This window comes from Podarcis pityusensis (genome assembly GCF_964106645.2).
Source record: "Podarcis pityusensis genome assembly, chromosome: 4".
NCBI classification, from domain to species: Eukaryota; Metazoa; Chordata; class Lepidosauria; order Squamata; family Lacertidae; genus Podarcis; species Podarcis pityusensis.
The window spans coordinates 74,510,059-74,581,759 of record NC_138027.1 but is presented as its reverse complement, the minus strand read 5'-3'; the positions used below and the strand labels follow the sequence as shown (position 1 = coordinate 74,581,759).

The window sequence follows — 71,701 nt, the reverse complement described above, 5'->3', positions numbered from 1 at the left end:
GACCATTGATCTGATTGATCCACTGGCTCTGCTCAGTCTTCTGATATGAGATCTTTAGCAGAAGATGCCACATACCACATGCCAACTTGAATAAAATATTCGGGGAGGGGAGCAGATAAGCCCTGCCCCACGTAATCAATCACATGACATGGTGCATGCACACCACTTGAATGGCAATGTCCATCAACTTTGGGGGCCCTGGCCCCCTCAAATATTTTATTGGGTGGCCAAAGACCCCTCAGCCCCCATGAGTTGGCTTCTATGCCACATCCTGAACATCAGACCCATACCCTCCGACATTTCTCCAATGAAAATAGGCTTGTCCTATTTAATCATCATCATCATCATCATTCTGGGCAGCTTCCAACACACATAAAAACATTTAACATTAAAAAAACTTCCCTATACAGGACTGCCTTCAGATGGCTAGGGGGTGGGATAACTCCATACCCTCCAGCATTTCTCTGATGAAAATAGGGATGTACTACAGAAAAGGGGAACATTCCGGGATCAAATCAAAAACCAGGATGGCTTCTGTAAATCGGGGACTCTCCTTGGAAAATGGGGACACTTGGAGGGTCTGCAGAACTTTTTTGTGCAAAACATGTGTTCTGCTACCACACGATTGCCTTTGATTTTATGTTGTCCAGTGGGGGCAACCTGAGGTTTGCACACACTAAATATGGGTTATTGTAATCCACAGATACATCTGAGCCCACTAAGCAACTTTCAAAAGTCTTGGTTGAAACACTGAAAAACGAAGTCCATGCAATTAGTAGCATCCTCAGAGAGGGTGTTCTAGTCACACATCCCAGCTAGCTTTGGAGTGCCTTCCTGAATATCTGGTGGGGTAAAGAGCAGCTGCTGATCTCCAGCAAACATCAGACAGCCCTGGATTAAAATGACTGGTGAGAAAGTCAATTACCAATTAGAAGATGAGATGATTGCGATAGCAGGAGTGAGTTTTCCCCTGGGCAATTTACAGTTGCTGAAGAGGCCTTTACTTGGTGTGAATAACATTCCTTGAGGGATTTGTATTGTATTTGCGGAAGAGCAATTGAAAATGGTTCTTTAGAAGCGTTCCTGGGGAGGTGGGGGGCAGCATTTCGATAAAATGGGATACGCAGCAGCTTCTTTGTCACAGCAACATGGAGCCTCAGGCGACTCTCTGGTCACAAGTTAACTATTTGCTCTGTCTCTGTCTACAGTCTGCCTGCTGTCGTCTTCTGCAACTGCAGTGGACACCAGCCATCACTGCCAAGAACTTGTGCCCACCCTGCAGGAGATCACCCAGGGACGGGGAAGTGAAAACATTGGAGAGTCTGAGGACAAGGACACACTATACCTTTAAATCACATCCAAAGCACATTCTTTGCCCTCAGAAAATTCTGGGCACTGTAGTTTATTAAGGGTTTCTGAGAATTGGAGCTCTGTGAGGCGTAAACCATGGTGGCCAGAATTCTCTGAGGGGGTTAAATGTGCTTCGGAAGCGCTTTAAATGTATAGTATGTACACAGCCTGAATCTGAAGTCTCCTGAGACTTTTTATCATGTGAATGTGTGGGTGATATGACACTGGCAAGGCTATCTGTGGAGCAAGCTAATGGGGAAGGAGAGGCATCTGAAGGTCCTCTTGGTGTGGCTGAAAGCTCCCAGGGAGCAGTAAATTCCTCTTTCCTCCTCCCTTCTGAAGCAATGTCCTGGCTTTCTTTGGGGGAGCTGCTAAGACAGTGTGTGGCTTGATATCCTCACAAAACAGAAATTGAAAGTTTGGGGAAGGGCCATAGCTCAGTGGCAAAGCATCAATGTTGCATGTAAGAAGCTTGTGGGTTCAATCCTCAGCATCTCCTGGTAGGGCTGGAGAGAACGCCATCTCTCTAACCCCTGAGAACCAGTGTGGTGTAGTGGTTAGAGTGATGGACTAGGACCTGGGAGACCAGGGTTCAAATCCCCATTCAACTATGAAGCTCACTGGGTGATTTTGCGGCCAGACACTGCCTCTCAGCCCATCTTACCTCGTAGGGTTGTTGTGAGATTTAAATGAGGAAGGGGAGAACCATGTAGGCCACTTTGTTTTTTTTTTTTTTTAAATAATTTTTTATTAAAGTTTTAAACAAAGAAAAAGAAAAAACAACACACACACAAAAAACAATACAAAATTTAACAATAAAAACACAAAACATAACAATTAAAAACAAACTCTCTTTTCCATTCCCAATTTTAAATTACTTATTTTCTGGACTTCCTCAAACCTCCCTCTTTTGTATTCCAATCTGCATTATTTGTCCAGCAGTTTCTTTTCCACTTTTTTAAACCCAATCTTTAATTTAATAAAATATTAAAATATATAGCTTCAACTTTTTTAAACATAATCCTTGTTCTTAATGTCATATACCTTTAAATTTTTCCCTTTTATTATCAAATTTCCATTTCTTTAAACATCTTTAATCTTGATCTTTAATCTTAATCTATCCTTAACTTTAACCTGTACAGCTGGAAACCACTTATTTTCAATCCAACATCACTCTAACATTCCTTAATTTTGCAGTGTTTCTGAAGATAGTCTTTGAATTTCTTCCAGTCCTCCTCCATCGCCTCTTCTCCCTGGTCACGGATTCTGCCAGTCATTTCCGCCAATTCCATATAGTCCATAAGTTTCATCTGCCATTCTTCCAGCGTGGGAAGTTCTTGTGTCTTCCAATACTTTGCGATGAGTATTCTTGCTGCTGTTGTTGCATACATAAAGAAAGTTCTATCCTTTTTTAACACCATTTGGCCCACTATGCCCAGGAGAAAGGCCTCTGGTTTCTTGGGGAAGGTATACTTAAATACCTTTTTTAATTCATTATATATCATTTCCCAGAAAGCCTTAATCTTTGGGTACGTCCACCAAAGGTGAAAAAATGTACCTTCAATTTCTTTACATTTCCAACATTTGTTATCGGGCAAATGATAGATTTTCGCAAGCTTGACTGGGGTTATGTACCACCTGTATATCATTTTCATAATATTCTCTCTTAAGGCATTACATGCCGTAAATTTCATACCAGTGGTCCATAACTGTTCCCAGTCAGCAAACATAATGTTATGTCCTACGTCCTGTGCCCATTTAATCATAGCCGATTTTACCGTTTCATCTTGAGTATTCCATTTCAGCAGCAAGTTATACATTCTTGACAGATTCTTAGTATTGGGTTCTAACAATTCTATTTCTAATTTTGATTTTTCCACCTGGAAGCCAATTTTCCTGTCTAATTTAAATACCTCCATTATTTGATAATAATGAAGCCAGTCTCGCACTTTGTTTTTTAGTTTTTCAAAACTCTGCAATTTCAGTCTATCTCCGTCTTGTTCCAAAATTTCCCAATATTTCGGCCATTTGACCTCCATATTGACCCTTTTCAAGGCTTTCGCTTCCATTGGTGACAGCCACCTTGGAGTTTTATTTTCTAGCAAATCCTTATATCTTATCCAAACATTAAATAGCGCTTTCCTGACAATGTGGTTTTTAAATGCCTTGTGTGCTCCATGTAGGCCACTTTGAACGCCGTGTAAAAAACAAGTGCAAAGAAATGCAATCAATCCTTTTTAAACAGGCCTTTGGTTGATCTGATTGACATCCTATGCCTTTTTAAAAATATGTTTCTTTTTGGGGTGTGTGTGTTATTGGGTTGTTTTTTTTATTTTGATTACAGTGGCACCTTGGTTCTCAAACTTAATCCTTTCCGGGAGCCCGTTCGACTCCCGAAACCATTTGAAAACCAAGGTGTGGCTGATGATTGGCTGCAGAAGCTTGCTGCACTTAATCCGAAGCTGCGGAAGCTGCGTCAGACATCCAGCTTCCGAAAAACGTGCACAAACCGGAACACTCACTTCTGGGTTGCAGCTTTCGGGAGCCTATTTGTTCGACAGCTAAGCTGTTTGGGAACCAAGGTATCACTGTATATATTGTGGTTTTTATGTTGATCTTTTCTGTGAATCGCCCTGAGACCTCCAGGTGTAGGGTGGTATATAAATTCAATAAATGAATAATAAACAATCAATCAATCAATCCTGGAGAGCCACTGCCATTCCATGTAAACTGAGCTAGATGGACCAATGATCTAACTCAGTACAAGGCCACCTCCTATGTCGCTTTGTTTTGTTTTTAAAAAAATGAGATGATGTTCTCCAACCTACTTTCCTCTTGCTTCTCTTAGCCACCTCCCCAGCCTTCACTGTAAAAACCTTCCATTCCCCACCCTTCTCACTGCAACATTAAACAGTGTGAGGCATTCATCTGCCCTGGGCCCTGGCCAAGAAAATCCGTGACGACAGACAGAACCGACAGCCTCTTGAGGATGCAATGAATTCTGGAGGCCGCTTGCCTGCCTGCCAACCACATCAAGAGCTGCCACCGAGATCACATTCCCTCTTTAATTATGAGCAGCCGTGTGAAAACTCTTTGGGGACTTCTTCCAAATCTGATTACATCTTGCAATGAACCTGGCATCGCGGGGATGTTGGGGGGTGGGGGATATCTCAGCCACTGGCTTCTTCTCAGCTCCCTCCGTTTCATCCTAGATAGCCATTATTGGGGAAAAAATGATAAACTAATATTGGGTAAAATAATTTCCCCAAAGTTTAAGTGGGTAGCTAAATGCCCCCCAGGCAGCGGCAGAGTTAGATAACAGTAATAGAGCCAGCAGTCAAGAAATCTCAGAGAGTATAGCAAAGTGATCCTTATTTAAAAAATCCCAGCAGTGAACTAAGCAAATACCTCAAGGTGGGAAGGCCTTCTGTTGCTGTGATAATACTAGAGGATTCTGCAAAGTAGATTGTTTGTCCTGAAGTATGTATTCCTGTGCTAGTTTTCTTTCTTTTCTTTTCTAGTCAATAAATTCACCTCCCAAGAGGGTAAACGATGACGTCAAACATTACATGTTCTGCTTTTCCATTGCAACTGGACTGAATTATGGGCTGAATTATAATAAACACTGCCATGATGAACTTTAAATATTAGGAACGCTTGCCACTGAATCTAGCTGAGAGGCTAATACTCCTTTACTAATTGGCAAGTTCTTAGAAAAATCTGCACAGGGGACATGAGAAACTTCTGGCTCATTCTGAAGACTTGGTGTGACAGGGTCCAAGGATGTTATCATGTGAAACCAGTCCTCCACAGACATTGCCGTGGTGTCACGGGAGGGACATGTGACCGCCAATGTACGAAAGAATCTACAGGAAGTTTGAGGGGGGAAATAGACTCAAGCCAACTGACCCAATATTATTTTTTTGTTTTTTGTTTACTATGGTACTGAGTACTAGAAATTGTTCTTTGGAACTTAAGGTAAATTCCAACCTCTGATTTGGAAAGTCAGTCAGCAGGAGCCTAACCCTGGGAAAACAGGTCATCCATTTTATAGAAAGAAAACTGGGACTCACAGAAAATTGGGTTCCTTTTCTGTCATAACTCCTCAGGTCACTAACAAGTAATTTGATTGTATAGCACCTTTTAGATACAGATTTCCTTGTGTTTTCAGTACGAAAACACATACTCTGTTTTTTCAGATTTGGTTTTAAAATATTTAATGCCATAATTCTGCGCATAATTATTACGAGTATTATTACTGAGTCAAAATTATTACCTAATGGTCCTTGCTATTTCCTTTTAAAAAATCAGGGTGCCCCAATCCCAGAGGCATTGGAATATGCACATTCCTTATTGTCAGATACATTGTTCAGGTGCTATGAAGAAACTGGAGTGATTCCAACTGCTGGAGCAACTGAAAGTATTTTCAGAGTCATCTCTGAAACTCTCCTGCTTACTTGCATAGGAATATTCTTGGCCATAGCTGAGCATTTGCCTTCATGATCCAAAAGAAGTGATTCCAAAAAGTTTACAAAGATGAATGATGATAAGAATCCTGTGCTTGAAAATAGACTCCTGAGGCTAAGGATGCCAGATGTTCGCATTTCAAAAATATTGTTCCTGGCTTTAAAGGATTATCTTGTATTTGCAAAACTCCAGTGGCTATGTTTTTGCAAAGCCCACCATTCCTCCTCCTTTCCTCCTTTGGAGAGATTTTGATATGGCAGCCATAAATAGGAAACCCTCTGTGTTTTGCTGGAGAGATGTGCGAGCTGCACTCCCCTTTGTCTTCTTCTCACACTGCTGCAGTGATGTTTAGTTCAATTTAAGGGGCTGGTCCAAAACATTTCTCTGCCTAAGATAGTGCTCTCCTGCTCACTCCATGTACAGGAGCCAACCAGATGGACAACTGAATCTTCAGTCTCAAAGCTGGCGATGAGACAACCTCTACCACCACACCTGAGGGCAGCAAGTGAGCTTAGGAAGTGTATGGCAGGCACACACCGCTCTGCCCTCCAACACCTCGGTGCAACTCACTCCTTGCTGCTCCTGGTGCCTGCTCGCTTCCCGCTTACACAAATGCTGCAGGGCCAATGTGTGGCACAGGAGCAGAGGAATACATGTGTGAGGCTTGCTGGAGTGCTGCCTTTTGCCCAGTCGCTTGGTGAAAGGGTCTTTCCCACTGCAACTGCCTGCAATGCATTGGGTCAAGCAGCCAACCACCCAGCCAAGATCAGCATCACTGCAACTGGGACATCTCTGAGTCTCCTCTATGTCTGCAATATGTGTGTGTACACCGAAGCAAGCAAAACGAACTGCTTCCTCATCCTGTGCTGAACTGTATAATAAGGGAGACAAATGGAGTGTCAAGGACAGTTCCAACAAATGAGAGAGTTCTTTTCTTTGGTGTGTATTGGGGCAACACACTCCGGGTTCAGCAGAGGCGCCACGGCTCTTATAGTCAGGGCCGGTCCTACCATGAGGCAAAGTGAGGCAGCTGTATCAGGTATCAGATGATGGGCACTGGGGAGCTGCCACAAGGTGTTGGAAGACAGAGCTGAGACCCCTAAGCTAGCCTCGCCCTCGGGTACAGTGGAACGCAACACCATTTCCAAGATCAAAGTAAGATTTAGCTGTCAGTGTCATTGCTTCTGTATGTGGAACTGGGACGCCATCTTGTTCTTTGCTTCAGGCATCACAGTGGGGTCCTAGGTGGTGAAAACTACGCTCCATTCGTGTGGGAAAAAGTGCTACAGGGTTTGTGCTTGAGATACTTGTGTGTAGCACAACCAGCACCAAAATCCAATCGCTAGGATTGAAAGAGGCCAAGTAAAAAATATTTCCAGGGCTATTTTCACTCCCGCCCTTTCTTTTACGAGTCTAATACTAAAACTGAAGAGACATTGTGAGGGCGTCCTCTGCTTGGCCCAAACCCTGCCTTTCTGCTCTATTTTTGGGTCCGGCTTTAATTATTTTCACTCAGCAAGAGAACATGTTTAACTGTGTGGCGGTTTCTTTTTATTTTGATAAAAGCTCCCGAATTATTCTTACAGACCGAACAAGTCACAAAAGACACTCCTGCTGGGGTTTTAAATGAAAGCTTTCTTCTCGTTGCTGGAGGCAGCCATCTCTCTCTCTCCCCCCCCCCCCCACTTTGCGAGGCTTGTGTAACCTCAGAGCTCTGACTCATTCGTCGCTTGTCCTCAAAGGAGTTGATTACGAAGCGCCGCTTGTTACAGCTCGCCAAGGAAGAAGTCTCAATCTCCTGAAGAAAGTTCAGGCCACAGCTGGTGGGCCTGATGCCTTTTCTATCTGCATTCATCCTCCTCCCGTCTCTTTGCTGACATATGTAAGCCTTGTACTCATGCCACTAAATGAGCTCATGTTCATTGCACCGCATGTCAAATCGAGTGTCTTCCCAGAAATATTAAAAGTTAGGCATGACACCAATGCCCCTTCTATCAGGGAGGAAAAGAGGGAAGTTTCACCCTTCAAATTGTAGTGTTTTATCTCTTTTCCACTTCCCTGGCTAGTGAGATGTGAGAGTGGCAATCCTACCAGCTTCAGATCCCTTGGAATGAGTGACGACCGCAATCGCTTTCTGGCATTGGGTTTTGTTGACAAATATATAAGCATGGGTGGCACTGTGGGTTAAACCACAGAGCCTAGGACTTGCTGATCAGAAGGTCGGCGGTTCGAATCCCCGCGACGGGGTGAGCTCTCGTTGCTCAGTCCCTGCTCCTGCCAACCTAGCGGTTCGAAAGCACGTCAAAGTGCAAGTAGATCAATAGGTACCGCTCCGGCGGGAAGGTAAACGGCGTTTCTGTGCACTGCTCCAGTTCGCCAGAAGCAGCTTAGTCATGCTGGCCTCATGACCTGGAAGCTGTACGCCGGCTTCCCCAGCCAATAAAGCGAGATGAGTGCCACAACCCTAGAGTTGGCCACGACTGGACCTAATGGTCAGGAGTCCCTTTACCTTTACCTTTACATAAGCAAAACAGTGCCTCTGGAAGACCTCTAAAAAGACGCAGCTGAATTGCAGAGGGCCCATTTGTGCAGTCTGTCCCAAGCCACCTTCCTGGCTTCAGTTAGCTCCAGAAAGAAACGCTGTCTTCTCTCCCCACCCAATTTGGTTCAGATGAACCTACACCCATCCAGTGAACATGAGCAAAGCAGGGCGGGTCACAGTGGTACGTCCCGCCCATCGTGCCAAGGGGATGAGTAGCGAGTCAGGAGAGGAGTCTGGGAGTGGATGAGATGGGCATGTGAGCAGGCTCAGTCTCTGTGAACCGCCCTGAGATATAAATTTAACTAATGAATAAAATCTCACCTATTGGTTCGAAACCACCAGCCAGACATGGAGCTGCAGGGCTATTAGTCAGAGTCAGATAGGCCAAATAGGTTGGTAGTGTTGACTATCAATCCTTAGCAAGTTTTCTTACCCAGAATCTGCCGCTTTCTCTTTACCGGCAATTTCAGATGCTTGTGCCATCTAGAATCATAGAATCATAGAATCATAGAGTTGGAAGAGACCACAAGGGCCATCGAGTCCAACCCACTGCCAAGCAGGAAACACCATCAGAGCACTCCTGACATATGGTTGTCAAGCCTCTGCTTAAAGACCTCCAAAGAAGGAGACTCCACCACACTCCTTGGCAGCAAATTCCACTGTCGAACAGCTCTTACTGTCAGGAAGTTCTTCCTAATGTTTAGGTGGAATCTTCTTTCTTGTAGTTTGGATCCATTGCTCCGTGTCCGCTAATTAACTGTTTTCTGGGGAGTGGGGTGGGGGAGAGGAAAGGATTAGTAGCAACGAAGCCAATGTCTTGCTCTCTTCACGGGAGACAAAGCTGAAATGAGCAACCCTTGGGATTTAATACTGCTAGCCCTTTCCTGCCCTGAAATTGTGAGGGGTGGCGGGGGCAAGGAGAGAAAGGTGGAGGTTGCATCCATGTGGCAGGGAAAAAGGGATGCGAATTCCCTCTGGTACCGCTGCCGCTGCTAACTTTACCCCCAATCTGATGTGAGCCACTGCTTCGGCACAGCACATCGTAGGATGGGCTTCTTGGCTTGTCACATTGAGGAGCCACAATTAGAAAAGGGAGGGATAGCATTAAAATGATTATTATAAGGTCACTGTTTATGTGGGAGTGGGGGAGGGGGGTGGGGTGGGGTGGAAGAAGGAAGAAGCACTCGTGAAACTGGCTAGTAATTTCGTTGCCTTTTACACCAGATGTCTTTAAATGCATTTGATGGCTGGGACATATAAGGCTGCTTTTCAAAAGGGTGGCTTTCATTTGAGGGAATGAGGCCATATAGAATTCTGACAGGAGCTTATTTCTGCTCCTGTTTAAAAGCACAGTGTTCCGGGTAGAAATAAATTGTTTAAAGTAAACTTCCTATAGTAAAAATAAAAATAGCTTTTGTACTTTCCAGGAAGAATTACACCATAATCCTACACACGTCTGCTTAGAAGTAAGTGCCGTTAAATGGGGCTTAGTCTCACATACAGTAAATGGTTATAGAACTGTAGCCTTCATTATTTTCTGGGAATATTTCTTGCTTTAAATTTTATCCTTTAGCTACCAAATTTCTGACCAGCTCTTTCCCTTAGAATGAGGTTAATTCAATTAACACAACGGAGAAATTGTAAGAAAAATATTGGGGTCTAATTTGATCTGTAGAATGTTTGGTATCTGGTGGGCGGGGCTTGTGTCTTATGCTCCAGAATCAGCTCCTCCCTTCTGGGTTTTCCGTTAAATTTCAGTTAAGAGGGACCAACTGCCTCTTCTTGTTTCTTGCTTCAGACTTGACTCATGTTGCTGTATTTAGTTTCTCTCATTATGTGATTTTGTCACAGTTTTTTTTATTATTAAAGCTTAGTTTACATTTACTTGAGCCACTTATTTTTCTCAAAGAAGGAACTGCTGAGGAAAGGTGTGGAATATCCTAAACTGGGCCTGTGTGGGGATATTCCCAGTTTGCCAGGAGGGCTGATTTTGTTAATCATCTCCCCACCTCCACAACAGAAATAACAACCTGTAATGATGCAAAATATAAAGGAGAGAATCCTTCAGTACAGTGACTACTGGTAAATGTTTATATTCAAGAAGCACAGCACAGAGATAAAATTCCCATTTGCCTCGCTATTGTTCTTCAGGATTTTATCTAATGGATACAAAGGGTTACATCTACAATGCAAACAGAGTCCAATTTGTTGGTGACATGGGTCCCTGGAACTGGGCAGATACCTCCATATGTGGCGGGGATGCAAAATAGTACAAGGCTTTTCAGAGCGGAGGGATGTTACTGGAATGTAGTAAAATCACAAGCCATCCTATAGAACCTTCCCTGACACCTGCATTGTTAACTGCTTTTGATGTTGCTAAAAAGTTGCTATCTTAGCTGCAGCTAGACAGGTTACAGCAATAAATGGGAAAACTGAAGGTGGAGAAACATTTCAAGAATGGAAAAATGTAATCTGGCAATATGCTTTAATGGAAAAATTAACAAATAAAATATACACAATGTGACAAATGAACATGGCAGAAAATTTCATAGGACAGTGGTAAGGAATCACTCTGTGGTTCAGAACTAATGAAGCTGTGGCTTCACAAGGACTTTCATGGAGAAACTGAGTTGGGAAGTTATACTGATTTCCCTTTTCCTTTGTATGTAGCATGAAAAATGAAAATAATAGCATTTCTGCAGTATTGTATGCCAAAGAAACCAAACTAAACATTTTCTATGGACAGATAGATAGATAGATAATTTATTACTGTCAAAGACCAACTCACATAACACAATAAAAACAGCGTTCATAAAGATAAAACATACAATTAGAGCAGAGTGCAGCAATAGACCATGAGTTAAAATTGACAGTTATTTTTTTGTGGTTATGAAGGAAGGAGAGTTCAAACAGCAGGAACAACTCTATAGGAACTATAATTTTCTGAGGTCACTGATAATGAAACTTAGGTTGTGACACAAAGTTCCTTTAAGCGAAATTATTAGAAAAATACAGACAACCATTTACTATTAGGGATGTGTGATGGGACGATGAGCTGCTTGTGTGTAAAATCCTAGTCCCTCAGAGTTTGGTCAAGTTTGCAAACCTCTGTCTGTAACGGAGCCCCTTAAACATGGCTCCGTCAGTCGCTGGCAGATTCCGACAGTGGTTGCTTTCGGAATCGCTTCCAACATAAAAGCTCCTTAACGGAAACACGTCTTCTGGACTCTCTGCGTGACAGTTTCCGGCGAGGAGTGGGTGTCCCTACAGGAGGTCCTGAAACCTCCCCACTGTTTTCGCTGGAAGTGTCTCTGAGCCATCCCTCCAGCTCCCTTTCCCTCAGCTCAGCTCCTCTCCCCCTACTGGTTCCCTCTTCAGCTGCTGAGTCTCTCCCAACCTGTGTGAGCCCTTTCACTTCCCTTCCTTCCGATGGCAGTTCCCTGACATCCACCTCCCCTCCAGGGCCCCCTTCATCCCCTCTCGCCCCCTCCTCTACGGGCGGTGAGGAGGCAAAACCCCGGAATGAACTTCCTTCATCTTCCGATGTCCCGAACACTTCTCTCCACCTGTTGCGGTTCCTGGTCTCGAAGTACTCCTCCTCCTCAGAGTCCATCTCCCCTTCCCCTTCCGATTCCGAGAATCCTTCCAACTCCTCCTCCTCATCGGTGGTCCCAAAGTATTCCCTCCGGAACCTCTCCACAGGCTGAGGTTTCCTTGGGAACCTTTGATGGAACGTTTCTATCAATACCTCGTCATTGATATCTTCTGCCATTACCCAAGTGTTTTCTGACTCCGGTTCTCCTTCCCACGCTACCAAATACTCCACCTGATCCCCCTTCCATCTGGCGTCGAGGATTTCTGCCACATGGCTGCTGCATTCCCTTTCTTCTATGACCGGTCCCCGAGTGGCCATCCCTTCTCGTCCCCCCTCATACGGTGACAGTAACGACCTGTGAAATACTGGGTGCAGTTTCATGTGGTTGGGTAACCGGAGCCTGAAAGCCACTGGGTTGACCTGTTGAATGACCTCAAAGGGACCCAATCTCCTGGGTCTTAATTTCTTACAACCTCCTTTGAACGGCAACCCTTGGGTTGACAGCCACACCCTATCTCCCACCCTTATGGTTTCACCTTCCCTTCGGTTCTTGTCTGCCTGCCTCTTGTATTCTTCCTTCGCCCTTTCTAAGTTGAGTTGGAGCTGACGATGGATTGCTTCCATTTCTTCTACGAAATGCTCGGCTGCCGGGACACCCCATCTCTCCCCTTCTCCCCCTGGGAAAGCCCTGGGATGACACCCATAATTAGCCAAGAAGGGGCTCATCCCTGTGGACACATTCTCGGCATTGTTGTAGGCAAATTCCGCCAGCGCCAACTTTTCTACCCAGTCATTCTCTCTGTCATTGACATAACACCTCAGGTATTGCTGGAGGACCCCGTTTGCTCTTTCCGCCTGCCCGTTGGTTTCAGGGTGCCGGGCAGTCGAAAAGTTGACCTCCACCTGCAGTAAGCTCATGAGCTTCCTCCAGAACCTGGAAGTAAATTGTTTTCCTCGGTCTGAGACCACCCTCAATGGCACCCCGTGCAACCTAAAAATGTGTTCTACAAATAACTTCGCTGTCTCTTCCGCCGTGACTGCATGCGAGCAGGCTACAAAGTGGCACATCTTTGTTAGTAGGTCTACCACCACCATGATGGCTGTTTTCCCCTTGGACTTCGGCAGATCAGTCATAAAATCTATCGACACTGCCTCCCAAGGTCGTTCTGGGGTTGGTAAGGGTTCTAATAGCCCCGCCGGTGCCCGCCTCTCCCCTTTGGCTCGCTGGCATTGCTCACACCCTCTTACATACTCCCGTACATCTTCCCTCACCTTAGGCCACCAAAATTCCCTGGTGACCAACCACATGGTTTTGTGTTGTCCAAAATGCCCCGCCGTGGGGCTGTCGTGCAACTGCTTGAGTACCCTCCCCCTTAAGTCTCCTTCAGGGATATACAGTGCCCCTTTGTAATACAAAGCTCCATTTCTTTCCTCGAAACCCCCTGGTTCCTCTCCCTCACCCCTAAGACCTCTGAGCTTATTCTGGGCGTATTCATCATTCTCTGTTTCCTCTACCAGTTCTCTTTGTCCCACCAATGCCGCCCCACACACCCAGCGGTCCTCTGGAATGACATGTCTCTCTTCGGGTGCTCCCTCCCCCTCCAAATATTCAGGTTTGCGTGAGAGAGCGTCCGCCCTAATGTTCTCTGGGCCTGGCACGTAACAAATCTCAAAGTTAAATTTGGAGAACTCCTGGGCCCATCTCACTTGCCGTTGGTTGAGCACTCGTGCCGTCCTCCAATACTCTAGGTTCTTGTGGTCAGTGCACACTTGCACCTTATGTTGTGCGCCAATTAGCAGGTGCCTCCATCTCCGGAACGCCTCATGAATGGCTAGTAGTTCTCGGTCATACACCGTGTAGTTCCTCTCGGATTTGTTCAGCTTTCGCGAAAAAAAGGCACACGGTCTCCACTCTGACTCCTCCTTCCCTGGCTGCAGAAGCACCGCCCCAATAGCTCTGTCTGATGCGTCAGTTTCCACTCTCATCGGTTTTTGTAAATCCACATGCAGGAGTTGTTGTTCCGAGGCGAAGGCCCTTTTTAGTTCCTCAAATGCTCGCTCCGCCTCCTCAGTCCAAACGAACTTCTTCTTACTGCTGAGACAGTCCGTAATGGGCGCCGTCAGGTGGGCAAAGTTTCGGATGAACTTACGATAGAAGTTCCCAAATCCTAGGAACCTCTGCACATCCTTCCTTGTTTTGGGTGTTTTCCATTCCAGCACCGCCTGGACCTTGCCGGGATCCATGGCCAATCCCTTGTCTGACAGGCGATACCCCAGGAATTCCACCTCCTTGGTATGAAACTGACACTTCTCCAGTTTCACCCACAGCTGGTTGGCTTGCAGCCTGCTCAACACTTCTCTGACGTCTCTCACATGCTGCTCCTCATTCTCAGAATACACCAACACGTCGTCTAAGAAGGCCACACAATTCTTGTAAAGCAAAGGCCCCAGGACATGGTTCATAAACGATTGAAAGCACGCGGAGCCTCCTTGTAGGCCGAAGGGCATAACTAAATATTCAAATGCCCCCAAAGGGGTGAACATGGTGGTTTTCCATTCATCCCCCTTCCTTATTCGTATCAGGTTGTACGCCCCCCTTAGGTCCAGTTTAGTAAAAATCTTTCCCTTCCTGACCCTTGTCAAAATGTCGTCAATCCTGGGCATAGGGAAAGCCACTGGTTCTGACACTGCATTTAAGGCCCTGAAGTCACACACAAGCCTCGGCTTGTTCGTGTTTTTTTTATCCACAAAAAACACTGGGCTGCCCCCCACCGCCCTGGACTCTCTGATGAACCCTCTCTTCAGGTTCTTGTCAATGAACTCTCTTAGCTCCTGCATCTCTCTGTCTGACATGGCGTACAGCTTGCCTACAGGGAGCTGTGCCCCAGGGAGTAAATTGATTTGACAGTCAAAGGGTCTATGCGGGGGTAGTTGGTCAGCTTCCCTTTCGCTGAAGACGTCGCGGAGATCTGCGTATTGTCGTGGTACCTTCACGTTCTCCGTTACTTCAGTCCCTGCTAGGGTGGCTTGGGCCCCTGCCAAACCCTTTCCCTCTTTGCAGTGTTCTAAGCAATGTGCTGAACCAAAAGAAACCACTCTCTGATGCCAGCCCACCAGCGGATCATGTAACGCTAGCCAGCTCATCCCCAATATAATGGGAGCTCCTCCCAAGGTGGCCACATTAAACGCTATCAGTTCGGTGTGCCTTGCCACCTTCATTATCATTGGGACGGTCTGCAAGCTGACTTCTCCTCCCAACAGCTCCCTGCCATCGATCGTGGTCACCTGCAGGGGGTTGCTTAAAGGGATCGTCTGTATCTGGTGTTCAGCTGCAAACTCTTTGCTCATGAAATTGCAGGAGCTGCCTGAGTCCAACAGCGCCTTTATCTTTAGAGGGTGTCCGTTTGGCAGCTCTAGCGCCACTTCTATCACTAGGGCGGGTTTAGGAGGTTCTGGCGTGGGCACTTTCACTGCTCTTTGGCCTGGCTGCTGTGCCCCGACGGTGGCAGCCAGGCGTTGGCTTTTACTTGCTTCGGTATTTCTTCCTCTCTTCCCTCCACAGCTCCTACCATCCCTTGCCATTCCTTCCTCTGGGGGCAGACTCTGGCAAAGTGACCTGGCTGTTGGCAGAGATAGCATTTCCGGGCGCCTTTTCCCTCCTTCTTTCCCCCCTCACTGGGCTTTGAAACTGCGCGCGCGCGCGCTGTTCCGATTTCCATCGGCTCTGCCGGCGGGAAAGTTGGCTCTGGAATGTCTGGAATGCGGAACTCCTTCCAACGTTCCCCCTTCCCTTCCCGCCTCTCCAATGCTCTCGCCTCCTGGCGCGCTCCTATGGTCAGCGCTGATTTGGTCAGCTGGTCCATAGACTCCGCCCTGGGCGCCCGGGAAAGTTCGTCTTTCACAGCCGAAGAAAGCCCTTCTTCAAAGAGCATTTGAATGGGTTCCGCCGATAGATCCCACCCCAATTTATGGATCAACATGGTGAACTCAGTCCAGTACTCACGGACAGATCGGCTCCCCTGTTTGCAAGCCATTAACTGTCTGCGGACCACTCCCTGTTCAATATCGCTGGAAAACATCAGATCCATGGCGCGAAAGAACTTCATCGTGTCCTTTAGGACGTCACTATTCGCTGCCATCAGGGGTCTAACCCAGTCTCTCGCCCCCTTTTCAAGATGCCCAATCACGAAAGCCACTCGTGATTCCTCGTCAGAGAATTCATCAAACTGCAGATTGAGGGCATATTGCATCTCTGTCCGAAAGCCATGATAGTCTTTGGGCTCCCCCCCAAACTTCTGCACCAATCCTGGTACCTTTCTGACGAGCTGGGTGTCTTTCCCCTTTTTGTCTGCATCCTGAGCCCTCCTCTCCTCAAGCCTCGCCGTCTGCAGCGCTAGCTGGACCTCCAACACCCGGTACCTTTCTTCCAGGCTTGGACCCGCTCCAGCTCCTGCTTCTCCGGTTCCGGCTGGGTTGCTCATGATGCCTTCTCCTGCACAAGCTGCTCACGAAGACTGTCGGAATGCTGTGATGGGACGATGAGCTGCTTGTGTGTAAAATCCTAGTCCCTCAGAGTTTGGTCAAGTTTGCAAACCTCTGTCTGTAACGGAGCCCCTTAAACATGGCTCCGTCAGTCGCTGGCAGATTCCGACAGTGGTTGCTTTCGGAATCGCTTCCAACATAAAAGCTCCTTAACGGAAACACGTCTTCTGGACTCTCTGCGTGACAGTTTCCGGCGAGGAGTGGGTGTCCCTACAGGAGGTCCTGAAACCTCCCCACTGTTTTCGCTGGAAGTGTCTCTGAGCCATCCCTCCAGCTCCCTTTCCCTCAGCTCAGCTCCTCTCCCCCTACTGGTTCCCTCTTCAGCTGCTGAGTCTCTCCCAACCTGTGTGAGCCCTTTCACTTCCCTTCCTTCCGATGGCAGTTCCCTGACAGGATGGAAGAGAAAATTGATTCACCATGCATTTAAATATGAATCTATTAAATTCACACTTTTTGCATTTCTTTGAATTTTGCAATGTAATTCTCCAACCTACCAATGTTCACAAATATGAATCTATCAGGGGAAAGTGTGCATGAAAATGAAAGTATTAGTGAAAATAATATGTCCTGTGAGAGGCATGTCCCCCCCCCCACTTTACTGCTTCTCCAGATAAAGGGTCCAGCTAGCTTCAAGGACTATACTGATTTCAGTGGGCATAAGCACACTCTTAAGATCTGTTCCATTGAAAGAAATGGGATTCTGCTTATTCCTGACCTTTGGGTGGCTCTAACCCAAAAGCTTTAATGCAGAGAGCAATGAGCTGGAGCCTGAAGTGAATTGGAAGAGTGAAGTCGCACAATTTTGCTGCCTCTGCTGCTTCCGCCCTTTGTGCAGGTGGGCAGCAATTTCGTAGGACCGGTGTCAAGAGGAAAAGTGAAGGCAGTAAGAAAGGCAGCCGAGCATGCAGCAATTGTTTGGCAAACCAACAGTTCAGCAAGAGTCTGGCAGAACCAGATCAATGAGCTGGACATTTGTCTGAGCATACCTTCCTCTGCAACAGTCGGACTTGAAGTTCACATTTTCGGATGGGACATCCACGCACATCAGCGTGCAAAAGAAGCATAAAGAACAGGTGGTATTCTCTGCCTCCCCATCATCCCAGAGACATGATTGCCACTTCTGAAAATCCTTTTTTTAAAAAAGCCAAACATGGGGAATGAAATATACTCAGAGTCGCAAAGTGATTTCATGCTCTTTATTCAGCTCATAGTGGTGAGGAGGAATGAATGACTCGTCTCAAAGTATCTGCTTTATATACATTATTTACACAATGGGCTGCACATGATTGGCTAATTCCGGAATTCTACTGTAAGCCAATCAGGTTGTGGATTCACTTCTATCTGGAGCATGATTGGGTAGTTTCTGCCAACCAATCATACTGCTGCATTGTTCTAGGACCAATCGGACTGCTGCATTCTGAATCCTATTGTTCTAGGACCAATCAGACTGCTGCCTTTTGGATCCTATTCAACTCAGTACTTAACACCCCTCCCCTCTAAGTTCCAGTCCTGCCCGGGAGGTCGCATTCATAGTCCTCAAGGTACACCGGCGGCCTACGTGTGCGTTGCGGCCTGGGGTGTTCCCTGGTCCGGGGTTCAGGTTCTGGCTCGTGTTCCAAGGATGCTGGCTGTGATGGGGCTGTTTGGTCTGGCGCAACCGGCTCGCTCAGTCGTGGTTCTGGTTCCGGTGTCCTTTCGGCCTCGCGGGTCCTCTCTGTATTTACTGATTCTGCCTCTCCTGCTGGCCCCTGCTGCTCTATGGGCCTCACTGCCCCACTGTTCCCTTGGGACTCCTCTGACCTGTCCTCCTCCTCCTGGTTTTCTCCCGGGAATCGTCGCCATATCTGGTCGCAGTGGTGGCGCCAACATTGCCCCCCATCTGTTAGCACCTTGTACGACACGGGGCCAGTGACCCTGGTGACTGTGGCAGGTACCCATGCTGGGCCTGCCCCAAAATTCTTTGCGTACACTGGGTCCTGGGCCTCGAAGGTCCGGGGGTTCCTGCCTTCCCCCACCACTACCTCATCCTGAGCTCTATCGGGGTGAAGGCGGTCCAATCTGATTGCAAGGCGCCGACCCATTAGTAGTTCAGCGGGGCTCCGGCCAGTCGTTGAGCTGGGGGTGCTGTACTGTGCTAGAAGGAATGTGGCAAGGCGGTACTCCCAATCCCCTTGCGTCATGCGGCGAAGGGTGTCCTTGGTGGTCCGCACCATGTGTTCTGCTTGGCCATTGGTGGCAGGGTGGAATGGCGCCGAACGGATGTGGCGGATGGCGTTCTGCGCTGTGAAGGTTTGGAATTCTCCTGACGTAAATGCAGTCCCGTTGTCTGAGACGAGTGTCAGGGAGCCCATGGGTTGCAAACAGCCTGCGTAGTACCCGGATGGCTGTGGACGTAGAAGTGGACGGTACCAGTGCGACTTCCAGCCATTTGGTGTAGGAGTCCACCACTATGAAGAATGTTTTCCCCTGAAAGGGGCCAGCGAAGTCCACATGCAGGCGTGGCCATGGTGCTCGGGCGGACTCCCAGGACTGGACTGGGGCCCTTGGGGGATCTGGGCGGGATTCTTGGCAGGCCTGGCAGTGTTTGACCCAGGCCTCTATCTCTCCGTCGATCCCCGGCCACCACACATAACTCCTGGCAAGGGCCTTCATTCTTACTACCCCTGGGTGTGTCTCGTGTAGGGCTGTGAGGACCCTTTTGCGGAGGGGCTGGGGAACAACGACCCTGCTTCCCCATAACAGGCACCCCTTGTGGGCCGACAGTTCATGTTTGCGGGTTGTGTAGCCGGCGAATTTTGGCCCAGGGCTGCTGCTGGGCCATCCCCTCCACACGCAGTCCAGGACCCAGGAGATGACCCTATCTTTCTTGGAATGGTGTGCAACTTCTTGTGCCTGAATGGGGCGGTCGGGAAGCAGCTCCAGGCTCATAACCTCTTGTGCAGGTGCTGGGTCGGGGCCTGTTTCCGGTAGTGGCAGTCTGCTGAGGGCGTCCGCATGGCCCATCGCCTTCCCAGGGCAGTGAATCAGTGCATACTGGTAGCTGGCAAGGAAAATTGACCACCTGAGGACGCAAGGAGACAGCACTTGGGGGGTCTGCTTTTCGGGGGCAAACAAGCCAAGCAACGGCTTGTGGTCAGTCACCACGGTGAAGGGCCGCCCGTACAAGAAATCATGGAATTTCTTTACTCCCTTCACGATTGCCAGACCCTCCTTGTCGATTTGCGAGTAGTTCCGCTCGGTTGCGTTGAGTGTCTGGGAAAAGTATGCCACTGGTACCTCTCTTCCATCCAGGAGTTGGTGTCCCAGGACAGCGCCAATGCCATAGAGCGAGGCGTCGCATGCTAGCACCACCGGCAGCCTCTCGTCGAAGTGTGCCAAGACCGAGTTTGAGACAAGCAAGTCCTTGACTGCCTGGAATGCGGCCTCCTGGCGCTGGCCCCACACCCAAGGGGCCCGCTTGTCCAGGAGTCTGTGTAGGGGCTCCGCTACCGCCGCCTTGTGGGGAAGGAAGGAATGGTAAAAGTTCAATAGTCCCAAGAAGGCCTGAAGTTCAGACTTGTTCTTGGGCGCTGGGGCATCACAAATGGCCCGTACCTTGTCCCCAGTCGGGTGGACCCCTTCTGTGTCCACCATAAATCCCAGAAAGTCCACCTGAGGCACTCCTAGTAGACATTTTCCCCGCTTCACCTTGAGACCCGCCGTCTGGAAACGGTGCAGAACGGTGCGGAGGCGGTCCTCAAACTCCTCTGGTGTGCGCCCGGCAATCAACACATCATCGAAGAAGGGGGTGACGCCAGGAATCCCTTTAAGGAGAGAGTCCATTAGGTTCTGGAATATGCCTGGTGCCACGCTGACACCGAATTGCAGCCGTTTTACCCTGAACGCTCCTCTGTGCGTCACAATCGTCTGTGCCTCTGCTGTGGCCTCATCTACTGGCAGCTGTTGATATGCTTGGGCCAAGTCCAGCTTGCCAAAAATTTTCAACCCAGCCAGGGTGGCAAGGACATGGCTGACCACTGGCACTGGGTATGCATGGGTCGTGAGGGCCTTGTTTATGGTACATTTGTAGTCTGCGCAGATGCGGACCGAACCATTAGGCTTGATGGGTATGACGATTGGGGTTTCCCAGGGGGCATTAGGCACCGGCTCCAGCACTCCTTGCTCCACGAGCCGGTCCAATTCCTCGTCTATACGGGGTTTCAGGGCGAACGGGACCCAGCGGGCCTTGAGCCTGACCGGTCGTACTGCGGGGTCAAGCTGTAGAGCAATGGGGGGGGGGGGCCCGTATACTGTCCCAATCTCCCATCAAAAACCCCCGGAAATTCCTTGCATATGGCGTCCACGTCCACTTGTAAACTAGTGTGGTTCACCCCGGTGACGGCTAGCCCCAGTGGTCCAAACCATGCCAATCCCAGTAAGCTAATGTAGGGGCCCTTGACCACAAGCAAGTCCAGTTGCCGCGTCCGCCCTCGGTATTGCACCCTGAAGGTCCCCACCCCCATTGTGGGGACCTTACGTTTCTGGAAGTCCCGGAGGGTGAATGGGGCTGGCCTGAGTTTGGGACCCCCAGTAGGACACAGTTTCCTTAAGGTCCTTGCCGAGATTATGGATAGAGTTGAACCCGTGTCAAGCTCCATGCGGCATGGGGCCCCCTCTATCTGTACCTCTACATAAATTTTCTCTACGTTGGGGTGGGGCAACTGGTATACCTGGAAGTCCATGAGCTCCGTCGAGTTGCCTTGGTGCGTTGGGCCCTGGGGCTCTTGGATTGGTCATCTGATGCCTGGCGTCGGGTGGGCCGAGCCCGACACACTCGGGCGATGTGACCCGATTTTCTGCACTGCCTGCACTCTGCGTTGCGGAAATGGCAGGTCCTCCTCTTGTGACTTTCTCCACAGCTTGTGCAGTTCCCTCCTTCTCGTCGAGGCAGCTGTGGTATGTGGGCTGCTTGAGTGCGCTGCTGTACTCGGTGCACCTCCTCCCTGTCGGATCCTGAGTTGTCGGTGAGGTCTTCGTGGTGGACCCTCGGTTGGGACGGCTGGCTCGGCCGTGCCTCTTGCGTCGACCTCTCGGCAGCTTCCGTTGCCAGGGCCTCCTCCAGAGCGACCTGGAACGTTAGGTCCTTCTTAGCGTAGAGGCGGCGTTGCAGCTTCTCATCCTTCAGGCCACCGACTAGGCGGTCACGAAGCATGTTCTCCAGCTCTGAGAAGTTGCAGAACTGGGCGGCTTGGCGGAGAGAGGACACAAACCCAGTTATGGTTTCCCTAGGGGCTTGCCGCTTTGTGTAGAAGGCATTTCGACGAGCCACCACTGAGGGCTGTGGCGAAAAGTGCCCCTTCAGCTGTTCCATTATTGTTTTGTATGGAACAGTAGCGATGTCTTCAGGCGCAAGGAGAGCCCGGGCGATTTCAAACATCTCCTCTCCGCAGACGCTGAAGAATATTGCCCTCTTCTTGGCGTCTTCTTCATCGGTGACCCCTTTGGCTTCTAGGAGGAAGGTGAAACAGGAGGCGTACGCTTCTCAGTCTCCAGATGCTGGGTTGAACGGCGAGAAGCTGCTGTTGGTTGCCATTCTGAGTTCCTTGTGTCCCAGAGCTGAAGCCTGGATACACGGTGCGAGGCAGCGGTGCGGCAGGTGGCGGTGCTGCGGTGCTGTGTGTGGCAGTCAGCTCAGCGGGATCCCACCTTCGTCACCAGTGAAATATACTCAGAGTCGCAAAGTGATTTCATACTCTTTATTCAGCTCATAGTGGTGAGGAGGAATGAATGAAAGTCCCCTCAAAGTATCTGCTTTATATACATTATTTACACAATGGGCTGCACATGATTGGCTAATTCCGGAATTCTACTGTAAGCCAATCAGGTTGTGGATTCACTTCTATCTGGAGCATGATTGGGTAGTTCCTGCCAACCAATCATACTGCTGCATTGTTCTAGGACCAATCGGACTGCTGCATTCTGAATCCTATTGTTCTAGGACCAATCAGACTGCTGCATTTTGGATCCTATTCAACTCAGTACATAACAGGGAAATTCTTGTATAACTCAGCATGAATAAGTGGCAGATGGGGGGGGGAAATCTATCGGATCTGACAGCTCTTGCTGTGCTCGTTTTGGGATGCTGACAATGACCCTGAGACATCCTGGCTGAAATATTTCTTTTGAAGTGAATGAAGCTAGAAAGCGATATGATTGCCCTCCCCTCCTTATTTTCTTTTCCTCGTACTGATTAAAAAGAAAAAAAACACACTGAAAAGTATAGGGGATTGTGCGAGCCTCTGTGAGGAGTATCATTAGCATGTGTTAGGCAGCTGCCCTTTCTAAGCGCTATCAATTAATTGCTATCCTAATCTGCAATATCTGGTCCCCACTATTCAAAGTGCTGGCCGTTTCTGAAATAAAGTGCTAATTGGTCTGGACCACAGGCAGGGAGCTGCAGCAACGTGCTCTGTAGCTGGAGGAGGCAGGCAGAGAAAAGGAAGTCGCTGGAGACAGAGGCTTTATTCCCTACATGGAATACAAGCAGATTTCTTGGCCCCACTGTGGTCTCGACTCAAACGTGGTTTTGAGGTTTTTCAGGCCATCAAACAAGAGTGCATACTCAAGCAATGCTGAGCAGAAAAACGAAGAATCACAACTAGAGGGATTCCAGAGAGCAAAACAAAAAGGGAGCCCTTCACATATCTGCTTGGATCCAGCTTTCTACAAAAGCTAACAAAAGTGGGGATCCTCAAACAAGATACACCTGGATTTAACTCTGCTATAATAATAATAATAATAATAATAATAATAATAATACTAAAAACAATAATTTTTTATTTATACCCCGCCCTTCCCGGTTCAAAAACCGGGCTCAGGGCAGCTAACAACAAATTTAAAACACTTTAAAACACTTAATTATAAAAGCAGCATAAAATACAGTATAAAAACATGAATAACGATAATGAATAACAATGCTATGAACTATAAGCCAACCAATTTTACTTTTTAAAACCCAAGATACATTGCATTTATATACCCCGAGTAGTAATGATGAGCCACCTATGTAGGAGAAGCCAGGTATATGTAGGGAAGGCATTGTGGCTTGAAGTCACACACTGTTCCACATACTGTTGGAAAAGACCTAGTCAGGAAACTCCCATCGCGGGGATTCGAACTGCCAACCTTCTGATCAGCAAGCCCTAGGCTCTGTGGTTTAACCCACAGCACCACCTGCGTCCCATGCTTTTCCTTAGAATGTCCCTATTTCATCAGAGAAATGTTGGAGGGTATGGAAGAGGACATCCCTGTTATGTTGGAGGGGACGCATCTACCTTGAACCTGATGGCTGCTGGATTCTGGAAGCACCACCCCACCTTCTCTAACAGCTTCAGCCTTCTGTTCCCACCCCCTATTAGCTGGGGTGTGAGGTCCCCTGCAGCCTTGCCCATTGCTTGTTTCTCTACCCCCTTCCTTCTTGGCCTCTGGCCTCATTCAGTTCGGGATATTGCTGTTTGGAGTCTCATTGCCTCTCCTATGGACCCTGCTTCTTATTTTGAGGCCAGAGTGGCTTTCTGGAGATGCATTATACGAACTGCACCATAAATTCTCTCCCAAAATGGGTATGATTAAAATGGACATTTTTTTAAGCTTGCAGGAACGCGAGCGAAGGCAGTTTGTGCGGCAGATGAGCCATCTGCATCCCCAATATGTGATGAAAGAAGAACGAGCACGTTTTGTTAAAAGAGCTTCGTTCCATATCTGGGAGGAAAGGGCTGTTGTACTGACTGTTATGGTTTTTAAATAGCTCAGCCACTTATGTTTTTGCACTGGGGTGAGCTCAGAAATGTTTCTGTGCCATGAGTCCCATTGATTCCAGTAGGACTTCCTCCCACCCAGCAAGTTTGTGTAGGGTTGCAGCTACATATTGTTTCTCAAGAAGAAGCAATAGCCACATAGCTCTTCATCGATGCCAAGTTTTGCTGGCTCGTGCCAATGAAGTCCGGGTTGTTGCTTCTATTGCAAGCACAGCGAACTTCATGGTCATCCATGCCCCCGAGCAAGAAGTTAACTTGATGCTAGATAGGCCAGTTCAAAGCCTTGTTTAATATCTGCACGACTTGCTCCTTTCCGGGGAATCTCGGAGATGTCAAAAGAGCAAATAATGAAGAAGATCCACAACTGTATCCGCTTAATTAATGTAGCATCTCAAGCGAATGGAGAAATAACAACAAATGAGTGAGACTGATTGATTTTAAATGCTTAGTCCCTCTCTTTCCACCAAAAGGGGCTGAAGGCAGCCAGCAACATTAATTCTGTCACCAAAGCACAGCCTCCCTCTCTCTCTCTCTCTCTCTCTCTCTCTCTCTCTCATTTTCTTCAATATTAAGCATGCAAATACATAAAAAGAGAACAAGCACATAGGTCATAAACTTAAAGAAGAGTCCTAACCCTTTAAAAACTTTAAAAACGAGGCTGTGGACTGGATGCAGTTAGTTGGGGCTGCCATACATGCAGAATTTCCCAGACATATACGGGATTTGTTGAAAATAGCGTCCTGGAGGAATTTTCAAAAAATCGGTAAAAATGTTGTTGGGGGAGGGGGGAGATTTTGCAAAAAGAAAAGTTCAACAGAAAAGAAAAAAACTCAGCATCTTTGCCTCCCCCAAAAGCTGAACAACTTTGCTCACCCCACCCCCTGCCAGATTAATGTCTGGATTTTCACTTTTTAAAATACGGCAACCCTAAGTTAATCATCCTTAGGTGTCACTGAAATCAAGCTGAAAAGTTAGGCATGACTTACTTGACCCATTGATTTCAACGGGAACTAACAGAGCAACCCAAACTATAAGAATCCAGCATAGTCCACCCGAGGGTAAATTGTCCTGGTGTAATTTACCACGATTCCAAACTCCCTTCAGGAGTAGAGCTACTGAGAAGGCCGCAGCCTGACAGAGTGAAAACAATCCTTTACAACTGAGTTTGACTCACAACACCCTTTTTGCAACTGAGCCTTCTGCTGACTGAACTGAACAGAGTTTGGAGAGGGGTAAGTCCGCCCTCCCGAATATTGTTTTATTTGATATAAGTTGTTTGCTTTAAAGTTATCTTTTTATTATGACTTTTTGTATTGGGTCAGATTGCAATTAGGTGTGTGATTGTTGTTGTCTATTCCGTTGTTTCTTCAGCTTGTAAACTCACCTTGCATATAGTAATAGAGAGAGTGGGTATACAAAATAAAAGTGAAATGAAAATGAAAGAAGCCAGGGTTCACAACAGCGTCTGCTGTCCTCCTGCATCCAAATGCTAGCCGTAGTCTCTGAGCACTTCTCAAAAGTACTGAACATCCCTAAACAAAACATTTCCGCAAGGTTGGGTCAAACAGCTCCTGCGTTTTCTCACTGACTAGCGCAGGCTTTGCTGGTCAGTCACAGGAAAAGAATTACGGCACATGAAATTCCCCGCCAAGAGATTTGGGAACATCTCTTAAACACACAGCAGGGGGAGCCTGCAGACTGCTCTGAATGACTGTTTCCGCAAGTGAAGAGCGCAGGGACTGTGTCTTATTTCTTTCGCTGCTTGTGAGTCACACTTTTTGGTGCAAGCGCAGCATGAACATCTCGCCCCTTTTCCAGTTTGTGGCGGGTTGCCTTGGGGATTCGTCACTCAGACCGAAACGTGGCGTTGACGCCTATGTGCTGAGAGTTCACAGAGACTAGTTTTGCCCTGGGGGCGGGCAACCGCAGGGCCAGGAGGCAAGTCCATCTCTCCCAGCCTTTTTATTGGGATTTCTTTCCATGGCACTGTTAGGATATTTCCTACCCTACAACCCCTCTTCACAATCCACAATCCCTCTCTGGGCTCCCTTCCCACCTTCCTTGAGGGTTTTTGCCTGGCTGAAATGTGTCCTGGAACTCTGCTGAGGTCTCTTGGTTGCCCGGATAGAGGGCAGAAAAGGGTGTCAGTGTGAGTAGAAACTAGCTTACAATATAAAGGCCATATTTCTATTCATTGCTCCATTTGCTTTTCTGCCCCTGGTCCCACTCACCGCTGGCATGTGGCCTCCAGAAGGTTGGCACATGGCCCTGAGGAGGAAAAGGACCATTCGTCTTAGGGTAGCAGCGTATTAGTTAGCTTCTAGTCACAGGGGGTTGGACTAGATGCCCCTTGAATCCCTTCCAACACTACAATTCTATTATTCTAAATGACTCACTGAGTCATTCCCTCATGAGGCTATCATGGAGGCTGGAGTACATGTCCGCAAGTTGGAAATTAAGACATTGTTGTCCAAAACACTCATATCAGTAGCAGCAGCAGCAGCAGCAATAATAATAATAATAATAATAATAATAATAATAATAATATCAGCCAGTATATGCAGACATGATAACTTCATTCTCCAGTTCCTTATTATTTTGCACTTGTCTTTGCGGGGGGCTTCTGACTTAAGGCCTTTCCCTCTGAAACGTCCCACTTTTCCTTAGGGTGTCCCTTCAGAGACACGTTGGGATGTCCCTATTTTCATCAGAGAAATGTTGGAGGGTACGCAATGATCAATTCAGCACATTCTGTCACATTGTAGTGATGCTGAGGTCCATGTGAGATATTTAAAATGCTCCTGGAATGCAGCCCTGAGGGAGCCAACCATGCAACACAAAGCAGCAAAAAACCCAAACCAACAAGAGCCTGCACCAAAGGCAATGCAGCGCTCCTCTTTCTTCTACCTCAAGAGCTGGCAATTTTTCATTTACATGCTAAATTAGTAATGAGCTTCAGTCTCCACAGTCTTGTTCCTGGTGTTCACCAATGTAATGTAGGCCTCAAGACTCGCCAAGTGAGAATAATGCAATTTGTCAACCATTTTGCAGAGGTGTAAACAAGTGTATCCGATGGAGGCTGGGAGGGAAATCTCTCCGATACCCATGGAGGGGAGTGAAAACATCTACAACAAACACCCACGTTCTGAAGTTTATGTCAATATTTTAAATGCTTACCAGAAAGAGCTTTCATTCTGGGAATAAATGCACCAAATATTTATGTTCATGTAAATTGAGAAGTAACATTTGTATGCCCCCCACCTCAGCCTTAAAGAAAACCCCTGTTTTTTTGTGGTATGTTTTTGAACCAAAGTAAGGACAAGCAGATATGTAGACCGTTGAAATGCTGCCCCTGACCAGTGGAAATCGTGTTTCAGTAGACATTTCTCTCTAATAATAACAGCTAGAAGCTTGCTGTCTTTTTTACAAATGGAGGCTCACTAGGCCTGTTACTCTGTTAGTTAGAGCATGGTGGTGATAATGCCAAGGTTGCAGGTTTGATTCCCATATGGGACAACTGCATATCCCTGCATGGCGGGGGGTTGGACTAGATGAACCTCAGGGTCCCTTCCAACTCTGCAATTCTATGATTCTATGAAGCTGAGGCTCTCAGAAAGCTTTATTCTGCATTCAGAATCTCACACTGTGGTGTTTACATGGCACTAACCCACATGGCGATCTCTTTGTCCCCATAGTGTGCCATCCACTACCTCCCACCCATTGTCAACACATAGATTTTTTTTTAAGATGAATTACCTGCCAGCTTTTGTAATTGCTGTGTAGATTTTCTTGCTAATGGCATAGGGCTGAAGTCAGTGGGGGGTTTGCCACTGATTTCTACTAAGCCAGGATTTCGCATGTAAGTAGTTAATCACACTGTCTATGGGATGCATATCCCAAGGAAGAGCATAACTCGTGAATTCTCAAGCCATTCCGGGGGGGGGGGGGGGAGCTTGTCGCCAATAGTAATCCAATCCTAAGTGTTTCACTTGCTATTAATGTCTGTCTGATCTACATAACCTAAACGACACATGTGAAATTCATCTATCAGCACCCTTAGTAGCCAACCTGCTGCCCTCTAGACCTTGTAGACTACAAATACGAACATCCCTAATTATTGGCTGTGCTGGCTAGGCTTGATGGGAATTGTAGTACTCAAGCCTTGGAAGGTACTGCCTGGGCTACTATTTGATCAAGTCTTCCTTTGCAGCAATGTATATATCCTGCTGACCTCTGAGCTCAGGAGTACAGGCCTCAAAGAAGAAAACAATTATTTGGCAAAGATTCGATTCTTCCATTTTCGCTCTGGAAAATTTATTCTGTTTTCTCATTTTTATTTTGACCGGAAATTGCATTTGCCTCCATAGTTTTAATCCAGTGAAAGCAGTTTAATGGGTCATTCTACTCCGGCACTGTTATACTGGAGGTAGTATAATATATTTTGCACATCACTTGGGAAGACAGGCGAACAACTGCCAGTATATTGGAAGAAGCAAAGATCTCCAATGTCGAAGCAATGATTCTTTGACATCAACTTTGTTGGACTGGTCATGTTTTTGGATGCCTGATTATCGTCTTCCAAAGCAACTACTCTATTCTGAACTTAAAAATGCAAAGCGTAATGCTAGTGGTCAACAAAAGAGGTTTAAAGACTCTCTCAAGGCAACTCTAAAAAAAGTAGTATAAACACTGACAACTGGGAAACACTGGCCTGTGAGTGCTCCAGTTGGAGAACAGCCTTTACCAAAGGTGTCATGGGCTTTGTAGATGCTCAAACTGAGGACGAAAGGGAGAAACGTGCTGAGAGGAAGGCATACTTGGCAAACCCTCACCATGATCCACTCCCACCTGGAAACCTATGTCCCCACTGTGGAAGGACGTGTGGGTCCAGAATTGGCCTCCACAGTCACTTACGGACTCACTGTTAAAACCATGTTTATAGAAGACAATCTTATTCGGCTACGAGTGATTGCCAAAGAAGAAAACTGGAGATAAGCAACACAGACTCCTTCCCAGAGCGAGAGGGGAGAGTCCCAATTTGTGCAATGTCATTCTAGTAGTTTACTGGGGTTTGGCAGCATATGTCCCTGTTTTGGTATTTCAGAACCAGCAATGTGAAATGGACTGAAACCCCCTGTTTTTGGGTGTATACACCTGTAAACATCAATCTTGATACGATATATCAACAATGCTTGGGTGCTATTACTTGAATACAGGATGTAAAGCTATACTAGTTCATACAAACTAAGGCCGGAATAGCACTAGACATTTAAAGCAGCACCTCACCCCTTTAAACAGTCCCGTCTTCCTCCAAAGAACCCTGGCAACTGTTTGTTAAGGGTGCTGAGAGATCCCATTCCCCTCACAGAACTATAGTTCCCAGACTGGTTTAACAATCAGCCTCTCTTCCCAGGGGACTCTGGGAGCTGAGGGAAATAGGGGTCTCCTAGCAAATCCACTACATAGGCTTGGGGGGAAATAATCTGGAATAGATTTAGGGGTGTTGGGGTCTGCAGGGAGAAAGGGAGGGAAGGATAATATTTTATTTGCTGCCATGGCATCAAATTGCATTGTACCTTGGAGTTTTCAATTGCTGCCTACTCTTGTGTCGTTGCAATGGCAGATGTGTAGCTGAAGAATGTGATACCCAGATAGTATTGGGGTTCTGAAAAAAATAAAATAGTTTAAGCCATAAGTGCCCCTTGCACCTCAGGCTTAGCAGGAAAAGTTATCCATTAGGCCTGTGAGGCAACAGTCCACTCCCTACTCGCAGCTCTGGAGGCTGTAACAGGCAGACAACAATAGTTTACTGAGGTTTTGTAGGGTTTTTTGGAACATCTCATTTTGGGTAATGGATAGGACTGCTGGGCAAGAGGTTAGGAAATACTTGGCCAACCCCCCCTACCCCCCCAGCAAATACTGTGAGACTTTTAAAATCTGCCATGCACTAAGAATAGGACTCATATTGATGACCACCAAGAGCCACAAAAAAACCCTTAATCAGTCTTGTGTAAAAGTGCTGGTGACTGTTGGAATCATTTTTAATTAAGCTAAAATCCCCACTGCCTATTGCACATCAGCGCTACATTTCCAATAGTGACTTGAAGAGCAGACAATTCAGTTACCTAATAGATTTTCAACCAGTGGGACTGCGGTTGGGGACGTGTGGGAGGAAAATTAGAGCGATAAACCATGATTAAGCCAGAGGATTTAAAAGCCTAGAAACAGGCAAGAATATGAGCAAGGTGGGTGGATGGGAGGGAGGGAGAGAGGGAGGGAAGCAGCTTTTGCTGACTTTACCCGTTTCATCCGTTCATACTCAAACAGCAACGCAGGATTTCACTGTTGGGAATTAACTTGTAAATCTCATGATAAAGATCATGATAGAAACTATGAACACAGGAATTGGTGTGTTTGTGGAGGCAAACCCATTCCCTCCAAAATATCTCCGATGAAAATAGGACATCCTATTTAATAATAATAATAATAATAATAATAATAATAATAATAATAATAATTTGGGCAGCTTCCAACATATAAAAAAACATAATAAAACATTAAATATTAAAAAAACTTCCCTATTCAGGGCTGCCTTCAAATATCTTCTAAAGGTTGTATAGTTACTTATCTCCTTGGCTCATGGGTTGCATAACTCCATACCCTCCAACATTTCTCTGATGAAAATAGGAACCTCCAAAGGAAAAGCGGGACATTCTGGGATCAAATCAGAAACTGGGATGGCTTCTGTAAATCTGGGACTGTTCCTGGAAAATAGGAGGGTCTGCAAGCTCAGCATTCTGGCAACTTTTTCTTTTGTATTGACACATTTACCTCAGATTGAAATTCAGATCCAGCATGGAATGATGCCTCTATTCAGACTGGCTTTGGACATTACATATATTCAGGCATATATTCATTACATATATTCAGGCACCTAGCTTATTTATTAGTTATAAAAAATTGTCACCAGATACTTAAAAAAATATATCAATCAATTATGTTAATTTGAAAAACCTGAGGGTAGGCTAGGGAGAGGGAATAGTTTTATTATTGCCATGGGTGGGGGGCTAGCCAATTAGCACATTTGCACAGCCAGTTTCCGCTGGAAACAGGAAGCACTGCTTGGACTTGAACTCAGTTCTTTTGAGAAGAGCTTACATATGTCAAAATAGAGAGAAAGCGCAGTTCCATAGGAAGCCCAGTCCTCAGGCTACGAATATCTGTATAAAGCCCATTAGGGAGAGCAGGGATGGGGAACCTGTGGCTTGTCATATGTTGCTGCATTGCAGCAACCACCAGTCCTGCCTTAGGCATCATTTAACCTATATTGGAAATGGATGGAAGAGGTTGCATTATTCCAATGAATATGTTGCAAGATGACAAGGGTCAAAAAAGGGTTTTGATTCCTGTATTACAGGGTTTGGACTAGATAATAATGATTTTATTATTTGTACCCCACACATCTGACTGGGTTGTCCCAGCCCTTTGAGGGCCCTCCCAACACTACAATTCTATGATTTGAAGAAGAAAATGGGCTCTTTTTTATGATTCTGGCACTTTATCTTCATGGCTGCATGTTGTTCAACCCAGGAACAATATTAATTCTAGAGCCCAGCTTGATAGCTAACTCTAGTGGAAGAGTCGCAGAATACTCTGGCGCTGAACCAAGCCCTTGAGGCTGCAGAGTCCACATGGCTTGTCAGAGCACATCCTGCCACCGCATGTCGAATGTGCAATCCTAAACGACATGAGCAATCCTTAAAGACATCTGTGGGAATTTTGCCACGACTTTTCATGGCGCTAAGATCTGACCCAGTGGGAACTGGTAGAAGTTACAGCCCAACAACAACAAATGTTCCGGATGAAACCAAAACCTGACAACAAATGTCCTCAACAGGCTTGATCTCCTCTGAAGTGTTTATTTCCAAATCGCCAAGTTCTTCTTCTGAGTTCATCCAAAGCTGCAACATGACCTCTTTCAATTCTGGGAAAATTCCGAACTGTCTCCAGTTCCTCACAGATACTATGGAGAATCTACACCTTAGCACTTCTGAATCACCAATGATGTAGTCCTATGCATGCTTACTTAGGAGTAAGCCCCACTGAATATAGTGGCACTTACTTATGAGTAAGCACACATAGGATCGCACTTTTAATGTCTCTCTGCCAAATCAGACAAATAATATTATATGACAGTCTTTTATGCTAAATTACTTATTTATTTTCATTCGGTGGTCTGTTTTACTGTGTTTCCCCCCTTAAAATGCCTTTACCCATTCTCAGCCCTCAAACAAGATAGGATAAAAACAAAATAATAACCATGCATCCAAGACAAGACCTGAATTCATTTTCATCACTGAAACTTGATCTCAAGCTGCTGAGTGAGGTCATCTCAGGAGCTGGAGCGAGGAGGTGCCATCAGTATGCCGATGACATCCAAATCTGCTTCTCATTTACATCTCTATTAGGTGAGACACTAGAAGTGCTGAACTGGTGTCAGGGAGCAGTAATTGACTGGATAAGTGCCAATAACTGAAAGCTCAGTCCTAGCAAGATGGAGAGGCAGTTGGTGGGTGGGACATCCACCCAGATAGATGTTTAGGCTGCTCAGTATGGGCTTCCACTCCCCTTTAAGTCAGGTGGTGCTGTGGTCTAAACCACTGAGCCTCTTGAGCTTGTCGGTCGGAAGGTCGGCGGTTCGAATTCCCGCAACGGGGAAAGCTCCCGTTGCTCTGTCCCAGCTCCTGCCAACCTAGCAGTTCAAAAGCACGTCATAGTGCAAGTAGATAAATAGGTACCGCTCCGGCAGGAAGGTAAACGGTTTCTCCGTGCGCTCTGGCTTCAGTCACGGTGTTCCATAGTGCCATAAGCGGTTTAGTCATGCTGGCCACATGACCTGGAAAGCCATCTGTGGACAAACGCCGGCTCCCTCAGCCTGAAAGCAAGAAGAGCGCCACAACCCCATAGTCGCCTTTGACTGGACTTAACCCTCCAGGAATCCTTTACCTTTTTACCTTAGTCAGGGCTGGGGAACCTTTTAGGTTTGGGGGAGGGCAGATATTTCCCCCCCCCACCTGTGGGCCAACTTTGACACACTCCCTGCAGGATTGTACCCTGAACCTCCACCCTTCAGCTGACAGTTGGGTGTGGTTTGGGGGTGGCTGCTGCTGCTAATGATACCATTTTTGTATATTTTAGAACTTTATTGGTATCTTTATTTTAAATTTAATGCAGAGATAGTTCAATTTGGTTGTGTACTTTTTATTGTTTATTACTATTTTTGTTATATTATGTAATTTTTTTCCTGTTGTAAGCCGCCTTGAGCTGGTATTTAACTATGGAATGTATGTATTTATGTACCTCTAGCACAAGCCCCACAATTTCCCTAGCATATTATATCTTCTTTCAATGGTCATAGTTGGTAGAGCACGAGACTCTGAAACTCAGGGTTGTGGGTTTGAGCCCCATGTTCAGCAAAAGATTCCTGCATTGCAGAGGGTTGGACCAGATGACCCTTGTGGTCCCTTCCAACTCTACAGTTCTATGATTCATTGCAAATGGCCCAGACTTTAACAAAGAACTGTACCTTCACCAACGGAAGAGAGGATAACATCTTTGCAACATAGATCTTCATTTATTTCTTATTTTGTCTCAATACACAAACTGCTATGGTTGAAATATTTAAAAAATGGAGGAAGGAGGGCCACACCTGTAAATTTTCAGTATTGCTATGTCCTTGGCAGTGTAACATCGTACATACGGGGTTTTTGTTTCTGATGGATTTCCTAGCTCTTTGGTTCCATGCAGACATCCCTTGCTCCCTCCCCCAAAGAAACGCGATGGGGGATGCCCAATTTTTATTAAATCAGTGTAGGATTTTCCCTGCCCCGGATGGTTGAACCAATGGTGACCACATTCACTTGTTGGTAGAAATCCAACAGCTGCCATCTGGTACATAACAGGAGCCCATAACAGAAGAGAAGCAAATAAAAACAACAACAACATATTGCATTTGTATAAAATGAGATGAAAAATAAATACATATATGGATTTTCTTCTTTGTATATAAAGCTTTTCTTTTCAACATGTTGTGCTTAAACATCCTTTCAAAATAAAACTATGTACCTTGACTTTCTGTTCCAGCGTTGGAAACAGAGCAATACTATACTCTTGTGCAAATAGAAAATACAGTCGTAACTTGGATCCCAAACGCCTTGGTACTCAGACGTTTTGGCTCCTGAATGCTACAAACCCAGAAGTGAGTGTTCCGGTTTGTGAACGCTCTTTGGAACCCGAACGTCCTATGGAGCTTCTGTGGCTTCCAATTGGCCACTGGAGCTTCTTGCAGCCAATCAGAAGTCGCACTTTGGTTTCCGAACTTTTTGGAAGTTGAACGGACTTCCGGAACAGATTCCGTTCAGCTTCCAAGGTACGACTGTATGCGCTACAACGCCTATGTCATAAACAAGTGGACTCAAGAGGTTCTGTATGGAAGAAGCCACCGGAAGCCTTTCCTTCTTCTTCCTGGAAACAGGTTGAGGCCTGCTCCGTCGAGCCTTTGAGGTCCTGAGAACTGCAGCTGCCGGGAGCTGCACTGTCCCACCTTCCATTTTGTAAACTGCTCGATAACCAAGGCAGTTCTCTCTCAATGCCGTTGAACAATGAAGTCGATGTGATCCAGTTCAACAAGCTGAAGTCCGCCTGGTCTGCTGTCGAGTTCCTTTGGAATGTCTCATCTAGTAAGTTCGGCTCCAGCTCCGAAGTGCCTTTGTGAAAACCCAAAGGTGTTTCCTCTTGACTGCGAGCTGACAGAAAACACCCGTCCCCCTCATATAGCTGAGCACCAAGAGAGGGAGCAGGGGGGTTTAACCCTGTGGTGGGTATGGTCTTTGGTTGTTTAGCTTGTTCTTTCCCTTGCTGAGATAACCTGGAGGGACTGTTTTGGCAACAAGCTTTTAAAGAGTCGCCGACGAGGGAATGCGGGGTTTCGGGAGAGTAATGAGCGCAGGTGTATTTGTGGGGACCGGCCTCCTTCTTGGTGTGCCATCTGTTTAAAAGCTGGTTGCGAGCATCTGGGGGCATCTTGGACAACTGGCGGCCGAGCTGAAGCTGGGTGGGGAACACCGTCCCTTGAAGGGTTCTGTACAGGAACCTGCCAGGGAGATGAAAAGGGCCACAGGACCAAATAAGTCAAAGAACTGAGAAAAGCGAATGTACCAAAAGAAGATGGTCTCAAGTACACTTTGTCTGAACGGTGCTGGTGGGATGCTCGGCTAGAATGCCATTTGAGGAAAGGTTTCTCCTTTGAGAGAATGGAGAAGGTGAGACCCTTCCTCCATCAACTACTTTCTGGTGTTCCCGTCTCTGTCATCATAATACTAGGGAGAAATGGCCTGGCACTTTTCAATGCACTCCTGGTTCTGAATGGGGTAACTGTGCCCCTGAAGGACCAGGTGCGCAGCCGGGGGGTCATTTTGGACTCACAGCTGTCCATGGAGGCACAGGTTAATTCTGTGTCCAGGGCAGCTGTCCTACCCATGGACTGTCTCACCAGAGTGGTGCATGCTCTAGTTATCTCCTGCTTGGATTACTGCAATGCGTTCTACATGGGGCTACCTTTGAAGGTGACCCGGAAACTACATCTAATCCAGAATGCGGCAGCCAAACTGGGAATGGCCACCGAGACCATATTACACCGGTCCTGAAAGACCTACATTGGCTCCCAGTATGTTTCCAAGCACAATTCAAAGTGTTGATGCTGACCTTTAAAGTCCTAAACGGCCTCAGCCCAGTATACCTGAAGGAGCGTCTCCACCCCCATCGTTCAGCCCGGACACTAAGGTCCAGTGCCGAGGGCCTCATTGTTAGGTTACAGGGAACCAGGCAGAGGGCCTTCTTGGTAGTGGAGGCAGTGGGCATGACCCAATCTCTCCCCATAGTTCATTTCTATTATACAGTGGTACCTTGGTTCTCGAACGACTTATGTGTCAAATGAATCGGCTTCTGAACGCCACAAACCCGGAAGTAAGTGTTCCGGTTTATGAACCTTTTTCGGAAGCCGAACGTCCAATGCTGCTTCTGCTTGAGTGCAGGAAGCTCCTGCAGCCAATTGGAAGCCACGCCTTGGTTTTCAAACTGTTTCAGGAGTCGAATGGACTCCTGGAACAGAATAAGTTCGAGAACCAAGGTACCACTGTACATAAGAATCTGCACACATCTCTTAAAACATATTAACGCATAGTGTCTTTTGTTATGTGAATTTAGGTAGGGTTTTTATTTATCTGTTCACAAATCTGCTTTGTTGTGATCTATTTGATATTCATTTCATATATTTGTTATGGCCAACGGCTAAAAACAAAACAAAACTATTGATTCATTTGGGCTTGACAGCTCTAGGACACATTTTGATTATTTTTGCATATGCACATGCCTGCAGCTTAGCAATATCTTCACAAAAGAATGAAAATGAGGTCTGTCCACTAACAAATATACAGAAGAAGAAGGGAAAAAATACTTTACCTCGGAAGCAGAGCAACAGCAGGTGTTATGAAGCAAGTCAGATAAAACATAGGATCTCCCATCAGCTTTTCCATGGTCCAGTAGGGATTGGATGGAGGGTAACATATTGGGCAAGACGCGTTGTAAAGAAGAGCAACAATGAAGAACAAAACAACGCTGAAGACACAAGATGACAAATGCAGCCAAGTCTAAAAAGAGAAACATCCTCAAAATTAATGTGCAATTCCGGAATGCCGAACAACATGGCTGCACTCGCATGTCATGATAAACCATGGTTTGCTGTACACAGGGAAATTGTGTCTGGTCCTCTCCTCCTAGCTTGCACTTAGAGCAGGCATAGGCAAACCTGGCCCTCCAGATGTTTTGGGACTACAACTCCCACCATCCCTAGCTAACAGGACCAGTGGTCAGGGATGATGGGAGTTGTAGTCCCAAAACATCTGGAGGGCCAAATTTGCCTATGCCTGACTTAGAGGAAACACACCCTGTCTTAGCAATTATATCTGATCATGGTTTGCTGGAATGAAACAAACCATAATTCCTGCTCTGAATGCAACACTAAGCCATGGATTGCGATTAGTTTCCTTCATATACAGGGTGAAAAGGAGTTGGGAGGTTATAAATTTGATGCGATGGAAATTAGGACATGAGAAGCTGCTTTTTTATCTATCTCTGGGCTTTTGTTACCATTGACCATGGTATCCTCATGAAACAGTTCCAGGGAACAGAACTTGGGGATACAGTGGTGCCTCGGTTCTCAAACGTAATCCATTCCAGAACCCTGTCTGGCTTCTGAAATGTTTGAAAACTGAGGCACGGCTTCTCATTGGTTGCAAGAGCTTCTTGCACTTAGCGGAAGCCGCATCGCACGTTCGTGTTCCAAAAAACGTTCGAAAACGGAAGCATTTACTTCCGGGTTTTCGGCGTTCGGGAGCCGAAACGTACGACTCAGTTCAGGAATCTGTACTGTGTATCACTACAGATTGTAAACAATATACAATAGCTCCGCAAAACTTGATGGGAATTTGTTTTCCCCATTCCTAATTCCAACCAAGCAATATGTTACCTGGCAATGTAGCTGCCGCAGTAGCAGCACTGAAATAGCTTCAGGATGTTTTAACAGGAAGCGATTCATAAATGGAATAAATAGCACCAACACACAAAACTGTGGTCCTAGACACAAATGGCTCGCAGCAAGAGTTTCATGACTGCTCCATTTGGAAGGTTCTTATCCCTCAAAAATGAACTGGCAGTTAGTCCCAGAAGAGGGAAAATAAGAACTGAAGGAACAGATAAGATTGGAACGAACCATAAAAGAAGACCCAAGAGGGTGTGTTTGTGTGAAGGGAGGAATACTGGTGACAAGTTTATACTACAACCTAGACAGCTGCTTCAGGCTTGGCCAGGCAAATACTAGCAAGTGACAAAGATTTTTCCTCACTGAACAGCAGAGGTTCCCTGTCTGTCTACCCTCCCATTCCACACCACAATCAGATGATAATAAAATAGTTCATTCCTTCCCACATTTGGGATAATTCTGTTTCGTTTATACAGACATAACCGTTTATGTGTTTATCGTTTATACACTGCACAACCTGAGCAGATTGGGTGTTGTTCAATAAACTCAAATGTTTGAGATCTACCCTTAAAGGGGTAAAAGGAGAGCTATAACCACCAATTGGCCTGTGTAAGGCAAATGAAGAAGTGGCGACAGTGGTCATTAGGAAGTATGCTGATATCATCACTATTTCTCCTTAACAACTGAACAGGAGTTCAAGCATTGGTTACTAGAAGATTAAATTACTGCAGTGTGCTCTGTGGGGCTTCCCTTGATCTGGAAGCTGCAGCGAGTGCAGAATGCTGTGGCACAATTGCCGGCAGGACCCGGTCGGGATATAACACCTCTTCTCAGAGACCCGGACTGATTTGCTGTTTTTTGCTACCAAATTCAAGGTGTTACTCTTAGTATATACGTAAAGCCAGTTCAGTTAGGACCGGTTCACTTGCAAGATTGCCATACTGGATCCCCACTTGATTGCTTTGAATGCCTTTTACAGGCACCACTTAGTACTCAGTCTGCATTTGAAAGAAATGGATCTTTTAGTGTGGCAGCTCCCATGCTCTGGAACTCCCTGCCTGCTGACATCATTGCAGGGGATCAGACTAGATGGCCCCTGGGTTCCCTTCTAATTCTATGATTCTCTGACCAGGCAGGTGCCGAGCCTCTTGGGCTTGCTGATCAGAAGGTTGGCGGTTTGAATCCCCGTGACGAAGTGAGCTCCCATTGCTCTGTCCCAGCTCCTGCCAACCTAGCAGTTCGAAAGCACGCCACTGCAAGTAGATAAATAGGTACCACTGTGGCGAGACGGTCAATGGCGTTTCTGTGCGCTCTGGTTTCTGTCACTGTGTTCTGTTGTGTCGGAAGCGGTTTAGTCATGCTGGCCACATGACTCGGAAAGCTGTCTGTGGACAAACACCGGCTCCCTCGGCCTGAAAGCGAGATGAGCGCCGCAACCCCAGAGTCGCCTTTGACTGGACTTAACCTTCCAGGGGTCCTTTACCTTTACCTGTAGGGCACCTGCTAAAAACATTCTTATTTAGGCAAGTCCACCCAGATATGCAGAGTGCTGACCTGTGTTTTAATATAGTTTTGAGTTTATTGTTGATTCTAATTATTTCTTTTAATGTTCCAAATGGTTTTTCCACTGGTTATATTTTTTAATTTATTGTTTTATCCTTTTCGTAAACCGCTTTGAAGTTTCTTTACAAACAAGCAGTGTATACCTTATTTTTCGCTCTATAGGACGCACCCTGTTTTAGAGGGGGAGAAAAAGAAAAAGAAATTCTCCCCCTCTCTGCTCAGCGCCCCTTCAGCGAAGCAGCAGGAGAAACGGAGCCCCTTCCATTTTTCCTCCCACTTCGCTGAAGGGGTGCTGCGCAGCTGTCCCTCTCTGCTAAAGCCAGGAGGGTCTTGCTCTCCCGGCTTCAGCAAAAGGAACCCGAAGCCTTCGGAGCACAGCGCGAGTTCCTGCTGCGCTCCAAAGGCTTCAGGCGGCTATCCCTGAAGCCTGGAGAGCGAGAGGGGTCGGTGCGCACCGACCCCTCTCGCTCTCCAGGCTTCAGCGAAAGCAACGTGTAGCCTCCAGAGCGCGGAGAGAGCGCTCCCTCTACGCTTTGGAGGCTTCGCATTGCTATAGCTGAAGCCAAGGAGCCTGCATTCGCTTCATAGGACGCACACACATTTCCCCTTAATTTTTCGAGGGGAAAAAGTACATCCTATAGAGCAAAAAATATGGTAAATCTTGCAAAAACAAACAAACAAACAAACAAACAAACAAACAAACAAACAAACAAGTAAATAAAAAACATTACATTGAGTCAGCCCCCCTCCCTCTGTTGGATAGTGGTTCTCTCCAGGGTTTCTGGCAGAAGTCATTCCCGGCCCTACCTGAAGATGCTTTCTGCCTGTAAAACTGAATGCCTCAAAAGGATGGCAGTTGGATAAGCCAGCTGTTTGAACTGGGCCTGTTCTGTGTGAGATGCAGAAATATTTGCTCAAGGTCAAGAAGAAAGTCCCCAAGAAAGAACCTGGCAGCTGACCTGCTCTTCTCTTGTGAATGTACAGAAAGCATTCTAGTCAGGGGAAAATTCAATGCAGCGTTATTTAAATGGAACATATAAAACTGCTACACTACAGTCTCAAGCCGCTCTCCGTTGGAACTGCTAATAAAACCAGCGAAATAGAGAGACCCTGGAAGATGCGTAGCAAGAGTGACAGGTAAGGCAAAGAGAGCAGACTGCTATGCTGTGCTTGGGTAGGCAACTTACCCAGGTTCTGGTTTCAATAGCCAAATGCAATATTATGGTGAAGAGAGCAATGGTAGTGACTGGAGTTCCCCAGGAGAATATGTCCACATCTGAATCATAATACGTCTGAAAACATAAAATGGAGATTAGACAAATTTGGTTGTTTAAAAACATCCAACAAATAAACATGCTCAATGTATTTGAAAAGCTCATTCTATGTCAATTTTATTAAATCTCCAAAAATATTCCCAAGTGTTTATCGTCATATACCATATTTTTTAAAAAACACAGTTTCTTCTTCCCCCTCCTTTCCTGATGAGTTATGATGATGATGATGATGATGATGATTAACTGTTTTACCACACTTATGCTTTTATTATCTAAACTTCACTTTCTCTCAGGACGCTATCGGTGGCTCTTGGCTGGTTGCCCAGGAAAGTATAAAGACAAGGAAAAGTTTCTTACAGACCTTTTTTATTTCAAACTTTACAGAGAGAGGCTATAGAGCCCAGCCTCTTGGATAATGGCATTGTCCTGAGTGAATCTCCATCCCCCCTTCTCTCCCACTTCCTCATTCGTCATCCTCAACATCTCCTCTATGGGTGGTGCCGCTAAGTGCCCTCTGTCTTCGAGCTCTTTGCTCTCCTACTTTTAAGGCCTGCCAGGTTCCTGGAGATGGAGGGTCTGGAATGCTTTCTAATGACAACATGTCAGCCAGGTGTTGCTCTTGCTCTCCCTTGATTTCCCAACTTCCCCCCTCATCTGCCTCTGAGCTGTGACCTCCCTCAAACCCCTGTTGTAAATCTAAACTGTCTTCCTCTTCTTCCTCCCTGGAAGGGTCAGGATGGGGAGGCGGTCTCCCCCACTCTTTCTCCTCCTTTGCCCAGTCCCTGACACTATCGTTAGTTCTTTCAGTAACCCACTGCTTAAATTTCAAATACTGCCCGCGACTTCATGTATGGGTGATACTTTGATAGACAGTCCATCCATGGTCTCCATTCTTCCTTAAACGCTTTGTTATTATGTCATCTTAATTTGGCAAACTAAGAGGACAACACATTTGAAAGCTTAAGGCATTTTCATATGCTACAGAGAGGCAAGCCTGAGATTGTCACCAAAGATGTGCTCCATAAAGAGCCTGACCGAAGTCATGACTCACAACATGTTATTTGCCACATTCACACATACATTCTGTCTCTGGGCATACACTTAAAGAACCCTCTTGCTGAAGCCCTTTTCAGTGGGTATTCTTGCTGGCAACAAGAGTTTCAAACTCCACAAGTCGAGCAGACCTCCTGCTGCAGAAGTTCATCTTCTGAGCACATGGGAACGCAGTGAAGCCAGGGATGTGGGCAGAATGTGCTCTCCCAGCACGTGATGGTGAATGCAGCTGGTAGGAAGGGGGCAAGAGAACACACACACAGAGCTTCAGCACGTCTACAACTGGTAACTTACAAAGTATGGGATGAAAAAGCAAACCAGGCTTTGGTAGAGAGCATCGATCATATTCATCCAAAACATATGTGGCTGGTACTCCTGCAATGGAAAAAAAAGGGGGAAGCGAAAGCTTTGAATCCGATAAGACACAATTTGTATGTTTTTCTGTTTTTAAAAAATCAACTGCAAAAAGGCACAGAGCAGCTCAAGTTGTGGATTTCTGTCCCAGTCAAGTCCATCTAGAGATGCCTGCGAAAGTCTCTGAGATCATGTCCACATACAAGCTCTGAGGGCGTCAGTTAAAAAGTGATCATTACAAGACCTCCAATTCTTCTCTGCCTCAGATTAAATTCTGAGCTTATCCCCCCAACTGAGCCTTAAATCCACCTTCCCTCTTACCTAGCTCATCAGCCCCCACCCCTAAAAGCCCCTTTTCCTTCCTACAACTTATCCATACTCAGCCTCCAACCTGCCCAACATTCCCCTCAAAGAGCTACTGTACTCCTTGGGAGGGAAAAGGCATTGAGTCTTCATGAAAATCATGTGGCTGCATCACACAAGGAGTCATGCTGTCTCTTCTGCCCCCTGGCTGAGGTTGAAAGGGAAGTGTGTGTGTGTGTGTGTGTGTGTGTGTAGGATTAGGGGAGGCTGGGTGACTGATGAAAGTCTGATTGGCTCAGACGTAATCCCTCCCACCAATCTTATTGGAAGTGATTCACCTTATTTTCCAAGCCAGCCTGTCATGGGATAAGCTTGAACATATTCACTTCCATCAATAGCCCTCCAGATATTCCCACAATGCACAACCTTTGAAGCTACACTTTTAACCTCTTGCCTCCTGATCTGGCCTGACCATCAGGTTCCTGAACGTGACTACACTTTGTTCAAGGCTGTAGTTACTGACAACAATATCAACTCGCCAAAGGAAGTGTCGGATCCAGACTATGTGAACTGGCAGACAAGCCATGAGCCCTATGGATTTCAATGGAAACTAGATTTCAGTGGGAACAAGGTTCAGCTGACTTAATCTGGATCCAGCTCATTATCTTTAAAGATGAAGTTTCATAGTTATTGGGGCTGGGGAATGGGGTGTTTATGACTCTTCATCTGCCTTTACGTTGTGCTTTCCTGCTCTTGAAATCTACAAACGACGTCCTGATCCCAACCTAATCTGGCTCCTTAGCATTCCTCTTCAGAGGAACCCACAATATCTTTCACTCTTGCCTGTATTCTCCAAACAGCTTTTCTTGGGAAAATGTCACACGGTGTTTTATACAGAGAACTCTCTGACAGGCTGTGCTCTTTACACAGCTCAAGCAATTTTTCAAACTTCCTTAGCAACGCTTATTATGACTTAAATGTTTAGTGAATGTCGACCGGCCAGTTTCAATCTCCCACTGCGAGATCTTAGGGACATAGAGGAAAGGCAAGGTTCCCCAGCCCACCCCTTACCTCCATGTTCTGACCACTTTTGTAGAGCTGAGGCACAGCAATTAAGATATCTGCTGGTACGTCTTTATCAAGCACTCCAACTATCAGTTGGGGAAGGGATGAGAATAACAAGTTGAAGAAGATCAGGTACCACTGATCTATCATCGAAGACCCGGAAAACCCGCAGTAGAACTGGAACCAGAAGAGAAGAGCTACAAACATCTTTGACGGGGGAAAATAAAGGGGGGGGGACACACACATTAACCATATGCAACCTTCGGGACTTGCAAGCATAACATCATTCTATAACTTTTTGGATATATTAACTCTCTTTTTGGGCTACCAGAAAAGAGGCCCCATCTCTGTGCCTGGACTTTCTTTGAACAAAAGGAATAGAGCCAGCTTAACAATAGTTTAATCTACTCAGAGAGGGAGAGAAATTGTATGCATATAGGTAGCAAAAATAATTTCTCATCCCCCCCTGTAAAGTGGCAGATGTCCCAGGAACCAAAATGGAAAAGGATTTAGATTACAAAAGAGTACACTGAGTTCTGCTACATTTGCAATAAAATAAAATAAATAAAAATAAACAGTGGCACTTTAAAACCACCCCGCCTTCCATCCAAGCTTCTCCAAACCAGCCTATGTGTGGGTTGTGTAGAAGTTCAGAGACCGACAATGGGGTTGTGCAAAGCTCACTTCCCATGTGAATCGCACAAAGGCTGTCCAGTTCTCACCCAACGCTGACCTGATTTTAGATATCCTTGTGGTTGCTTTGGGTAACTGAGTTCAAAGACAACACAAAAGTTTTTAGAATCAGTTCTCCCTCCAGCAATGGTCATGTGGGAAGCTTCCTCCGAGACTCGTGTCTACTCTCCACTTCACCCCACCGAATCAACTGGGCAGGAAAATTGGGAACCAGATAAAGTCTTATCTGAACCCAAATCCTTCTACATCAGGGGTGAGAAATCTGGTGCCCTCCAGATATTGCAGGACTACAACTCCAGTTGTCCCTGCCCATTGGCCATACTAGCTGGGGCTGATGGGAGATGGAGTCCAATTGACACCCAGAGGGCCACAGGCCCCCCAACTCCTGCTCTATAACACTTGAATTGTTGCTGTGCTTTTCTGTTCTTCGGGTCCCCGCAATAGGCTTTTGATCTTTCAGGAGGCTGGTGGCTTGTGATTTCAGAGTGAGCAGCTAAACACAACTGCTCCTAAAGGTTGCAAACTCAGAACCCAAGCCCCCATTCTGTTGCACACATTTAAAGGGGGATCAGGACCATGCCAGCCATCCCTGCCCCTTTAGCAAGCTTGGGGGTCAACGTACTGAATATCATATGGCTTATCACATGCATAAATGCCAACATGCTGAGGGTGAAATTCTATGGATTATTTATTTAGTATTGTTTTATTTACTGAATTTATATACCGCTCTATACCCGGAGGTCTTGACTAGATGGAGCCTGGGTGCCCAATGTTTGGATGCTTGGCACACTAAGGGGGGTCCTCTGACCAGTGCAACTCCCACCCGACCCCAGTCCTGTGCAGGAAACCAGCTGCACAATTTCTACAGAAAATTGCTGATGCTACAAGTGCTTCTGCTCTTGTATTATTCCGAGAGGCTTATTACAAATAATTTATAATTACAGGGCATCTCGAATGTGCATTTCTGTGAGTGCATCTGCCAGTGTGGTGAGAGCCAGTGTGGTGTAGTGGTTAAGAGCGGTAGTCACGTAATCTGGAGAACCGGGTTCGCGTCTCCGCTCCTCCACATGCAGCTGCTGGGTGACCTTGGGCTAGTCACACTTCTTTGAAGTCTCTCAGCCCCACTCACCTCACAGAGTGTTTGTTGTGGGGGAGGAAGGGAAAAGGAGAATGTTAGCCGCTTTGAGACTCCTTAAAGGGAGTGAAAGGCGGGATATCAAATCTAAACTCTTCTTCTTCTTCTTCTTCTTCTTTTACAATGCGGGCTATACAAGCAAGAAATATAAAGGCTGCCCTGGTCAGATACCACTAGTGCAGTCGTCTTAACAATTTTCTCTGAGTAGTTCTGTTGGCTTCAAAGATGCTACTCCAACGCAAACTTGTTCCAGCCTTTCTGCCTTAGGAATTCTCATTAAAAACAACAACAAGAAGAACTATTGAAACTTGAATTGCTCTCTGAGGGATCTTCAGGACAAGACGATTCTGAAAGCTTTATGTTTAATTTATAGGCAGCCTCTGAGCAAACCATATCAGGAACTCATACAATAAATGCAAAACTGAACTGCATGATTGTTTTCCCCCTCTCTTCCTCAAATCCAAATGTGTGCAAATTGCAGAGGCACCTGCTCTCTGGGCTGTAGGACTTCATACAGGTGATGAACAGGCTGAGACAGAGCCTGCAAAATCATTTTGTCAGCCCCATCTGCTGGAGGCTCAGTGCTTTTGGTGACCCCAGTATTCCAGGAATTATGTTAAGAGCAGTTCTTTTAAAGGTCAACCTCAGAGGCCAGGAATTTCATCATATTGTAATTCTTTATTGTAATTGACAACTGTAAACTGATTAATTATTATTTGCTAATACTATTATATTCTGATAGATTATTGAATATTGCCCTAACTTGCAACACTGTGAATGATTCTGGCTGGTGGACCTTGAGGAGGAGATTTAGGCAAGCCTCAAGCCTGCCAACCCTGCTCCGTAACTTATCCCTAAGCAGCAAGTCTTATTCTTGTTATCAAATTTACACAGACTGATTCTTCGGCACGTGATTCCTGTCACACAGCAGGGTCTGCTATTCCTGTAAATGCCAGCCATCTGCATTTTAACAAGTGCTGCCAGATGAAAACTCCTAAAATAAAGGGATAATGTGGAACTATGGCATCTGCTCTCCCTACAGAAGGCTACGGAGTTGGGCTTCTGAAAGCGAGAACACCTACTACCCTGAAAGGCCTGCAGATGATAAATACCTATGTACACAACATCCCCTTGCCCACCAAGAGGTGTCGGGAGAATACGTTGTCTCCCATGCTGTCTGTCACTTTTTCTCTCCAGCTGCCACATCACTAATTCGCAATCCGACTGCTTCCCATTTCCCATCACAAGATCCTAATCCCCAAACCCTGATCTTTCTCTCCTCCTCCATCTCTCCTTCTCCTTCCTCTTTTTTGATAGACATGCTGCGTCACCGTTCCTCTGTATGACTGCCTGATGCAGATTGTTCTCCTCAAGGCTTCACCATCACAAGCAACACGGCACCTCCTTCTCCTGTTAACAATATGGCAAACCATGGCTTAGTATAAAACAAGGAAATGTGCAGGCTCCTATGGAGGATACTGTGGCTGCTTTGCTAAACCATGGTCTGGGTCCAGTCCAAACCTTGGTTCATGTTTCACCTCTCTCAAGGCATTCCACAAGCTGCAAACCATAGGACAAAATCTCCTTTCCGGGAGCCTGCATGTTTGCTGATTTGTGCAAAGTTTGGCTTAACACAAGCATTTGGGCTGCTTATATGGAGTGCGACTGAACACATCTCTCATATACTTGGGTCCAAGCCATTTCGGTGACTATAGTTCAGAACCAGCAAAGTGAATTGCTCCTAGAAAGCTCTAGAATGGAGGAACCTGTGGTCCTCCAAGATTAGCTGCACTACAATCCCCATCATTCCTGACCATCAGCCATTCTGGCTGTGGCCGATGGGACTTGGAGTGCAACAATATCTGGAGGGCCATATTCCCCATCCCCACTATGTGAAGTCAACATAGATTCTGGAGCACCAGAGTTAACATCCTCCTGTCCTCCCCTATTTTGGCAGGATGTTGTGTTTTGCACCCTCCCCATTCATGGCAGGGTGCTGTGTTCTGCTCCATATTCTGCCTCCAAAAGAAGTTTCTGTATGTTGTGCATGCAAGGTTCTGCAAGCACGAGTCACGATTAACAGGTCAAAGCAAAAATCAAAAGCGTCACCATCTTCTCAGCAGATGGCGTAAGTGAAAAGGCACTCCTAAGTACAATCCGGAAACATGTTCAGGCTACAAAGCTAACACACACTTACTGCATTTTTGTAGAAGAAATACAGCACCATGTTGGCGAGTCGTGAGTAACACCAATGGCCATGCACAAGCAAGAGTTTTTCCAAGTGCCGGAACTTTGGGATTGCGAAGTCACTTGCCATCACAGCCTTCAAGGCAAGAAGAGTTGACATTATCCTTCTGCATATGTTACTTGAACAATTTTTTTTTTAATATATATATATAAAACAATTTTAGGTGGAAACAAGCAGAAATCCACAGATGCCCCTGAAATAATGCTGGGAACACAGATATTCACAAAAGGGAGGAAATGTCCTCTGATCAGCTTACTAAAGTGCTCCAAGGCTGATTTGTCAATCTTTCAATATCTTATCACTCAAAGGCTTATTCTTATGCAAGTGACTCCACTGAGAACTGCTACGGTGGATGTCGCTGGAACATTCATTGCTTGATATTTTCTGCAGCGCTTCCCATTTCATTGGGATTTCTGGGCTCACAGGAAGTAAGGATACAGGTGTTTATGTAAGCATAAGTGCAGTAGAACCCCAGAACACCTAGTTACACCATGGAATCCGCCCCTCACAAGTGGCAGTGATGTCCACCAAATAAAAGGTTTAGTTAAATTCATGGAGGACAAAGCCACCAATGAATACTAGGCACAATGTCCATGTTCCGCCTCCACTGTCAGGACAGCCTGCTTCTGAATGTCAGTTGCTGGGAATCACAAAAGGGGAGGGCACTGTTCTGCTCAGCTCCTGCTTTTGGGCTAACCATAGGCACCTGGCTTGCTAGTGGGAGAACAGATGTTGGACTAGAGGGGCCACTGGCTAGACTCAGCAGACAGCTGCTAAGTTCTTATTTTCACTGCCCCACACCAGATCCCCAGGGGGAGTTAACTGCTCTCTAAGATGCTTCCAAATCCTCCATCCCTTCCATTTCCCCCCCTCTCTCAGTCATATTCCACTCACAGACTCTGATCACCCCCCACCCCTACTGGAGGGGGAGATGGGGAAGATGACTGATCAGTTTCCCAAAGCTGGCGTTCACATTGGAGCAATGGTCCTTCTCGGACCCTCGGCACCTATTGGCATCAGCCAGCCAGCCACCCCAAGCAACGCACCAGGAATCTGCCTGACAAATCGAGAGGATGGCCAAGAATGGCTGGCCATGAACAATACATTTAACTTGCTGTTTATAAATATTAGAAGACTGTCCGTTAGTTTTCCCATTTCTCTGTTCTTCAATCTTTCTACATAATGGAATGAAAATGCAAACGTGTTTACTTTAGTATTTCCACAAAATTGCCTGACTGCATTTCCCTCCCCCCCCCCCCCTTTAGGTCTATTTCTGATCAGGGAGAGAGAGAGAGGAGAGGAGAAAGCTATTTGAACGCACTGACAGACTCAATTTCCTTCCACATTTCATAGGAACAACGGCATGTGGCACAAACCACTATTTAATAATTCCCATTCATAAAACCAACACTTATGGAAGCCAAGACGATACTTGATGATAAAATAAATATTTAGTGAGATGATGGGAAAAGCTGCTCTTTTCTCAAGATTTCTCTGCATTTATGGCATCCGAGGCCTCTCTTGTGAGGTAAGCCTCCAAGAAAAGATATAAACAAGCTCTTAGTTTTAGGTTCATGGATGAGAAAACATGGCCCTTTACAGAACAAAATTGCATCTCTGTGGTTAAAGGAAATAAAACCTGATGCCTATGATATAAAGACTAAGTTCTTTTTTTGCAGCCATTTTAATATCCCTTTTAGAACTTCACAACAGCCAAGTGAGGTAGATTAGGCTGGGAGTTACTGGCTGGCCAAAGGCAGAGCAGAGAATGAGCAAAAAACCCAATGGTGGATAAAGTATGTTTTTAAGGCAGAAAACTGCACATGCTCAGAGAACTTTTGTTGTTGCTTATCAAGGCTTGAGGTGTGTGTTTATTTCCAGCATCTCCTCACTTCATCTTGCCAGTGAATGTTATATGGTCACAGATGTCCATTTTCAATATTTCTCATTTCAGAATACAGTGGTACCTCGGGTTGCATACGCTTCAGATTACATACGCTTCAGCTTACAGACTACGCTAACCCAGAAACAGTACCTCAGGCTAAGAACTTTGCTTCAGGATGAGAACAGAAATCGTGCTCCGGCGGCGCGGCAGCAGCAGGAGGCCCCATTAGCTAAAGTGGTGCTTCAGGTTAAGAACAGTTTCAGGTTAAGAACGGACCTCCGGAACGAATTAAGTACTTAACCCGAGGTACCACTGCATATTAACACATCATTTCCTAATTTTTGCTGCTGCTATTTACTCACTGAATTCTTTGCATGGCTTAGGGTTAGCAATGGAGGAGAGCAGGTCTCTTCTGCCTTTAACAGTTGCGTGGCAGGCAGAAACGAAACAGGGCAAGCCCTTTCCATGGTATAAATACAACCATGGGAAAAGCTTCTCGTTCTGTCTGTCAGACAGCTTCTTACATTGTGTGGCCCCTGTTTGCTTTTGCCGGGGGGGGGGGGCACCTGCAAGAGTCTGAAGCGCCTCTCTATTTAAGGGCTCAGGCGTCATAAAGCAGTGCTACCAATCCCCAAAAGTACCGCCATCTGGTTGTGCTCTTAGTTGTACAAAGTTAAGACAACTGTACTGAATGATGACTCTAGGAGACAGGAACAGACGTCAAGAGCAAAAGGCAGTAATTAAGGAAAAACAGAACATTCAAGGTACAGTCATACCTCGGGTTAAAGTCGCTTCAGGTTGAGCGTTTTCAGGTTACACTCCACGGTGACCCGGAAGTAACGGAATGCATTACTTCCGGGTTTTGCTGCTCGCACATGCGCAGACGCTCAAAATGACATCACACGCATGCGCAGAAGGGGCGAATAGCGACCCAAGCAAACACGGGTTGCATTCTGCTCTGGATGCGAACAGGGCTACGGAAAGGATCCCATTCGTATCCAGAGGTACCACTGTACATGGCAATTGAGGGGGAAAATTAAGAGAACTATTTTTAAAGTATTTTAGATGTTTTACAGTTTTATAAAGGAAACTTAGCCGAAAGGTGAAGCTGCGCAAACGTAAGCTCTGCTAAAGTAACTTTTGCAAAGCCCAGCTGGCCCACCTTGGGGCAGGCAGCTCACGAGACCTCGGAAATCTGCAGCGGCTGTCGCAAAGTGTCTTGCTGCAGCACAACGGGGGAACGAGACGCAAGTGGACATATGGAAAACATATGGACCCAACTCTTTCCCGGGGTGGCTTCTCGGTCTGCATACGGTACCTGCATGCCTTCTGGCCCCGAGATCCCCACACCAACATCAGCTACTTGGATCATACTGACGTCGTTTGCTCCGTCACCTGGTAACAATTGGGGTTGGGGGGGAGGAGGGAGGGAGGGAGAAAGAGATGTCATTTGTTTTTAATTGAAGCAGACATGACCAGTGGCAAAAGAAGCAATGGAAAATCAAGGGAAAAGGAAAAAGGAACAGGGCCATATTTAGCAGTGAAATGGCTACGTTGCTGTGGAATTAATTGCAAAGCCCAATCTAAATTGCTTGTGCAGACTGAACTTCACTAATTACATGCATAACCATCAAATGAAGTAGTATAAAGCAGAGCAGCACACCTGTTCTCCTTAGCAAATATGCCAGACAAATGAGAAAGGGAGCCCAGTTCTTGGAAACAACAGTACGGCTGAACTGAACTCCTACGTTTTAATAGTGGTGCATGAAAAACTGCACATGGTGAAATCCCCTCTTTTGCACACCTGTTAAAATGTGTAGGGACCCTGTCCTTTTTTCACTTGGCCACCCGTACCTGTAAAGTACCTGTCTAGTTGGAAATACACATGGGAAGTAGTATCAGGAAGGTGCGTGTTCTGCAAATTGATGTGCACCATACAGTAACGGATACAGAACTGCACCTAGAATGCTGATATTTTATTTTAAAGAGAGAACAAGTTTCTAGTCCCCTTGAGTTAGTTCTGTGAGAGCGCAATGTTTGGCTCTGATAATCTGATGCATCTTCATAGAAACAAATAGGATCAACCTGCTGAACAGCAGTGGTTTTTTTGGGGGGGGGGGGTTTAGTTTATTATTATAGCTAGAATAATATATTCAGTTCCACCCTATGGTTAAATGGGGGGAAATTGGTGTCATCCAAAATGCGCCATCTCTCAGTGATTGGTGAGTTTATTCAAATCTTTGGTGTAAAGGGAGAGATGGAAAGCAGGATTGCTCCATAGGCCCTGCTGAGAAACTGATTCCTTTGGCTTCTCTTCTCCCTGAACTGGTTCCCCTCCAAGTGGGTTTGCTTGTTTTCCTCTTCCTTACAGATTCCCTTTTCCTTTCGTGTCATGTCTTTTAGATTGTAAGCCCAAGAAAAGGGGCTGCCTTCTTTTACTGCCTGCTGTTGCTCCCAGGCTACCTGCTTTTACTCCCAAACAGCTGTGGGAGACTTTTTAGCTGGTGTGTGTGTGTGGAATGCTAGCAATAACTACATACGTTAATTAATCGCCGGTCAGCAAAGACGATTCTAATTGTGGAGACAGAAGAAAGCCAGAAATAATAGGCAACCACAGGCTCTATTGAGCTTTATCTTTTAATAAGACTGTCAAAGCAGATGGACTTGTCCTTTTTCTCATTGTTCTGAAGCACTGCTGCTGACCTTATAGCATTATCTTTCTCAAAAATAATGCAAAACATGCTTCAGACCTTTGCTCCTATATCTGCCCGCAATAATCATATACCTAAAAGGGTATATTTTTTCGGGGGCAGAAGCGCTGAAGGGAAATGCATGCAAAAACAATCTCCATTGTCTGTTTCCTCTCTAAAGCTAAAAGCAATTAGATTTGCGAGGCTAGCGCTCCTTCTCTCACAACCCAGGTTTCTCATTGCATTAGTCTGTGTAATTTTCAGATCTCTGCTCATGAAGCCAAAGTGCAATTTATGCTAGTGGGTGTTTCCAGAGAACCCTGGCCCTTGAACATATGCTATGGGGATCGGAGGGATGGCTGGTCGGAAAGAAAGCCTTGGCACCCTCCCCGCTTCAGTCACAGTGCTGCAAACAGATGCCAGTCGGATATACGAAGCTGGAAAACACTGCCCTGTTCTGTAAAACAAACCCACCCAGGCCCAGCCCTGCCATTAGGCAGAGTGAGCCTCAGGCAGCAGATGCTTGGCGGGAGGGGGCAGATTCTAGATGCTGGGAAGATGGATGAGTGCCCTATATCCTGCACTGCCTCTCCCCCAATCTAGGCCGCTGTTCTTAAGTGTGGTGGACAGCACTGCCCGGTCGCCAGCTTCAAAGTAAGGTTTATCTGCCAGTCTGGTTGGCTTTTGTATGTGGAATGGGAAGGAGGGCGCCATCTTGTCCTTTGCCTCAGGCAGAAAACGCTCTGGGGACGCCTCATCTATGCACAAGAAATACCTCACAGTTTTCACCCTTCGAAAGGAATAACCGTTCCCACAAGACTGGAGGGGAAATGCCTTCTTCCAGAACCCACAGGATCGTGCCAAGAATAGCGATAGAACGCACTCGGCGAGTAATACATGGCGGTGAAGTAGTGGAAAAACAAAAGAGTTTTCCTCAGTTCCAGAGGCTGAAAGGCAGGCTGAGATTGATGAGAGAGCACCAAATGTTCCCAAGGAAATCATACTTTTTTGTGGTTTCTCCTTGATGAATTACAGAGACATGCCAACAGCACCCTGGTGTGAAATGAGGACTGGGAGAGGGAGAGGGAATCTTGAATAAGCACTTTCCAAAATGTCTAATGAAACACAGTTTGGGACCCCACACTAAGGGGTGGGAGTTAAAGACTCCAATTCCTCTTGGCAAAGGAGGGAGGGGAAGGGTTGTTAGGCCTACGTGGCCCCCATCCTGCTCTGTCTTATGCAAGATAGGAGCTAAGCACCCACCTTCCTCCTTCATCCTTCCTTGCACAGGAAGCTGTGAGATGGTAAGGGCAGGACTTTGGGTCAGGCGCCCAGTGTCCTGCCAAGCAGTGTGGGCAGCAGGATTCCCCAATACAACAGGGCTAGCTTCTTGCCATGTTCTGAACTTAGCAAAGGAAAATGCACTACTACCTCAAGTGGGGAGGGTGCCTGAGACCAAAATGGCTCAGGAAGGTCTAAAATTCATGCAATCGATTTCAATTTTGTATGACCTGCCCCCCCGCTGACCCCCAAATTGGCAAATATCATTTCCCCACAAAAGCTGCCTTCTCTGTTTTAATCTGTCTGCCATCTCCTTCATATCTTCTTGCCCTTCACAAGTGCCCTAAAAGCTTGCGGCAGCTTATGCATTGCTCTGAACAAAGAAGTGATCTCTGCTGTAAAAATTACATTCATTTCTCCACTGGTTTTTGCTTCTGGCTCCACCAAAGCCATGTGGCTCCTGGAAGTTTGCCCACAAGAAATGCAAGGAAGGGAAGGAAACATTTCGCGCTAGAAAATGTTCCCCACTTCCACTTAAAATGGAAGAGCGATAGCTCTGGCTGAAAGAAAGAAAATGTCCTGCCTTTGTGTTTGTTTGCTAATCAGACTGAAAGCCAAGGTACTTGCCTATTGCCAAAGTCATTGTTTTGAGTTTGTCTCTGACCAGTTTCACAACCATCCCCTTCTGAATTGGGGTTGAGCGGCAACACAGCACAGAGCGGCACCTCCTGGCTAGCGAAAGGAATTTGTCCTGCAGGCCTTTGTCGAGGGCATAAGCCAAGGTCCTTCCGTCAACCACCAAGCCCAAGTTGGGATGCACCAAGACTGATGTCGGCACATAGAGAGGGGTGAACCTCACTTGCGAGTTCCCGGTAGGTTTTTCAGCCACTTCGTTCGAACATTTAGACTCGATGCGTTTCAAGTGTTGCTCCAGCAATGTAGCACACATTTCCTAGAATAAAAGACAACAAAAAATTGAGTGTGTGGAGTTACAGCGAGAAGAAAAAAGAGGCAAGCTCTGGGTTTTGCTCCATGATCTCGATTTGCTTTACTTGAGAAATTCCTAATTTCTTTAAATCAGTGTTATCCAAAGCAACATATAAATGAAAACCACCAGAATAAGGACAGCCACTCAGAAGGAGGGGAGGGGAGAGATTGGAAGATTAAAAAAGAAAACAGCATTAGAACTTTGCAGAAGAGCTTCCATATGCAATGGTCATCTTTGCTGGGACGATTTTAAAGCAGAGGTTGGATGGCCATCTGTCCTGGGTGCTTTAGCTGAGATTCCTGCAATGCATGGCAGGTTAGACTAGATGACCGTCAGGGTCCCATTCAACTCTATAATTCTGTGATTCATAATCAAGCACATCCCTTTGGGACATTTTACCTCCAGGCCAGGCTTGCACAACCTGCAAGCTGAACACAGCCGGTCACACATTTAATGTGGCCTAACAGATGGAGGGGGGATGCGGGTGACGCTGTGGGGTAAACCACAGAGCCTAGGACTTGCCAATCGGAAGGTCGGCAGTTTGAATCCCTGCGACGGGGTGATCTCCCGTTGCTCAGTCCCTGCTCCTGCCAACCTAGCAGTTCGAAAGCACGTCAAAGTGCAAGTAGATAAATAGGTACCGCTCCGGCGGGAAGGTAAACGGCGTTTCTGTGCGCTGCTCTGGTTCGCCAGAAGTGGCTTAGTCATGCTGGCCACATGACCCGGAAGCTGTACACCGGCTCCCTCGGCCAATAAAGCGAGATGAGTGCCGCAACCCCAGAGTCAGCCACGACTGGACCTAATGGTCCAGGGTCCCTTTACCTTTACCAGATGGAGGACAATCACTGCAGCAAAAAATGAGGTTTATCAAGCATTCCCAGGGCGGGGTGGCATCCACGCATGGCTGGAAGGCTGTGCTTGGCTTGGTAGCTCACATATTATGCAGGAATGTCTAGGTATACATGTTTAGTAAGCCTCCAGCCTGGCCAAACATGCTATGAAAGGCTGAGAGCCCGCTAGATTTACAAGGCCCAGCACTGGACGGCAGTGTCACCATACCGGCGAATCGGCATTCAAGGTGATGATTTCTTCGTCGTGGTCTAACAGCTTGCAGGCATAAGCAATATTAACGGCTGTTTCCTGTTTGTCTCCAGTTAGAACCCAGATCTGCAGCCCGGCCTTACGCAGGTTTGCAATGGTTTCTGGGACTCCGTCCTGTAAACGGTCCTCAATGCCCGTCGCACCTACGACACAAAGCAAACGGAAGCAAAATTAAAACCAGGACTTTAAATAGATAACCACACACACTTAACCTTGTGCGTTCGGGGGCTGGGAGAGCGGCGGTGCCACCCCTACACCACTGTAGGGACTGCTGCTGCAGTGGATTCTTCCGGTAAGGAAAGAGGAAGGGATGAATCATCACCAAAGAAGACTAGATAAGTAAGATAATGGACTATGCAGAACTGGGAAAATTAAGAGAATCTAATGATGAGTGTTTTATGGAAGAATGGATGCCTTTTTCGGACCACGTGAAGAAATATTATAGTATGATGAACTTGCGAGGTAGGATTTGAGCTATGAACAACAGAAGTAATTCTAGAATATTGTGGTTATGATTTAATAGATAGAAGACAGGGCAGAAGGGGAGAAACAACAACTCCATGGAAAAGGGGGCGGGAAGTCGACAAAAATAAGACAAAATTGTGTTTTGATTGTATATGTCAAAAATGTTGAAATTTAACAAAGTATAATTAAAAGAAAAAGAAAGAGGAGGGGATTTTTGCAGTTCCTCTCTCCCCCTGAAGCTCTCATTGACCCTTAAAAAGCATGTTGATGGATCCTATGGAACAAGGTGAAAGGTGGTTGTCAACGGAGTTAACAGAGGCACTGACTGGCTCAAAAGCTGTTCTGTGACTGTGAGGGCTCCACTTGAATTCCCCCTTTACAGTCATACCTTGGGTTGCGAACGCTGTGGGTTGCGTGTTTTCGGGTTACGGACTGCGCTGAACCCGGAAGTACCAGAACGGGTTACTTCCGGATTTCGGCGCTCGCGCAGAAGTGCTAAATTGTGATTTGCGCATAAGCGCCAAAGCGTGTCAGGCGTGTGTGCAGAGGCGGCACTGTGGGTTGCGAACGCTGCGGGTTGCGAACGTGCCTCCCACATGGATCACGTTTGCAACCCGAGGTATGACTGTATTATGTGGGACTAGGTGGACTAGGAAAATCGAAAGCGCAGTCAGGTGTTCCAGAATATGCTGCATCCATGTCAGCTGATATACCACCTGACTGCAAGTAATTCCAGAGATTAATGGCAACCACTGAGAGAATGCTTCTCAAGTTCACCCTAACAATGCCTTTCTTTTCTGCTTGCTGTTACCTAGAAGATGCAAATCAGTCTCTATCCGAACGGCCGACTGGAACAGCAGCTCTTCCCGGTTGTTGATGGAAGATTCTGCTTCAATGTGACTTTTCAACCAGCAGGAATAGTCTTCCTTGCTCAGGACCTGTTGAGGAAGGAAATAGGGAGGGAGGGAGGCAAGGAGGAGCAACATTCACATCAAAGGAACATAAAAGGCCACGGACCAGCACAGAGACACCGGATGAATAACCCCATGGTTTCAGTAGGTTTGAAAATACCTCATGCTGTGTTTATATATATATATATATAAGATACTCATATATGTGAGATACACCCCCCCAAATGAATTTAGGATGTTTCAGGCACTTACTTTCTTTGCAATGCACAAAGTTCTCAGCCCATCAGCAGCATAAAGATTAAGAAAATTCTGAGTTTTGCTTCGGATTTTCTTTTGATGTCTGTCTCTAGGGTCATCTGGAAATGATTTTTTTTTTAAAAAAGCAAAACACTTAAAAATTATTAAATACCAGTAATTTGGTAGTCTAAAAATGAACAATCCTGTTCTCTCTCTCATGGCTGGAAAGAAAAGCCATATATATAATAGCAACACTAGTATTCCCCCGGGAAACCCCAAATCTTCCTGCTCAAAGACCATTATTTTGTGTATGCCACATAGTTTTTCTCTTATTTAAAAATGTGCCAGAAAGTCTTGTATTATTATTTTTTAATGTTTCCTTTCTGTTCAGTTGCTTGCATTGATATAGCTGCAGGTGTATCATTTATTCCATGAGAAGGACATGTCTGTCCTACTTTATTGGTTGCAATCCTATTTCTACAAAATGAGTTGTGCTGGGTTGCACTAATGTAGCTCACTATGGGGAGGAATCAAAGAGATGGAACTAGGGTGGTACATAGACAATGGGCCTCAGATGCCATCAAGACCATGTACCTATGGAATGTTTTGATTTTCTGGACAATACTGGAGTTTTATGAACTTTGCTTCTAAGCTTTGAGGTTGGTTTGTTGTTGTTTTTTTGTTAAGGAAAAGTAGGTAGAAGAGATGATAACAAGGGGAGGAACAGAAAGAAATGCACTGATATGGATTTGGAGTTTTGAGCCTTCATTGCATAGCATCAACTTTAGCCTGGTTGCTTTGCTGAATTTGTTAATACTTATGCTGGGTGGCATTTTGTTATTTTTAGATGTATTACTTAAATTATCTTTGGTGAGCCATCAGAGGTCTTCACAAAATGGAGTAGAAACCATCTCGATATATATATATATATATATATATATATATATATATATATATATAAAGAAAAAGGAGGGCTAAAAACTTGTTTCTGTGACAAATAATCCTCCGTTTCCCAGGATTCTCTAACCTAAGCCAGTGTTCCGTGTTGTTACTGAATAAATGAGCATTATAAATTGTTCATATTTTAAATTGTAATAATAATACGTGATTGCATTTGTCACCACACATTTCTCTAACTAGAGCTCTCTTTCAGCTAGCAAGAAGCAGACATTCTGAAGCAAGTTTTTTTAGGTTGCAAGATCTAAGTAGCATATCAGAATAGGGAAGCTTCCTTTCGGTGCTAGAATGACAAACAGTTCTTAATTCTGTGGTCCTAGTCTAACTTACGTATGTGAAGGACAAAAAGTCCAAGCTTGCATATTTGTTTATTTTATTAAACAAATAATGCAGAATGAAAACGATTTCACGGCAATTTGCTCTAGTGTTTCCCAGTAATATTAAGTTAATTATGATAAGAAATTTATGCTGAAACCAACATTTGCTGTCTCAAGACTAAAGGACTGAAGTTCACGGATCCACAAGTTGCAAATGTGTCAAAGAAAACAATCCAATTTGACTAGCAAATCCGAAGTACAGAGTTCATTTCAGCCTCATATTTTATTGGCGACATCAAAGCATCGACTACAGAACATAGCCACTTTTTATTGATTTCAGATCCCCCCTGCTTAAGTGCAGAACACAAATCTCTGCAAATGGACAGGAAAAACTGCTCCAAATATAAAAATTCTGGAAAAAAATAACCCAGCACAATACATTGAATACTAGAGCGAGTGAAAGCTCATCCATTTTTAGATTTGTTCAGCCAAAGGGCCGATACCTCACTGTCAGGTTGCTGCTTCTAAAGAGATCATAAAGACGGAAGATGCTATGAACATAGTTCCTCAAAAAAAATTACAGCAGGGCACAAATCTATCTGTGTCGTGGCAGAGAAAGTCAGCCCTAAGCTGTTATGCTTTTTTCCATAAGCTGAGAGGGGAAGTTTGTACCTGAAGAGCAGGGCAGAAGGAGATCCATGATAGCCGAATCCGCTCCTTTAGTGTAAACATTGATCTCATCGGTGAGAGGATGCCTGACCACCACAGACATCCGTTTCCGGATGGAGTCGAAGCCCAGAATGTGCAAGAGTTCAAAGGTCAGTCTCCCCAGGTGAGGCAGCTCTACAGAGACCTGGTCAGGAAGCCTACCAACCAAAGCGCAGTCGTAGGCTCTTGCCGCATAGACAAGGGCGGCTTCGTCTGGGCTCTCTGCCTCGTAGCGTAGTTCACCCTCTCTCGGCCCATTGCCCAGTGTCCATTTGGGCTGCTGGGAATTGTAGCTATTGTTATTCACCTGGGCAGAGTTAGCTAGCTTTTCTTCTTCGTTGAGTAAAGTGCTTTCCGTGGATGCGGACGAGATCATGCTGGAACCAGCTCGCTGTGTCGATTTGCTGGTGGCCAGGCTGGACGAGCTGCTGTTGTTGGAGCCGGACGTCAGGCGGCTGGGCGTGAGTCTCCGAATGAAGTCCTCGATGGTCTTGACGGGAGACTTCAGCTCAAATCTGATCCGAACCTTAAGAAACGAGGACCAAAAATGATGTACAGGTGGTATTTAACTCCTAGTAAATTAACAAAAATGTATAAAACATGCTCAAATGTATGCTGGAAATGTAAGGAAAAAGAAGGCACCTTTTATCATATGTGGTGGAATTGTAAGATAGTAAAAGGATTTTGGGAAATGATATAAAACGAGTTGAAAAAATGTTTTAAATAACCTTTGTTAAAAAGCCTGAAGACCTCCTTTTAGGAATTCTAGTTGCCGAAATCCCAAAGGAGCAGAAAAGACTACTTATGTATGCAACCACGGCTGCACAGATGTTACTCACCCAGAAATGGAAAGAAGATAAAGTTCCTACCAGAGAAGAATGGCTGATGAAGTTAATGGACTATGCTGAAATGGCTAAAATGACCGGAAGTGTCAGAAATAAATTTCAATAAGGAATGAGGAAAATTTATAACTTATCTTAAAGACCATTGTAAACAGTTAAAATTGTTAGTAGGATTGGAATATCACTTGTAGTTTAAGGTTGATTCTGGATATAAAGGAAGAGGTAAAGGGTTTGGATTTTTATAAAAGATGCAGAATTGATTAATAATAGGATCCACTAAAGGGGAGGATGGAAGTCCAGGAGATTCCTCGGAATCTTGTTTTTATGATTTATGTTTGATATATTTCTGTAAAATTTTAAGTTGAAAAACCAAATAAATAAATTTATAAAAAGAAAAAGGAACAAGGACCAACCACCAAGAAGGGAGACTTGGGTGAGAAATCAGCCTATGTAAATCTGACAGAGCAAATTAATAGAAGCAGAGCACAGCGGATGTTTTGCACACATTTCTGGAGCTAATAAAAGGCTTCCAAAAGCAAAAAATAAAAACAGCGCACAAGGTTATTCCACAGCAGGCGCAGGAACTTGAGGCCCTCCAGATGGTAGAATTGTAGAGTTGGAAGGGAACCTGCGGATCATCTAGTCCAACCCCCTGCAATGCGGGAATATGCAGCTGTCTCATACAGGGATCGAACCTGCAACCTTGGCATTATCAGCACTATGCTGTAACCAACGGCATAAACCGTCACCATTGGCCATGATGGCTGGGGCTGATGGGAGTTGGAGCCCAACAACACTACTGTGATTATATTAAAAAAAACCCCAATAGTTGTCCAAGAATCTGCCCCTTTTCATCCTTTCTTGCCCTATCTGACTTTGACAGTGGAGCCATCAGGAGCAGGCACAAGCCCTAGGCACGAATAACTGTTGTCAGCCAGGCGAATCCTTAAATGAGATGTACACAAATATAGCGCCTTTCTCCCAATGTAGTATTCTTTGTTTATTTAACAAAATTTATATGCTGCTAAATTGCTAGAAACAAAACCTCCAAGTGGTTTAAAATCATCCTTGTATTGCCTGAAAAGAGGAATAATCAAACATTGGTTCCCCCCCGCCCCATACAGCTCCAGTATAGGGTTCTTTGCAATTAAATTTAATGAGATCAACGCTGCCCTTGACAAAGTCCATGGAAATGGCAGTAAATATGCCTGGGAGGACATGCTCAGGATCAAACTATACTTTTTCAGAAGTCAGAGCCATTATCTCTGCAGGGATTCTTTCAGAGGGAACACGCAGACACACCAAAGTCTGCAGAAGCAGAGTCGCAGCTGCCCAAAAGCATCTGGTTGGCCACTGTGAGCACAGGATGAAGCCATCAGAACTAGATGGGCCATCAGACTGATCCAGCAGCCTCTTCTTAGGTTTTCACGTCATGGCTTTCAAAAATCTATCCTAAAGCAGGCTTAAGCTGCTTTGCACGGTTTCTCCCCTGTCAGGGAACTGCCATCAGCTCAGAGGCAAGAGGCGGAAGGGCAGCTGTGTTACAGGGAGCCTCCAATCGTGTGAAGCAGCTCTTCCTCCGGTGAGGAGGGAAGTCCCGCCTCCATTGGGGAAGGAAGGCAGAGATCAGAAGATGCTAGAGAGAGCCGCAACACCAAGCCTGAGCAAGGCGGAGAGGAGGAAAATCCCCCTTTGCCAGCGCCCTCCCTGTGCAGTTGGTTCGCACGCAGAGAGGGGAGGAGAAGGATGGGGGTCAAATGACTGTTATGCTGGGGAAGGTTTAAAGATCGCCCACTCCCAGATTCTGCTAGCGATTGAGCAGACATGGACTTGAGACGCTCTTCACTGTAAATGTCTTGTACAGATAATAAAGCCTGGAAAAGACCGGTGGGAGTCTTGCCTGTTCGCTCTCGAGCAACCATGCCGGCACCTAACATCCCCTAACCTACCTTCTGCCGCGGCTGGTTCGGAGACGTGACAACCACCGTATTGCAAATGGTCAGTGCTATGAAAAAGTCAAAGATGTCAGAGAGTTCGGGGGACAGCTGCGATAACGGTCGGTCGTGGCTCCTCGTGATCTCCAGGTAGCTCGCACACTCGTCGACTTTCTGCAGCAAATGAGGATCTGGCGTGATATCTTTTTCCTGGAATCGAAAGACAGGCAAAGTTAATCCCTTGCAGGCTGGCGCATTTTGAGGGCACCCTTTTCCAAGTCTCCAGGCTGAGCTTGTTCTGCAGATGTGCTCTGTCAAGCATATCTCTGATAATCCCATCTGTGTCTTTGGAGAAACCCACTTTTTCTCGCCCCACGGAATATCGTAATCCAAGCCCTGTGCTTTACAAATACCGTTTTCCAGTATGCAAGGGGGGTGGGATAATCTTCCCCCTGGCTTGCAAACACTCTGAAGCAAAGTAATGACCATTCCTTGTTTACATCGGGGTAGATAACCCTAAGAGTAACCTGAAAGCGACAATGTTTGACCGTGCACCTGCCAATCATCTTTAGAGAAGTTTTCAGCTAAGACCGTTGGCAGTATGTGTATTGATTCAAACGCCAATATCTTTTCGCTTCTCCAAAACAAACTGCAATACCCACTAATTCTGAAGCTTGTGTTAGTGCAGTTGTATTGCAGAAACGGATAGCAGAAGGTAGGCTGGGGTCAGGCTTCAGGGACTCGACTTCCTCCCCCCCTTTGGTAGGAGATAAACAGAACAAAGCGAAAGGAGTCTATTACTAGTTAGAGATTTTAATGAACGCAGCAAGAGAACAAAGAATCCATTCCTAAGGATGAAGGTGCTCCCAATTAAGGGTTCCCCCCACTTCCCCCCTAGTCACCCCCCTCACTTCTGTGTCTTGCAACCTGATCTCACAACCACTGTGCTTTCTGTGCTGTCATCTTATCTGCTCCCCTTGAACTTGGGCTGAGCGGATGAATGCTTTCCAGAGAATTTTAGTCTGTTAACTCTCTCTCTCCCAGTTCTTCTCCTAGCTGTTCACCACCCAGTTCTTCCAACTTCTGTCTTCTGAACTATGTCCCTCTGCAAACCACTGCTCCAAATCTATACTGTCCCACTGCTCCTGGAAAGATTCAGGATCTGGATCTGGAGCAGGGAGAGACTCCCACCATTCCTCCTCAGTGCAGACCTCCTCAGCACGATCCCTGACAGCTGGGATTTACTGGCAGATTGGTGGGTAAGCAGCAGTAGATCAGCAAGGGCTACCAATGGCCAGTAACGTCACAACAGCAATGGTCCTAAAGGTAAAGGGACCCCTGACCATTAGGTCCAGTCGTGGCCGACTCTGGCGTTGCGGTGCTCATCTTGCTTTACTGGCCGAGGGAGCCGGCGTACAGCTTCCGGGTCATGTGGCCAGCATGACTAAGCCTCTTCTGCTGAACCAGAGCAGCACACACGGAAACACCGTTTACCTTCCCACCGGAGTGGTACCTATTTATCTACTTGCACTTTGACATGCTTTCGAACTGCTAGGTTGGCAGGAGCAAGCAATGGCCCTAGTGAGGAGTAAACTACAGTTCCTGGACCCTTGGGTGTGTGGGGGGCGTGTACTTTATAGGTTTGGTGTGTATGCAGTCAGTAACCATCATAAAAAATCAGGAGAGGCCTGCTCCTTTGTCAAATTACAGTGGTACCTCGGGTTAAGTACTTAATTCGTTCCGGAGGTCCGTTCTTAACCTGAAACTGTTCTTAACCTGAAGCACCACTTTAGCTAATGGGGCCTTTTGCTGCCACCGGAGCACGATTTCTGTTCTCATCCTGAAGCAAAGTTCTTAACCTGAAGCACTATTTCTGGGTTAGCGGAGTCTGTAACCTGAAGCATATGTAACCCGAGGTACCACTGTAGTGTCTCATGACCCTTTCAGGAATCACTCTCCATGCCAAACACCACTGTTGCTGGCATTTTCTCTTTTATCAAATGCTCTAACCAGGCCTTCCTCCTTCAGACTCATCTACCTTATGAAAGGACTACACTTTGTGCATGCTTTTGCAAAGCACAATCCGAAAATTACTCTGCATGTGCCTACCACCAATTGATGCCTCTGTTCCAACTTTTCTCCCTCCTCCCCATGTCTATCTGGAATCTCCTGAGGAATTTGAGGCATTTTAATTCTGCTCCCTCAGCAAAAACCAAACATCAAAGGAGGATACATCCGTCGCTGCGCACAAACGGCATGTGATTTTCTTGCAAAAGTTAGGGATAGCCGCATGACGTCTCTTGCAGCAAAAACAGCTGTAGAGTCTGGTGGCACTTTAAAAGACTGGATTGCAACATAAGCTTTCGTGGACCTGGGCATCTGGCAAGGCGGGTTTTCGAATCCACGAGAACTCATGCCGTAATAAGCAGCCTTTAAGGAGCCACAATGTTCTTTGATTATAAAAATGACTGGCCTCAAAATTGTTGGGGGTAAGGTGGGGAGGTAACATGCATAAAACCTGCAGAGCATAGCAGGAAACAATGCGTTAGAAAACCAAAACATGAAAGATTCCAACAGAGGTATGAGCAGAGGCCTGCGCAGCTTGTTACTCACAAAGCTGAACACAGGTGTCAGGTGTCACTTTGCTTTTGCGGTTCCCCAAAGGGAACAAAACCAAGAAACGTATTGAGCCTGTGGTGGGATGCAGGGTAGATGACTCATGGTCTGCATTTGCAAACCACAAGTTGTACAACCCTATTCTAAGTACAACTAAGGTTCCATCAAAACTATACATTTAAAGCAGTAAAGGTAAAGGTAAAAGGGACCCCTGACCGTTAGATCCAGTTGTGACTGACTCTGGGGTTGCGGCGCTCATCTCGCCTTATTGGCCGAGGGAGCCGGCGTACAGCTTCCGGGTCATGTGGCCAACATGACTAAGCCACTTCTGGCGAACCAGAGCAGCGCACAGAAACGCTGTTTACCTTCCCGCCGGAGTGGTACCTATTTATCTACTTGCACTTTGACGTGCTTTCGAACTGCTAGGTTGGCAGGAGCAGGGACCGAGCAACGGGAGCTCACCCCGTCGCGGGGATTCGAACCTCCAACCTTCTGATCAGCAAGTCCTAGGCTCTGAGGTTTAACCCACAAAGCCACCCGCATCCCAATTTAAAGCAGTATCACAGTACTTTAGATTGGTCATGTATTCTCCCAAAGAATTGGGAAATGTAGTCTGTTTAGGGCAGAGGTTTTCAAATTTTTGAGGCCACGGCTCCCTTGACCATCTACATTCCTTCTGCAGCACCTCTGTGGGGCTCAGGAGCCCAGTTATGTCACTCAGCCTTTTTCGAACAGCCTCCCTTGTGGAGCGTTCCCTTAGCCTCCTCTCCTCTCTCCTTGGGAGTCCTCTGGGCAGCCACAGCTGCCGCCCCTGGTCCCTGAGCTGCCGCCCCCTACCCCAAGGAGAGATGCCTCCTCACACTGCCTCACAGAGGCCTGGGAAGCACCCCCTGGCCAGCCCCAGAGGCACCATTCGCCTGGGGAGATTGAAGCCAGGGCTGCCGCAACAAACAGCTGCGCAAGCCTTTGGGAGGCGAGACACAAGAGGGCATCAGAGGAGGGAGGGAAGGAAAGAGGGACAGAGGCCAGTGTTGCCTGTGGCACTTCAGGGTGCCACGGCACACTGGTTGAAAACCACTGGCTTAGGGTGTTGAGTGTTGCTAGGAGACCCCTATTCCTCTCAGAGCTACGATTCCCAGAGTAGTTTAACAGGAACTCTGGGAACTGCAGCTCAGGGAGGGGAATAGGGGTCTCTCAGCAACCTTTAGACTTCTCAGGATTCTTTGGGCTAAGCCACGGCTGTCTAAAGTGCTATGATACTGCTTTAAATGTATAGTGCAGATGGGGCCTAGATATGGAAAGATTAAAACAATGGTTCAGAGGGAAGACCCCCGCGTAAAGGGAATACTTACCATGGGGCTACTGAAAGCCGTGTGCTTTGAGAGGATGCTCGCCCTTTTGGCTTCCACTCTGCTCCCCGTGCGCCTATGAGATTTTGTACTCTGGTTCCTGTGGACAACCTTAATGCTCTGGTGACTGCTAATACTGTCCCGCTGGGACAACGGCGCCGGTTTAGGGACAGCTTCTTCATCCTCGGAATCAGCTTCCTGGTACATGGCAATACGTTTTGCTATTGACAAGAAACAACAACAAAATTGGCTTGTGGAAGAAATGCAAAAATGAAATAGGAGTACAGAACAGATAAAAAATGCGTTGGGTAACACTGCCAACACAACCAGCGAGTAACCCCAAAGGAAAAGTAAAACACAGCCTGGTTTCTCAGAGGATGTGATTTGGAAGCGATAGATTGACTTAGAAGTCTGGAAGCCCTACTACTGAAATGTCTTCTGTCCTGAGGATGCCAAGTCCTCAGTATGTTGCATTCAGTTGTTTAACACTTTTGGAAATTAGGGAGTTGGGCACAATCCCCTCTCATTTGCAGGTATGGGCAGCAGAACAGGCACAGGATTAGACATGCCTGGAAATTGTTCGGATTCAGATGCCTGGCCGTAGCTGTAGATTTCTTACTCCACAAGTACTGGCTGCAAAGCATGCAGGTCAAATTATTTGATAATGGCATTTTAATGCCTTTCAGTAGCTTAATGTCAAAATTACAAGGATGCCACTGACAGACTATATACAAGTCCCACTTCTGCTCTGGATTTGGCTCTCTAGAACCAATCTGAAATGGAAGAAGACACCCCCAAAAGAAACATACAATGTGGATAAGTGTATAGCTCGGCTGCAGAGTGTACGTCTTACATATTTAAGGTCCTTGGTTTAATCGCTAGCTTCTCCTGAGAAGGGCTGCAGCTCATTAGGAGAGCATTAGCATTGGAAGCAGAAGGTCGCTGGTTCAATTCCAGGTAGGCCAGGGACAGAGACTCTTTCCTAGCACCCTGGAGATATGCTGCCAGTTGGTGTAGACAATATGACGCTAGAGGGACCAATAGTATGAAATGGCATAAGGCAACTTCTTATGTTCCAGATGAAAACATACGGAAAACAGTTGCCAGCCAGTATCTTAGGCAACAGGGACCAATGGCCTGGCGTTGAGTTGATAAAAATACTCATGAAATCAGTTTCTTGTATATGGTGCAGAAGCACTCTATATTCATGTACTTCTAGATAGCCCAGCCCATGATGATCTAGATGTTGCCGCTAAGCTGCCATGAAAACACTTAGGAGACAATGAAAGCTTTCCCCAAGAGGTCAGAATCCTTCCTGCTGGGGATACGATACAGCAAAATCCCAAAGGAAGCCTCGACGGTCTTTATGTATGCGACTACAGCGGCAAGGATTCTCTAAGCTCAGAAATGGAAGGAGGGAAGAAGAACACCTTCAAAGGAAGAAGGACTGATGGAAATCTTGGAATATGCAGATATGGCAAAACGGACGGCACTGATGAAAGGTACAAGTTTAGAATCTCTCAAAGAAAAATGGAAACCATATCTAGTCTATACAAAAAGTCACTTCCTACATGCGAAGACCACAGAGGGGCTTGAAGTGCAAGAAAACAGCAGAATACATTAAGAAACATGTTATTGAGGAGACGGAACCTGAAAGGTGCAAATGTATGTGTAATGGATTTAGGGGTTGCTCGTGCGTAAGTTGCCGCCACTGCTGGCGAGGTTATCTGGTTAAACCCTTTCTGACTGAACAGCCTCCAGCATCGTGACTGTCTCAGTCGCTGGCAGAATCCGTCAGTGGGCGTTTCTTGAACCTTTTCCAGCATAAAAGTTGTTTGACGCCAAGTCTCCTCCTACTCTCCCTGTGCGGAAGTCTTCTGCGCAGGGAGGGTGTGGGCAGTGGAGTACCCGTACTCTCTCCGCTGGTCTCCGGCGAGGAGTCTTGGAGCCTCCTCTCCGATTCCCCCATCTGCCCCCCTTCTCCACTAGTGTTACGCTGATTTCCTTCCCCAGCAGATGGGCTGCCTCTCTCCCTACTGGGACCCTCTCCGGCATCCCTTTGGAGCCTTCCCTCCGCTTCTAGCTCCGATGGCAGTTCCCTGACAGTATGTAATCTAGGTTATCAACATTGGTGTTGGGCAAGTGGGAAGTCATTAGTTTTGTTGAATTGGAATATAGTTGTTGAGTAATGAATGTAACATTCTATATGGGGAAAAGAATAAAATAATATGAGAGAGAGAGAGACTATGATAGCTTCAGTTCAGGATATAACTGGGTTGTGGGAAAATGAGCCCACCAGTATCTAACCTCACAGCTGATGACACATGACCAGGTGGAGATCAGGCTTCAGCTTATGTACCACCACCTCTGACCAGCTAAGGAAGTCTGCATGCACCAATAGCTGTAATACAGGATGTGGTCCTCCAGATATTGCCAGATTCCAACTCCCATCAGCCACAGCCAGCATGGCCAATCATCACGGCTAGTGAGAAACATCTGGAGGGCCACAGGTCCTCCATCGCTTCTGTATCAGTTTAGATGATCATCCCTGCTTCCTTGCTCATTTTTGCCTTCATTCCATCCTCAACGGTGCAGGAAGGAACCAGGTCTCTCTGACAAGCTTCCCTCAAAAGTCCCATGCAAACACACCCTACTATGCACTCTTGACACCCACGTTTCGTATTATATGGCACTTGCTGGAGAAAGAACCATTTGGGTATTACAACGCAACACAGATGAGTCTTAATTGAACATCAACTTTTAATGACTGATATAGACAAAATAATTAGTTATTTAATGCAGTACATGGCTTCCCTCATTTTCTGGCTCAATGTGACAAGGCTATTACATTCTGAAATAGCTCATAAAATCCACCGGAGCCCATTAGAAAACTCCCTTTGCGGTACAGCTTTCCCTAAAGCCACCTACATTATCTGCAGCTCTGTCGGCAAAAGACCAAAAATAAGAATAATAAAATAAAATAATCCAGAAAGAGGCCACCTAGATGATTAAAAGCAAACAAACAAAGACAACTCATCAGGGAAGATTGGGAACTTTGCCGAGAATTTTGTTCACAGGATATTAATTTAAAATCCGTGGCGAAAGAGGAAATGGGAGGTCAGAGTGTAATAAATGCAACACTGCAAATAGCTGTGAATAATGATTTTCAAAAACCTCACTCCACAAAGGCACTTCAAAAAAACTCGTTAAGGACTAAAATAGCTTTAAGTCTGGCAGTTATCTATTTGCGGACTACAATGCCAAGTGGTCAAGCGGATTAAAAGAACTTCCTTAGTGAGACATTTGAAATGTCATTTCTTTATAGGCGATGGCATAACTGCAATGCATTCCAGATAACATTTATGGACCTACATTAATCTGGATCTGCAGCAAAGGCTTTATATTGGAAATCAAATATTAGGGAGACGATGGCAGCGAATTCGCATTGTTTGTATTAAATGGAACAACAATGGCATAGTACTTCTAGGAACAAGATGGATGCTAAGCCTCAACTGGCAGACTAGCTGTGCTGCTGGCGAATGAATCCTCAACAGCACAGCTACAATAATAATAATAATAATAATAATAATAATAATAATAATAATAATAATTTATTTATACCCCGCCCACCTGGCTGAGTTTCCCCAGCCACTCTGGGCGGCTCCCAATCAAGTATTAAAAACAATACAGCATTAAATATTAAAAACTTCCCTGAACAGGGCTGCCTTCAGATGTCTTTTAAAGATAGGATAGCTATTTATTTCCTTCACATCTGAAGGGAGGGTGTTCCACAGGGCGGGTGCCACTACCAAGAAGGCCCTCTGCCTGGTTCCCTATAACCTCACTTCTCACAGTGAGGGAACCATCAGAAGGCCCTTGGTGCTGGATCTCAGTGTCCAGGCTGAATGATGGGGGTGGAGACGCTCCTTCAGGTATACAGGACCAAGGCCATTTAGGGCTTTAAAGGTCAGCACCAACACTTTGAATTGTGCTCGGAAACGTACTGGGAGCCAATGCATTAACAGAGTTGCCAGAGAATATGCCATAGGGAAGGATCAAGTGCATGGTTTGTTGCTGATCCTGGCTCATTCCTTTGCAGCTGTGGTGCACTTGTAAGTCAAGACGACCTTTCCTCAAGCCCTTCTCAAAGAATCTCAATTTCCCCAAATTCATTGATGAAGAATCAGAGATTTCTGAACTGGGTGGTGTGCAATTGTAACAGGTGCTCTGTTCTTTTTACTGGCCTTTGAGTTCTGTTCTGGCCTTGCCAAGTTATCTTTTTACCTGAACAAGGCTCTATTTCTATGTTTAGTGAAGTATGGTTGCCGATGGGTCTCCGGAAGATTGAGCGGATGAGAACAAAAGTATGTCCAGCAGTCACGAAGGAGGTTTCTACATGTTCTGTAGAGGGAAGTGAGGAGCAGATGGGGCTCGTCAACTTGGGAAGGTAGCCTAGGAGACGAAAACTCTGGTCCTAAACCTCTGCTGCCTTGTGGGATATCTTTGGGAGAAGAAAAACCTAGAGAGTACACCCTATACAAATCTCAAGTGGAGTCCCTAAGACGGTTGGATGCCACCTTGTACACCTCCTTCTGGCAACACCTGCAGCCAAGCTGGTGCTGAACGTATTGCTCTGCTTTCCTTTGGATGACATCAGCAAGGCCAAGAGGGGCAGCCCGGAAACTTAATATACCCTGCCCAGGCTTGAGCCCGGGGGAGGTCACTTGCTGATGCTAGTGCAGTGGTTTGAATTCAGTGGGGGACTCTCTGGTCTTGAATGAGGTAACTGTGCCCCTGAAGGACCAGGTGCGCAGCCTGGGAGTCATTTTGGACTCACAGCTGTCCATGGAGGTCAGTCAATTCTGTGTCCTGGGCAGCTGTCTACCAGTTCCACCTGGTACGCTGGCTGAGACCCAACCTGCCTGCAGACTGTCTTGCCAGAGTGGTACATGCTCTGGTTATCTCCCGCTTGGAATACTGCAAAGAGCTCTACGTGGGGCTACCTTTGAAGGTGAACAGGAAACTACAACTAATCCAGAATGCGGCAGCTAGACTGGTGACTGGGAGTGGCTGCCAAGACCATACAACACAGGTCCTGAAAGACCTACATTGGCTCCCAGCACATTTCTGAGCACAATCCAAAGTGTTGGTGCTGACCTTTAAAGCCCTAATTGGCCTGCCCAGTATACCTGAAGGAATGTCTCCACCCCTATTGTTCAGTCTGGACACTGAGGTCCAGCTCTGAGGGCCTTCTGGTGGTTCCCTCATTGTGAGAAGTGAGGCTACAGGGAACCAGGCAGAGGGCCTTCTTCGTAGTGGCACCCGCCCTGTGGAACGCTCTTCCATCAAATGTCAAGGAAATAAACAATCTGACTTTTAGACGATATCTCAAGGCAGCCCTGTTTAGGGAAGTTTATAATGTTTGATCGTGTTTTTAATATTCTGTTGGGAGCCTCCCAGAATGGCTAGGGCAACCTAGTCAAAAAGGGGGGCATACAAATAATAAAATTATTATTATTATTCTTACTCATCCCCAGCTGCACACTCCATTGTCTCTCAAGATAGATGGATGCCAACCAGGTTGCCACTTCCTCACTCATGATTCATGTCTACATCTTCCACCCACAACTGTGTGGATTGTAGTATAATCCTGATGACATATATTCCATCGTGAAGTGTGTCTTCATCAGCCCAGAAAGGTGCAGATGCTATCTGCAGCAGGATGGGAGCAACTACTATCATGCCACTCTAGGCATTCTGGAGTGAAGAGTGCCCACTGTTTATCCTGCCCGCATCTGGTCCCATACTAGGAATGGCTTGGCTGCCTTCTGGTTCCTAAGACT

The 71,701-nt window shown here is 46.2% G+C and overlaps 1 protein-coding gene and 1 long non-coding RNA gene across 2 annotated transcripts; one reads left to right on the top strand and one right to left on the bottom strand.

Moving 5' to 3' along the window:
• The first annotated feature begins 23,725 nt into the window (after positions 1 to 23,725).
• Positions 23,726 to 28,237, top strand: LOC308474903. The gene is made up of 2 exons (XR_013985023.1): positions 23,726 to 25,524; positions 27,344 to 28,237. It is a non-coding gene; the product is annotated as an uncharacterized lncRNA (long non-coding RNA).
• Positions 28,238 to 33,906: 5,669 nt separating this feature from the next.
• ATP10A (ATPase phospholipid transporting 10A (putative)) lies at positions 33,907 to 66,538 on the bottom strand. Its single transcript, XM_081001297.1, has 14 exons — positions 65,862 to 66,538; positions 61,909 to 62,103; positions 59,082 to 59,643; positions 57,151 to 57,254; positions 56,799 to 56,925; positions 55,481 to 55,665; positions 54,061 to 54,385; positions 50,781 to 50,857; positions 47,527 to 47,652; positions 43,508 to 43,708; positions 42,074 to 42,154; positions 40,640 to 40,744; positions 36,812 to 36,999; positions 33,907 to 35,444 (listed from the first exon to the last, which is right to left on the bottom strand). Exons 1-14 carry the CDS (start codon positions 66,063 to 66,065, stop codon positions 34,751 to 34,753), a joined length of 3,174 nt encoding a protein of 1,057 aa, XP_080857423.1. The 5' UTR covers positions 66,066 to 66,538; the 3' UTR covers positions 33,907 to 34,750.
• Positions 66,539 to 71,701: the final 5,163 nt, after the last annotated feature.

Coding starts and splice junctions, on each gene's coding strand:
- ATP10A (XM_081001297.1), bottom strand. CDS start 66,065: ATGTACCAGGAAGCTGATTCCGAGGATGAAGAAGCTGTCCCTAAACCG. Junction 62,104..65,861: donor CGGCTTTCAGTAGCCCCATG/GTAAGTATTCCC, acceptor TTTCGATTCCAG/GAAAAAGATATCACGCCAGA. Junction 37,000..40,639: donor CTATTGAAACCAGAACCTGG/GTAAGTTGCCTA, acceptor TTCTCTTTTTAG/ACTTGGCTGCATTTGTCATC.